Genomic DNA, 72,089 nt, shown 5'->3' on the forward strand with positions numbered 1-72,089 from the left:
GAAGCCTTAGAGGAAGAAGTAGCCTGGCTCAAGAAATGCGGCTTTATCCGTGAAGCCAAGTTTCCGATTTGGGTCGCCAACCCCGTGCTGGTCCCAAAACCTTACGGGAAATGGCAGACCAACATCGACTTCTCTGACCTGAATAAAGCCTGCCCCAAGGATTGTTTTCCATTGCCAAGGATAGACCAGCTGGTGGATGCCATGGCGGGGCACGAGCTCATGTCCTTTATGGACGCGTACTCAGGCTACAATCAGATCGCCATGAATCCGGCGGACCAGGAGCACACCAGCTTCATGACCCCGACTAACGTTTATTGTTACAAGGTCATGCCCTTCGGGCTGAAGAACGCCGGTGCTATGTATCAAAGGTTAGTAAACAGAATGTTCGCAGACCAGATCGGAAAAACACATGGAAGTGTACGTTGATGACATGCTAGTCAAGTCAAAGACTGCCGATAACCATGTTTCCGACCTGAAAGAATGCTTCAGGATACTACGAGAGTATGGCATGAGGCTTAATCCACAGAAGTGCACTTTTGGAGTCGCGTCGGGAAAATTCCTGGGTTTCATCGTCAATACCCGAGGAATCGAGGCAAACCCCGACAAGATCAGATCATTGCTCGAGCTTCCCTCACCCAGGTCGTGCAAAGATGTCCAGGGCCTGACAGGAAGGGTGGCAGCCCTCAATTGATTTATTTCGAAGTCCACCGATAAATGCTTGCCATTCTACAACCTGCTCCGAGGAAATAAGAAGTTCGAATGGACAGAAGAGTGCGAAAGCGCTTTCCTCGATCTGAAGGCACATTTGGCCGAGCCACCCGTACTATCCAAACCAAAAGTAGGAGAGCCTCTTTTTCTTTATCTAGCTGTCACAGAGGATGCAGCTAGTGCCGTATTAGTCCGGGAAGAAGACTGGATTCAGAAGCCAGTATATTACATCAGCAAGAGACTTCTCGGAGCTGAATCTCGGTACCCGTTGATGGAGAAATTGGCGTTCTGCCTTATCACGGCCTCGTGAAAGCTCAGGCCATACTTCCAGTCCCACTCAATACACGTCATGACCGATCAGCCTTTAAGGCAGGTTTTGCAAAAACCTGAAGCATCGGGACGCTTATTAAAGTGGGCAATTGCACTCAGTCAGTTCGAAAATTTTGTACACTCCGCGAACTGCTATAAAAATTCAAGCCCTGGCCAATTTTGTAGCAGAGTGCACAGGATTCCAGGAGGATCCTTCAGAAGACTCACCCCAGGTCACCTCGTCCCAGGCGTCGTGGAGGATCTTCGTGGATGGTTCATCCTACGAGAATGGCTCCGGAGTGGGAATCATTTTGATATCCCTTGAGGGACATAGATTCCACTCGGCGCTGAGATTCAGATTCAAGGCCTCCAACAACGAGGCCGAGTATGAAGCTTTGTTGGCCGGACTGAGGATAGCTCAGGAGTTGAAGGCGAACTCCTTCCAGTGCTTCAGTGATTCCCAGCTCGTGGTAAACCAGGTTCTGGGTGAATATCAAGCACGGGGGCCCAAGATGGCTGCCTATCTAGCAAAGGTAAAGGTTGAGCTGTCCGTGTTCAGGCGAGGCTCGATCGAGCAGATACCTCGAGAGCATAACTCCAACGCAGACGCTCTTGCCAAGCTCGCCACCTCCGGGGAAACGGAGACCTTGGGGTTAGTGCCAATAGAATTCTTGGAAAAACCAAGTATAGATGAAGTCAGGACGGAGGTCGAGATGATCGACGTCAGGCCGACCTGGATGACCCCCATCCTTGAGTATCTCACCGAGGGAAAGCTACCTGAAGGACGTAATGATGCACGGCGAGTGCTATATCAAGCTTCCAGGTATATGATAGTAGACGGGGTGCTATACCGACGTGGGCACTCCCTACCTCTCCTACGATGTGTTCTTCCAGGAAAAGCACAGGCCATCCTGCAGGAGGTGCATGAGGGTTTTTACGGAGATCACACTGGGGGGCAAAGCTTGGCCTTAAAGGTCCTCAGGCAAGGTTATTACTGGCCAACTCTGTCCAAAGACTCAATCACATACGTGAAGAAGTGCGACAAGTGCCAGCGATTCGCCACAGTTGCCCGAGCTCCCCTAGCCGAGCTGAAGATGATCTCTTCCCCATGGCCGTTTACAGTTTGGGGGATCGACTTGGTTGGCGCCCTCCCTACTGGAAAAGGCGGGGTCCATTACGCCGTGGTGGCCATCGACTACTTTACGAAGTGGGCTGAGGCAGAACCTTTGGCAACGATAACTTCCAAAAAAGTCCTTGACTTCGTGGTTAAGAACATTATATGCTGATTCGGGCTGCCCAAGAAGATTGTTTCCGACAATGGGACTCAGTTCGACAGCGACCTGTTCACCGAGTTTTGTGAGAGGTACGAAATTGTGAAAAGTTTCTCCTCCGTGGCCTATCCTCAGGCGAACGGCCAGGTCGAGGCTGTCAACAAGACTCTCAAGGCGAGCCTCAAGAAGAGACTAGACGAGGCGAAGGGAGTTTGGCCAGAACAGCTCCCTCAGGTTCTCTGGGCATACTGGACCTCGCATCGGACTCCTACGGGTCATACTCCTTTTTGCTTGACCTTTGGGAGTGAGGCAGTCCTCCCCGTGGAAATTAAGGTACTTTCGCATAGGGTCCAGTCATACGACCAGGATCGCAACCATGAGCTTCTTTGCACCTCTTTAGACTTGATTGATGAAAGACGAGAAGATTCGCAGCTCCAGCTCGCACATTATCAGCAGAAGATCACTCGCTATTTCCACTCAAAATTCAAAAATCGTGCCTTTAACGTTGGCGACCTTGTCCTCAGGAGAGTTTTCTTGGCCAGTAAGGATCCCAAAGATGGAGTCTTGGAACCGAACTGGGAAGGGCCATATCAAGTCATCGAGGTCATTAGAGAAGGAACTTATAAATTAGCTCGGCTAGATGGAGGGGCAGTCCCACGAACTTGGAACGCCATCCATTTGAAGAGATATTATCAATGATTCACTTGTAAGGCCTGAAAGGCCATTTTTTATGTATTAAGCAATGAGAATTAACTTTTTGTCTATGTTTGTACATGTTTTCAAGTGTAATCTAAAGTAACCACGAAAGACCCTTTCCCAGTTACTTGGGGGGCATATGGTACCTGGATATAACCAGGTCGCCTTAATGACTTAGAAGTTGATTCATATCAATTGATCGTTGTTTTTCTTAAAAAAAACGCGAGATATTGATAAGGATTAACGCGAACTAAGTCCTATCCTGGATATAACCAGGTCAAAAAACTTAGAAGTTGATTTAAATCTATTGATCGTTGTTCTTCCTAAAGAGCACGAGATATTGATAAAAATTAACACGAGCTAAGTTTTCAAATTAAGTTCCTGGATATAACCAGGTCAAAAAACTTAGAAGTTAATTTAAATCTATTGATCGTTGTTCTTCCTAAAGAGCACGAGATATTGATAAAAATTAACACGAACTAAGTTTTCAAATTAAGTTCCTGGATATAACCAGGTCAAAAAACTTAGAAGTTGATTTAAATCTATTGATCGTTGTTCTTCCTAAAAGAGCACGAGATATTGATAAAAGTTAACACGAACTAAGTTTTCAAATTAAGTTCCTGGATATAACCAGGTCAAAAAACTTAGAAGTTGATTTAAATCTATTGATCGTTGTTCTTCCTAAAGAGCACGAGATATTGATAAAAGTTAACACGAACTAAGTTTTCAAATTAAGTTCCTGGATATGACCAGGTCAAAAAACTTAGAAGTTGATTTAAATCTGTTGATCGTTGTTCTTCCTAAAGAGCACGGGATATTGATAAAAATTAACACGAACTAAGTTTTCAAATTAAGTTCCTGGATATAACCAGGTCAAAAAACTTAGAAGTTGAGGCAAAAGGGAGTTAATCAATTCAAAGGTAAAAATTAATTGTCTCGAGGTGGGAACACCTCATGCGAAAGTTACAACAAAAAAAAAATAATAAGAATGAAAGAGTGAGGGCAGAATGGAAAGGCCCTAGGTTCCACCAGTTGGCCCCTTGGAGGTCACAGTCTCGCCCTGCTCAGCTGCGCCGGAGACTTCCCCGGCCTCGGAAGGTGCTTCTTTCTCGAGGCAAGCTTTGAACTTCTCCAGCAAGGGCTCCCAGACGTCCACTGCCAAGAAGGAGAAGTCGGCGTCCTGATTATAGGCCCAGCAATGGTAGAACATGCCCTCCATGGCGGTGCCTAAAGTTGCCTGCTCGGCCTCCAGGGCGGCCTTGGCTGCGACCTTCGCAGTGACTAGGTCGGCCCGCGAGGCGGCGAGGGCGACTTTGGTGGTCTCGAGCTCTTGAAGCTTGGGATGGGCCTCTTTCAGCTCGGCCTGCGTGGCCGCCAGGGCGTCCTTAGCCGCCTGCAAGGAGGTCTGGTGGTTGGCTACAACCTCCTGGTGCTCGCTCCTCATCTCCTCGAGCTGAGCCTTGGTCCTGGCTATGCTCCGGTGAAGGGCAACGACGCTCTGCGAAAACGGAGAGGCACATGCCTTAGAAAAAAAAAAAGAAGAGAGAAAGGAAAAACAGGGCAAGGTGTAATAATCAAAAACCATAAAAAGGTTGAGGTTAGCTTACCGTTAGGGCCATGCCCAGTGAAGACTCCAGCACGCCCACCGGGCTCCTGGTTTCGATGGCCCTGAGCTTCTTCTCGTTGAACTTGTAGATGTGGCTGACGGCGTAGTTCGCCGACTCATACACCGTCCCCCGAAAGGCCTCTGGAATCTTCTCCAGGTCCTGGGGGTCAACCGGGATGCGCACCTCGGAGGTTGAAATTGTCGAAGTCCCGAGCTCCGCCTCTGTGTCTAGGACGAGGGCCGGAGCTCGCAGAGGGGGTGGGGGCATGCTGCTCCCCCTGCAGCAGGAGGAACAGTTCCCACGACCTGAGCGGCGGGGGGCTGCTCTTTCTCCTTTGCAGGAGACTTTGTCGGGGTCCCGGTGGTTTTCTTGAAAGTCCGGGGCTTCTTCATTTTGGGCCCAGAGGCCACGGCTGAGGGATTCCCCACGGCGAACGCAGCTCGTAGACTCCCTCCGGGCTGAGGCATCTCTTCTGTCAAAACAAAGATATGGTTAGTACACAAGTTAGCAGCCATTCAAAAACAAAAACAAAGGGGGAAAAGGAGAAATTCAAGTATATATATATACTAAAAGGGATCCTACCCCCCGAGCTAGAAGAAGAACCTATGGTTACGACCATCGGCCCCGGAGCTCCTGCGGGAGAATCTAAGTCGATTATTTCCCGACCTGGCGCAAGTTCTGGATCCGACTCTGGTTCCGGGCTAGATTCTTCTACATATTGCCTAAGTCCTGGAGCTACGGAACCCCTCCGGAGTGATGGCCATGACCGAAGGTTGGTCCCATACTCCTCGAATAAGATCGACCTAAAGGCTAGGGTGTTATCTACGACTACGGTACCCCTAGGGTGGCTATCTTGGTAATCCAGCACGAGCTGGTCGACACAGTGAAGCAGGGTTGTATCCAGGTCCGGATCACTTCGGTGACGTTGGACGATCTGTCTGGGATTGAACCTAGCTAGCCGGGGGTCGGCAATGGCCCTATCTAAATTCCTAAACATATAAAGGTTACCTTGGCCAGAAGGACCCGCGGCTGCTCCGGACCGGATCCTATCCTCGTCCGTTCTCTGGGCGACCTCCAACGCCCGCTTCCTGTTCCTCACGAGAGGAACCTCGTCCTCCTCATCTTCGTCCCCCGCGACCCCCTCCACGATGGTGGGCCTAGAATCGCGAGCTGGGGGAAGCGCCCGGGTCCTCCTTAGGTTCAGAGTCTGATTTGGGAAGATCAGCTTACAGGCCACCATTGTCTCGTCTGTCACGAGCACACGGTAATCCTTTTCACTGGGGTGCAAGCCCGCCAGTGTCTCGTATTGGGCCCTGAGGGTCACAGATTTCTCTGTCCTCGCAAAGATAGCTGCAGAATTAATCTAAATTAGAAAGGGATACAGGAGGAGATATATGATACTTAACTTACGAGCTAAGGTTGAAAAGCACTTACAAGGATGATTGAAGTAGTGGAGCTTGTAGTTTCGGAACCCCGTCGACATAAAGAATTGATCTTTGAAGTCATTGGGGTGGCTGGGCAGCTCGATGATCGCAGCCATGTTGGGGAACCAGGTTAAGTAATAAAACCTGTCGCCCCGCCCCCGCTGCTCCGGGCTGGCCTTGAGGCAGAAAAAGTACAAAATATCTGCAGGAGTGGGGACCTCCCACTCCTATTTCAAGAATAAACATCTTAACCCCGCCAACAGCCGATAATAGTTGGGGGGGGGGGGGGGGAGCTGGAATGGGGCCAACCTCACGTAATTGAGGAAGTCAGCGAAATACTGATCCAACGGGAGGAAGGCCCCCGCCTTAAAATGCTCGTCGCTCCAGGCCGAGAATGCCTCGTCACGCGGCGCGCAGCTCCGCTCACCCTCTGCGGGAGGTCGGGCAATCACGGATGCTCTCCCCAGCCCAATGTTATGGGAGAGGAATATTTTGTTGACCTTCGCCTGGTCGGTAATCTTTGAGACGATCCTCTCCGCCTCAAAGAACGTGTCAGGGGCCACCTCGAGCTCTTGTTCCACCGCTGGCCCGAAGTTGGGGATCGGGGATTCGGCCATCACCTCCTTCCCTTTGTCTTGATGGGAGGACGAGCTTCCTACAGGCTTCTTGGGAGCATTCTTCTTGGGTCACATCTGGTCGCCTAGCGAACAAAAAGAAGAAATTTTAGAAGAAGGCGACTTAAAAATGGAGAACAATCTGTTTCCTTGACACGAGCTGAGGTAAGCCCAGCTCGTGGAGAGTGAGACCACACGGTTCTATGAACACGCGCATGTGCTCCCAACAGATCCCCGATTACTCAGAATTCGTGTGTCAGGAGGGTCAGGTTAGAATTTTGCCTTGGAGGGAAAGTTCCAATAGGCAAGAAAGGCAAAATCGCCTGTGAAGCGTGTCCCCTAAGCTACCCGGTTTTGCACCCAAAATACTGGATATTTTGAACTAATATCCCAAAAATCCTACCCAGAAATTTTCCCCAGAAAATGCATTCTGTAAACCATGCTCCTAAACGGCTTCCTACTATAAACAATACCCTAACCTAAAAGGCTTTCACCCTTCATGCCCACAAAAAACCAGCAAACCCTTGCATGCGGCTACAGTAAATATTTACCTAAGCTACAGTGAAAAATAATTTCAAAACATGCACAGTCAAGGGACTTACAGAGTGTTTGGCTGAGAAGTGGATGAAGGAATCGCTTGGGTTGGGACTTCGTCGGAGTATTTGGTTCCAAGGCTTCGAAGGAGTCCTTGCACCTGAGTTTCTGGAACGCCGAAGGTGGTAACTGGAAAGAGGAAAAGGGGGGATTTTTGAGAGCAAGAAGAAGAGAAAATTTTGGAAAACTTCAAATGAACGGGTGGCCCATGCGTAAGGTGGCCACCCCTTTTTATATGCGTGAAGGGTCACGTGAAGAGGGCCGTTGGATTGCCCTGATGTGCGATCCAAGGCCCTCCACTTGAAAGGCGAAACGACGGCTGGGCATAGGCTAGGCCATTAAATGTGGTTCTCGGAAGACGTACCGTCACCAACCATGATGTTCCACGTATTCGGCACCTGCGCAGATTGTGGGATACGAAGAGTTCATGGAGAAGCCTAAAAGCCCCTACTGTGGCCCTACACGACGTCGTGTACCACGAGCAGGGGCTTGGGGGGCAGATGTACGCCCTGATTTTCCCACGGGCTGATTAACGAACTGAGATACGACCTAATAATGACTACCACGTGGACATCCCCAAGACCGGAGCTGCCATCATAAGGTCCTGCCTCCTTAGCTTGAGGTAACCTAGGGGTTCGCCAAGGTTACTTAAGGACTGAGTCTGGACTCTGAAGGCCGCAGGTCGAGGGAAGCATCCAGCTCGTGGTGCGAGCTTGAGTTGGAGGCTGTGACCTTTTATGAAGTCAACCACGCAAGGTAAACGTGCATATATCAGACATCACGTGTCTGATATATCCCTGACTTCTCGGGCACGCAGCAGGAACGTGCGTATTCAGACACCCACGACTGGGTTGGGCCGTGCGGCCCATTATCCCCTTACCTATTGATTTAACCACACTAATGTGTCAGGTTTAGGAATTAATCATGAATATCACAGAGTTGACATGATAGGTAAGAAGGTCATGGGATGACCTTCTTACCAACTCCCAGGTGCCTTCTCCTATAAATATGGAGACCTTGGGAGTTAATAGAGGTTGGATTCTATATTGTAAGAAAGACCCTGTAATCAAATACCCAGTATATAGCAATAATACTGACTAGTGGAGTAGAAGGATTTTAACCTTTGAACCACTTAAAAAACGTATTTTGAGTCACCATTTCATTTCTAAGGTCATTTATCTATTTCGGTTCAACCTAAGCACTAATCCTTTTCTCTTCTTTTCTTAATTACCTATTGGCGAAGAACCGCGTCAACAAGACTAATGCAACCTTAAGAGAAGGTGAACATGTCAATGAAATTGATGATGAGATCATTACAAAAGAAAGTGAAGATACTAAGGTCAATGCATTTGATGTTGAGATCATTGCAAACCTAAGTAAGGATACCAAGGCCAATGCATTTGATGTTGAGACCATTGCAACCTTTAGTGAAGTTAAGGCAACCCAATGAAAGGTGCAAGGATGGTGGTATGATACTTGTGCCACCATTCATGCAACCTATGATAAAACTCTTTTCAAAACCTTTGAAAGTCCAAAGGAGGGACTTGAAGTCCAAATGGGAAATGAAAAGAGATCCAAGGTACTTGGAAGGGGCTACATTAATGTGTTCTTCACTAATGGAAATAAAGTGACCCTAACTAATATTTTCTAGCCTAGTGCTACAGACTCTAGCATCACTTTCGCCATGCTAACGCCTGCCTGAAGAGGCTCGAGAAGTGGAAACTTTGAGGAAGTTGGCGCAACAAAAGGTAATGCGTGTGCTGGCGCCTCAGGACATGGAGCACTCCTAGGGAGAAGGTTTGATGTAGCGAGGCCAGTGGCAGCTGGAGGTCAAATCCTGACCCTCTTAGCTTTCCCGCATAATCGACTCTGGGGCGGAGGCTGTTTCTTTTGCCTTCCAGAACCATCTAGAATAGTCAAGGGCTAAGAAAAGTACTTTGATGGGTCCATGGGTCCTGCAATTAAGAAATTAGACAGTCAGTCAAGGCAGAAACAAAATCCTGACATCACATGAATAAGCTCAAATAAATAGCTTTGGCAGTAGGTGGGAACTAAATACCCAACAAATATGTAAGAGGAGGCCCACTAGAAGGCACTCTTCCACTCAGATGAGGATCAAGAAAACTCAAACTGGCCTAGTTCTCCAAAATAGACCCCATTAACGCCTCATCCTCTATATTAAGCTCATGGCCACTCGGGTTAGTGGAGAAGAAAGGCATCGATGCAAGCTCTGCTGCAGTGGGAGCCAGAAAGTTATCCCATTGAGAGGGGGAAAAATAGTGTAGCGAGGATAGTGAAGACCCTCCTTGCACCTGAGAAGGCCCCGAAGCACTGACCTTTAGAGGCGGCAAAGTGTCGTGGAAATATCAGGATGACGAATGGACTGGGCGAGGAGCTCAAAGACCTCCCATCTCGAGGGTCTTCGGTCGCTGATCGCGACGGGCCCACATTCGTTGGTCGCCTCCATGCCTACATCGCAAAGTATCGGGACCCACGACCCACGACTACAATGTCTGTAATGCCCTAAATTTCCTAATAAGGTTTAGGACCTTGATTAAGAGGCCGGGAGGGCCATAATTGATTTATTATGCTATTAAATGATAATATGCATGTTTAGGTGTATTAAATATGCATGTGAACCCACTTTAGAGTAATTGGGTGATTTTCATATTTTGGCCATTTCTGGCATATTTGGCATTTATGTGATATGTGTGTGTGGTGCTTTATTATTGTTTGGTTATGCTAGGGTTACTCAGCACGAGACGATCCTAGGAGGTAAGCTGGTGGATTAGTCACCATGAGATTTATTCTTGACTCGGAGTGAGTCAAGGGGTGTTTAGAGCATTACCAGGTTATTGGGTAATGAGAATCAATAATTGGTGATAAATTGGGAGTTAGTAAGATCAGGGGAAAATTCTAGAGGTTTTGACTATTTTGCCCTCGGGAGTGTTTTCGGGACCCCAAGTGTTAGGATTTGGTTGAAGCTACTTAAACTTGAAGTAACCTTTTAAGGAATAAAAATAACGTTCTGTACGTTCTCTCTCCCTCAAAGTTCCATTTTCGTCTCCTGATCGCATTTTCGAAGGTAACTTGAGTTCTAGGACTTGGATTCAAGCGAGGATCGATGCATAGCGATCCTAGGGAAGATTAGAAGCTAATTATCCGGAGGATTTAGTTAGAAACAACTCAATTGGAGGTAATTCAAGTTTAAAGTTTAAAGTTTTTAAAGTTTTTAAGCTTGAATTGGACTTTGTGTTTTGATGAGTTTTTGCTAGATTTGAGACTTGGGTTTTGTTGGTTTTGGATCATGGGGATGTTTTGGAACTTTGATTTTTGAGTTTGGAGATGTTTGGATATGTTTTTGGGAGGTTTTAAAAGGTTAAAGTTGGGGGAAAATGGCTGGTCTGAGGTTGGGCCGCGGCCCTGTTCTTGGGCGCCGCGACCCAGGCTCGAAGAAGTAGGTGGAAGGCTGTGTGTGTGCTAGGGGTCGCGGCGCTTGGATAGGGGGCTGCGTCGCTTGGTGTTTTTTTTGGCCAAATTAATGTTTTGAGTGTGGGAACTCAAACCTTAGGCCTTGGGATCGTTCCTACTACCCGGTTTAGTGGAATTTGATGTCTCGGAGGCTAGGTCTTGGTTTCGGGATTGGTTTTAGAACTTGAACTCATTGGATCACCATTTATGGTTGTGACTAGGTTATCACTAGAGGCTTGGAGTAAGGATCGTGCATGTGGCTCATGTATTGGTAACCCGTGCTTGGACCAAAGGTAAGAAAACTGCACCCCATATGTGACATGCATGGTTATTCTTGATGCATGTTGGATGTTTAAATGTGAACAGTGATAGCATATCAAATGCTTAGCGATCTTGCTCACTTGTGTATGGTTATTATTGAGGCATGTCGGGTGTTTAAATGTGATGCATGTAATGCACGAGAAACATGTGTTTAGGGCATGCCATGAATGTTGAATATGAGATTGATCAGAGCTTGAGTCTATGTGTTTGTGCATGATCATAATTGTGTTAGTAGCTGATAAGTAAGCATGTTGAATGCCCTATGTTTGGATATTTGACATATGATATATGCTTGGTAGCATTGCTTACTTGTGCATGGCACTGACTCATTAGTCAGAATTGGCAATGGTGTTAGTATCAGCTGTGACTCATTAGTCAAGTTTGGCAGTTGTACTGAGCACTGGTCACGTGGTATTGACTCATAAATCAAGAACGGTCTTAGCGTGTTTAACGCAAGCCGATAAAAGATTAGATCAAATCGACATCTGCATTGAATGACTCGAATGAGCATTAATGCCGGACCGACCTCAAGTTCGATGAAAATTAAAAGCGCTTGTCTAGTCTAAGGGCTAGTTAATTAGAGCCAAAGACAGAAAGGCTAAGGTGACCTACATGTCACATGGCTAGGAGGGTATGGGACCTCTAGAGTGTGACTCATTAGTCACCTATACAAGGTATGACTCATTAGTCATCCACACAGAGATAGACTCATTAGTTATCTATACAGAGTGTGACTCATTAGTCACCTAGACAGAGATGACTCATTAGTCATCTACACAGGGTATGACTCATTAGTCATCTATACAGAGTGTGACTCATTAGTCACCTATGCGGGGTGTGACTCATTAGTCACCCACTCCAAGATTGACTTACTAGTCATCTACTCAAGAAGCAGGTCCTCAGAGATTAACTCATTAGTCATCTATTCTGATGCAAGACCCCATAATCATTTGTTTGCACATGCTTGCATGCATGATGAAGGCTATTATTGCTAGGCATGCATGTTATGATTTGATGACATGTTAATACTGTTCATGAGCATATTGAGTTTTCTTGCTGGGCTTTGGCTCATGGGTGCTATGTGGTGCAGGTAAAGGCAAAAGAAAGTTGGACCATCCTTGAGTTGGAGAGCTTAGGTAACGACGTGTACATATGCGGCTGCTCGACTGCCACGGCCGAGGGTTGAAAGAAGATCTAGGATTAAACCCTGTTTTGCCGCTTAGATCAGCTGATTGTAAATATTTTCGTGTAATAGACCTCTAAATTATATTTTTGGGATCCCAATGTATACAGTAAACGTTCTAGTGAAACGTTATATCTTAACAAAAAAATTTAATACCTAAACCGTTAATCATACTTAGTTACACGTTTATGGCCAAATGACTTGATTAACGAGTTTAGCACTGTTTATAATGTGCACCGTAATGGTCCCTGGAGTTTAGGGCGTTACAATGTCACTAAGTGTGATGAATAGAAAGCCACACTCATCAACGCTCTCAATAGGCAGGGCGAGCATCACTGCATTTAGAAACTGATGGGCACCCAAGAAGCCGCAAAGTCATAGGGTATGGTCAGAAAGAAGGAAGTGCGCAGTCTTACACTTTGCCGTCACTCTTGTCTACAGAAAATATAACGCACGCGTTGTCGTCGGACGTGTAAGGACACCTGCCAAAACAACACACGTGTTAGAAAAATGCAAGTCAAGTATAGTCAGGTGACCCCTAAGACTCTAACAAGGGAGCTCATCGATCACCAATGGCGAGGACTCCCACATAGGATGGCAGGAATAGTACCCCAATGCTCCTAAAAGATATCTCGAAAGGAAGAGAAGTGAATTACTTACCAACTCTTTTAAAGACTCTATGAGTAGTGTTGATGCCCCTCGTGAGCATATATCTGTACGGGTACTCCCCAACGTTGGACTTCCCGCTGACCACCAAGTCTGACACCGCGCTCTAGATGTGAAGGTGATAGAATCCATAAGTCATTCCCTCTGGATTTAGCTGAAGGTGATAGCGATAATGAATCTTCCGGGGCGTAGGAGGCTCCCAACCTAAGATAGGTACAATAAATGGAGCCCGAGAATGATGTGATAAGAGTTGGGCTACAACTGAAATGGTGCCACCTGAAAGTAGTTGGCAACACTAGCCAAATCATCGTGAAGCAGAAGAATGGCCCCAGGGTCACATTGGACTCCATGCCTGCCAGCCCTCCGGAGGGCAATCCAGACGCTCGCCAGGCCCGGGAAGCCTACACTCGATAACGTCTGATAGAACAGTCGGGATCTCATCTACGCAAGTTGAGTAACAGATGGACTATAAGAAAAGTTGCCCTCGACTGACTAAGGTAGCGTGTCGCAAACTCGCTGGGCGATCACAGAAGAATCCTCGTTGGAAGATGACTCTAACTCAACAATGGCGGGTTGAACGACACCACGCTGTGGGCGAGCCCAATTCCGAGGAGGCTGTCGAGGAGCCATGAGGATAATCAAAAGGGTAACTGAAATAGACAAAATGCAAAGAGTTAGTATGATCAAGTCATAAAAATAATCCACATGACAAGCCCGCTCTCCACAAGTGAAAAGCATGACAACCTGCTAAGACAAATTCACAAGAATATTCATAGTATCTCGCCTGTCACTCCCCAGAAACTGGCAAGGAGGCCTGGGGCCTCAGAGGATTAATAGAGGAACGACACCTTGAGATGGCAGAACAACATTTTTCAACAAAGTGTCGACTTCGCCCATACCCATTACCGTGCATAGAATAGGCAAGTCAAGCAAACTAAGTCTTTGGAGCCTGAGCACAACCCACACGAGCTGAGTGTGCACCTCACCACCGCCAATCGCATTGCGCACGCGGGCAAACACAACGGTCACCCCTCGTCAGTGCCCATGCGTGCGCACCCTTGCCAAGCGCCCACGTGCGGGCACCCTCGCCAGTTCCCATATACGCGCAACCTTGCCGAGCGCCCTTGTCGAGTGTCCCTCACCGAGTGCCCACCGATGCCCTTGTCGAGCGCCCCTCGCCGAGCGGCCGTCGGGGTCCTTTCCAAGTCCCCTTCACTGTCGCCGCGACTCACCCCAATCAGCACCCATGGCCGAATCCCAGCCACAAATCGCCCCAATGATGAAATTGGACAACCCATAATGCAATTTCAACAATAATTTTCCTAATTTTATCTACCCTACTTAATTTCTACCATCAATTTCATGGGTCAAGCAATAAATAGAGAAATCACTCAAGAACACATGCATTCAACAAGAACAAAGTGGACTTCTAACAATGTGCAAAATTAATGGGCAAGGAAGCTTACCACGATGGAGAGAACGCTTGTAGAAGATGACCCAAATGTGAGAAATGCAACCTAATTGTGGGGGGGGGGGGGGGGGGGGGCAGCAAGCTTGTGAGGGAAAATGGAAAGAACCTTGGAGCAAACTCTTAATAAAGTGGGCAAGTGACAACCTTTATAGGCTCCTTTGGCTAAGCACTTCACCACTACACCTCGGTAATTGAGTGGTTCCCCGTGAAGAAGGAAGATGTAGAGAAGGTGGATGAGCTTTTCTTGAAGCGGGAAATGAAGCAAGCGAGGATACATGGCCCCTTCCCCATCACTACCTTATAAAAGGGAGCGCCTAGGTGGCTCCTTGCTACTGCCTACGAATGAACTCTTAAGGTTGGACCCACTTGCTTTCGACAGAAAGTGCTAGTTTCTCAAAATGACTCCTAAACATTTGGAAAAACTGTGAATGACACAAATCAAGAGTCAACGCCTGGGACCCTGTCGACATTCTGCACCTCACGAACGACAACCGCGATCATCAATAGTGAAAAACAATGCGAATTGACTCTGCTGATCACGGTCAGACCACAAGGCTACGTGCTGAGCATCCATTCCATCAATAATCCAGGCGTCAAGACACTCATCTTTCACTTAGTTCTTACACAGTAAAGACGGTATGAATCTATAGTGAATGGGGATTCGTGGCCTATTAATACGAGCTATATGTGCACCATCAGAAGGAACTCACCCCCAAGGATCCACCATACACTCTCAATGACCAGCACTACACAACTCACACAGTCCCTCTCAAAGGTGGCGAAGTTAGAGTGAGCCCAGAGATGACGAAGTGATGGACTACAGTAGGCAGACCGCCCCTCGGCTATGAAAGTCATCCCCACACCAACGTGGAGCCTGACTTAGGGGGAAAATGTTATACCCAAAATTCGACACTTCCACGCGGCGGCCCGCGAAGCAATGATGTGTCAAGACAAAGTGTCGGGACACAACAGTCACCACCAGCCGTCGTAAAGAGTGGCCCTCGCCATTTCCCCAATACTCAAGAAGAGGTTGGACTCGCCAGTGCCGACCTACTTCCCCCATCACGTGAAGCCAAATGATCCCCAGATAGCCATGCCAACATAAATCGTAAGAAGAAAATGGCCCTAGCCAATCACCTTAGCCAGATGCACAAGTCGGAAAAACACACATCACAAGGATCTGCTAGAGTCGCCATCGGCCATACTTGGTCCCTGAGGCACCTCACTAGTTGCCAATAGCCAGCCGCTGGTCACTGGTCATTGATGCCTGTGACAGTCAGAATCCGGTGATCACTAGTCATTGATCACTAGTCACTGGTCATTGATCACTAGTTCTCAAGTGTGATGGTTCTAAGACTGTGTAGGTATGGGACCACATAATTGGAGAGGGCTTAAATGGATTGATGAGTATTACCTATGCCAACAAGATGCATCTTCTTTTCGGTAGCCCATCACTTGAGAACTCCAAAGTTAAGCATGCTTGACCTGGAGTAATCTCAAGATGGTTGACCTCCTGGGAAGTTTTCCCAGGAAGTGTGCGAGTGAGGACAAAGCACGCTGGAAAGACTCATGTTGGTTTGTAGGGCCAGTCGTCATTCCAGGAAGCAGCCATAGTGACGTGGGGTGTTACAAATGGTATCAGAGCCTTGACCCAGCCGGAAGTGTGGTCGACGGGGATGTCGGGCCTGTAAGGGGGGGGGTGATTGTGACAGTCAGAATCCCATGATCCGTAAAGGGAAAGACCGGGTAAAAGCTATGCAATCCCACACCGCCTGGGGAAGGTCAAGTGTGATGGTTCTAAGACTGTGTAGGTATGGGACTACACAGTTGGAGATGGCTTAAATGGATTGATGGGTACTACCTATGCCAACAAGATGCATCTTCTTTTCGGTAGCCCATCACTTGAGAACTCCAAAGTTAAGCGTGCTTGACCTGGAGTAATCTCAAGATGGGTGACCTCCTGGAAAGTTTTCCCAGGAAGCGTGCGAGTGAGGACAAAGCACGCTGGAAAGACTCGTGTTGGTTTGTAGGGCCAGTCGTCATTCCAGGAAGCAGCCATAGTGACGTGGGGCGTTACAATGCCCCTCGCTACTCTCCAGTGGCCCTCGCCATTCAAGCCTCGTTCCGCACCCAAGTGCACTTTCAACCATTAAATGTACAAGACACGTCGGACTACCATTTTTGGTGAAACAAAACCTGTCTCCAGCAAAGTATAGCAAGATTTAGCCTAATTGAGAAACAAGGTGCCACTGTCAGCCTTTCCCATCTCCGCGGCTATAAATAGTGCAACCCGCACTATAGCAAAAGGGGGGAACTCAAGGGATCAAAAAGAGAAAAAAAAAAAAAAAAGTCAGTAATTGTTCATTTTCTGAGAGAGCTTCTACTCTCTATCTTTGTACAACCCCAAGAGCAAGATCAGACTCTGCTTACTCTTGAGGGTTCAAAGTTCATAAATAATACCAAGTAAAGTGGAAGTAGGGCATCTTTTTCGGGTCGAACCACTATAAATTTTTGCCTCATTCATTTATTTATGCATTTATTCATATTTTCTTTAGCTCACTGTTCATCATTAAGATTCCCTCTGCGGTATTACACACAAAATAACTTTTCATTTATCACTTCGTGTAAGTTGATGAAAAAACGAGTCAACAAATACATAATCTTAATTTAATTTAAAAATTTTATCATTTAATATTGAAAAGAAAATATTTTTTTTTATTACTTAATCTAACTTATATAAATATATATTCATATTAAATAACAATAAATATTATAAATACATTATATATATATGTGTCATGTGTATACAAAAATAATACTACTATGTAATTACATAGGAAATTAAGATAACATTTCTAATCTATCAATAATAAACAAATTTATTCTCCAATAATTAAGATATGATTCGAATAATATTATAAATATTTTATATCTTAAATATGATATTATAGTTTGTCATTTAAAAAATTATTATATTGTTTTTTTAAAAAAACATAAATAATATTTTAGTTGAATTTTTTTTAATATAATTATGTCATTTTTTTTATAATAATACTATTTATTTAAAATTTATATAAAAAACATAAAAAGTTAATATAAATAATTAATAAATTTTCCAAATACATTATTAGAAACCAGTCATTCCTGTGGTGATACCACGTGTCTACCTGACGGCAATAAAAAAAAATCAATCACAATCATCCTTTCCAGGGCTTACCTTCCTCTCTTCCGGATGAAACTTCGATTTTCCTATTTTCTTCCTTTCAATTCCCTCTCATTTCTTTTCCCATACGACATATAATGACCAAGAAACGGCAGCGCGTGGTAAACACTGCCGCGGAAGCGGCGACGACGACATCGACCGCGTCTTCACGCCGTCTTTCCTCCACCGCCGCCATGATCAACTCCTCCCTCTCCGACAAAACCCTAACTCAGGCCTCTCAAAAGCCCTGCCCCCATTCTTCCACCGGAGCCGCCGCTTTCAACGATTCTACGTCGGCTGACGTCGTCCTCCGCCTCTTCGTTGAGCCATCTCCACTCGATTTGGACGAGCTAGAATCGCCATCCGAAACCGAGTCCGAGGTTTTTCTCTACCTCCATTCCCATGTCCTTCGTCGCTCCAAGTACTTTGCCGCTCTCTTGTCCGACCGTTGGCAGAAAGATCGCGGAGCCGACGGCCATGATATCGTCGGTGAGTCCGACGAAGAGCTGATTCGGATCAATCTCGGTGTGCCTCCCACAATCGAGTCCGGGATCACGGTACTGGAACTTCTCTACTCTGGAGATTTTTTTAACACTATTAACAGTGCCTCCATGGCTCTGGATCTTCTCCCCGTGGCGCTTGAATTGCTCTTCGAGGAATGCGTTCGGTCCTGTGTTCGCTTTCTCGAGGCCGTACCGTGGACCGAGGAAGAGGAGAAAAGGGTTATGTCTATGATTCCATTACTGGGTGGGGAAGAGTCCAAGGAGCTTCTTGCTAGGGTTTCGCCTGGGGGTAACGATTCTAGCGAAGAAATGCTTTACAGTTTAATTGTGGCTGCGATTCACAGCCCTCCAAACATGGCTTTGGTCAAGGCTTTTGTAGCTAAGCTGTTGAGGGACTTCTCTTCTAAGGAGTCGGCCAAGAGGGTACTGGAGAGGGCCTTCGATGCGAGCTTGAAGGTGGTCAAGGAATCAATGGAAGAGTATTCGAGTCCGACTTTTCGAGGGGATAATAACGAGACGGAGGCCATGCAGAGGCTAAATCTACACACTGCCATGACCAATGGTCGGCAATTGCTTTGGCTGGTCGAGAGAATGATTGAGCTCAAAGTGGCTGATACGGCCGTCAAGGAATGGAGCGAACAAGCCTCTCTTACTTCGGATCTTCAGAGGGCATTTCGTGATGATGCGTGGAGGAATCTCGTGCCGGGTCTCCCTGTTGTTGTGCTTCGCTCCACTTGTAAGCTTGCCAATGCGGTCGCCACTGGTAGTATTCTTGCTGCAACACAGGTACTCCATTTGTTATCTTATTATTTTCAGTATCTTATTGGCATTTTGTTTCTGGCATTATGTCCAAAATTGGATCATTTCGTTTATAGAATATGATAGCACATGGATATAAATCGTCGATGTCTGATTGAAACAGTTCGGATATTATCGATATGTGGCATTGGAGTGAATTAGGATTAATCTTGTGTGCTTGGATTTGCAATAGCATTCTACTTCGCAAAAGAGTTACAAAAAACTATAATTGGTTGAATAATGCATGTATGTTATCTCATTTAGCTTGCTTGCTCGCTTCAACGATTATAACCCACAATTTTCGATGAATCATTGGATAAGTTGTAAGTTTTACCTATAACAATATGATTCGCATATTTTACAATCCAAATAATTTCTTTTTCATAGTTTATTGGTGTTCTAGTGTTTAGTTACCTTTTCTTCGGTAATGTATGCAGGTAAACGTGTCCTGTTTACTTTGTTGAAAGGTGGACTCTAAAAATTGGAATTACTCAATTTCTTTCATTTAATGAGAGAAGATATTTCTGAACAAAGACAATGCTGACCGTATCCTATGAGGCAGATGGATTAAGTGCAATAAAAAGTAGTTTCTTATTATTTTCTTTGAAAATTGCAGGTTAGAAAGAAGCTTGTAAAAGATTGGCTTCCTGTTCTGATTGTTTGCAAGGACAATGTTTCGCCTCTGTCTCACAATAACAAAACTCTCTACTTGGAGTTGGAGGAGATATTCCTGAGAATCATCTCCACACTTCCCATGTCAGATGCCCAGGAGTTGTTGCAGCAGTGTCTCAGCTTTTCAAACCGAAATGTGGAAGATTGCTCTCACTTGGTCACTGCTTTCAACACCTGGTTTCGCCGAGCAGCTCATCCCCGCCAAGAAAACTAGATTTAAAAGTCAGTACACTTCCTTTCATGTTGTTCTGATAGAGAAGTTCCAGACTCTTTGTTGTGATGCCATTGTCTTTGGATCTGTAGAGTTCCTCCTAAAATTGTGCATAATAGCTAGTTATGTGGAGAGCCAAAAGCTTGGTAAATGCTGTGTACATAACTTCGATGTCTACTCACACCTTGTAAAAAAAATTAAATAAATAAAGTCTGAACCAATGGTTCTAATGTATTGTACTCGTAGATTTCTGACATGCTAAAGATAAAGATTAAAATGATAATACTACGAAAGAAAAAAGGGATAATAGGCCGGCTTTGATTATTCAGAGTATTGGTTAAAAAAGTTCCGTCTCTAAATGTGTGAGTCAGCAGAATTCAGCTCCCGGGATTTAATTTAAACAAGAGCTTCTCTTACTTGATAAACATCACGAAGACAACGCGTTGCTTCTAGTACAAGTTAGGCGGGACATCCCAGTATAGATATTCATGTACAAAGCAATACACAATTGCAATGAAGCTACGACAAGAAACGAACCTGCAAAATCCTTCCTTGCGCAGATCCGACTTTTGAAATAACTTACTAGCAAATAACAATAATACTATTCAACTCGGCATTGTGGCAAATGTAAATACAAAATTGTGGGGGAATTTTTATGTAGAAATTCACTTTAAGTCCTATCGATCGATCGATGGGGCTTTCAGTGTTCTTGATTCGTGAACAGTTTTCGGCGCAATTTTTTTGTATTACCGTATATATTGTAGCTATTTAGAGCATTCTGTAAATTTTCATAAAATTCCAAATAGTATTACAGTACCGAAAACTAGGTTCAAATATGTACACGTGTCTAAATTTTTTTATGTGCGTGGAAATCAAACATGTTTAAACTTAGTTTTGAGTACTGTAAACTATTAAGAATACTGAAAGTTCCACCAATAGAGCTTAAAATGAAGCCCCTATGAAATAATTGTCCCAAAAATGTATACAAGTTCTTTGATGCAAAATTGTTGACAAGAGTTGTTAGCGTCTTTTATTCTGTTAGAAGTAGGAAAGAAAGACGTGCCAGAAATTGGTCCTCTGAGATAACAATGGTACGGAATTATCAATAAACATAAAATGGAAATGGAAATGTGGTCATCCGATAATCTCTCCATTATCAAAATTTCATTACTATAAACATCTCTGACAAGAAGATAACAAACCACAAGTGTGGAACGCTAACAAACGAATTTCACTAGGCACTAGGAGTAGATACGTGAAACCTGTAACTCGTAACTTTAAAAGACTCATTCCCTTGAAAATCAAGTTCAGCAGATGTTTCTGCTTTCATCACTATACACTTTAAACAGAGACCATTTATTATATAACCAAACCCCATAAAAAGGTCAAAAAAACAAAAAAACAAAAAACCAAAAAAAGAATACAAGTAGGAAGCATCAACTGCTTGCACCTATCCTCAAATGCGAGCCCTGAATAAGAAATGCTATGTGATAGAAACCACTTTTGATGTCGAAATTTGGATCTTTCGGGACTTTTGCTGCTACAATGACAAAGGGGAAAATTTGTGGATTACTAAAGACGTCTTCTAAAGTTTCTGGTGGTGCCTTGGTACGTACGAACCAGTAAGCCAACTCCAATTCCGATTCCTAGACATACACTGAGGCCAATGCCAACACCTACTCTCACACCAGCATTGAACCATGAAAGCTCTCCATCTTCACCTTCTAAGTATGCTGCCCCCGAGTACATGCTATAGTCTTCACTCTCTGGTTTTTGGTGCTGGTATTCCGCCACCTGCGTATTTTGACACTTGAAGCTAAGAATATCAATTACGCAAGTAAAATTTTAACACTCAATGAAGTGACTGGAATCATTGTAGTAGAAACTACATCACATCCATTAATTAAATGTCTAGACCAGTCTTTCTCTCATTCAAAAATTAAATTACTAAGACCACTTTGAATTTATATCACTTAATCCCACTTAAGAATTCAAAATAAAGTCCTTAATGAGAGTACCATTCTAAGTGCTGCTTAGCTCTTTTGAGCCTAAAGATGTCTCCGGGTTACCACAAAAACAATTATTTTCCATTTTCCTGAAAAAAAACAATTATTTTTAAAAAAAAAACTTTAGAAGATAGTTCTTTAGGGACTTGAACCCTGGACCACTCTCACCCATGGCTACAAGCCTACTACAATCAATTCACAATATTACAAAGCTGAATAACGAAAGCTTTCTGTAGGGAAGATCAGTACAATTTTATTATCTCAAGAACTTCATCAGGATCAAAAGTTTTTGGAATAAAGATTGAACTTGGGCCATGACAATGGTAAGAGGGTTCAGGAAAAGATGAATACAGACATAAAGCAGTGGCAACAGTGGATATCCCTATCCTTTCTGGTCTGTTCATTTACAGTAAAGCTCGTGAAGAACAGAACCAACATTTGAATCCAAAGTAGGTAGCTTCCTAAACTTCTAACTTTCTCATTTCCTCGCTAATTTTCTATTCTGTATGGATCAATCACTTAATCTTCAACACAAGTGCTGGTTTGGTCATTTTGGTTGACTACTAATTAAAGAGTAGCTAGGTGTTTTGGCAAAACTATGCTAAAAACACCTATTGGACAATTATATATTCTCCACAAATAAAATAGATGACAACAAATTTTATCTTCCTGCCGGGGTCAAATTCTTTACAAATCTTTGCCAAAAGGAACAGATGAGTTATGCCTTCAACTTGCATGAGTACACTAATAATACACAGATCAAGGTTCTCTCAGATATTGATAGGACAGTTATTATAAGGAGGTAGTATTTTATTGATCTTTAGTTCCAACGTGAGAGTTGCATTTTATTTTCATGTCATCAACCCCTTCTGGAACAGTAGTCATCTAATATTATTTGCAAGATTTGAGTTTTAAATTTGGGTGGATTAATAAAATATGATTTCCAAAGCAAATTAATGTACAGTATATATGTGAAAAACAATGTTCATATGAGAATGAAACCTGCAATGCTAGCCTGGAAGGAGCTTCTTTCTGGTCTTGTGTTGTCTCGTACTCGGGTATTGAATCTAACAGTGCCATCCTTGTATGCTTCTTTTTAGAACAAAGTTGTAAAGTCTTTGTTAAGATAAGTGGAGTTCCAAAGAATGACCCGGCAATATATACCTCAATTGTTGGTGAAGCAGTGTCTGCAGCCATCAATTGCTTCCCTTTGAGGAAGCCAGTCCCAACAATTATATTTGATTCACAATCCATGATCCATCTTTGGCCGTGATTTGATTCCCTAGGGAAACCATTACTATTACACAAATCTAAGACCCCAGATAGCAAAAGGACATCCTTATCAATGACCTCGAATTTCACACTTCCAGTAATCCTTATATTGTCAGTGCTTACAAATGTTACTTCTTCAGATTTCTTATCTAATCGATCCCTTCGAAGAAGGGTCGTTTCCCCATCTGAATAAATACTGGTCCTAACACCATTAACTTCAAGAAGGGTGTCAGGATCCAGAGGAACATGATTTAAAGTGAGGTACTCGGGAGTGGAATCATCAAGTACGCATCTGCTGATTCTAACATAAAAAACTTTTAAATCGAGCCAAGGTAATGAAACCTTGGGCTTGTGAGGATGATGACTCCCAGGCATGAGTCCATTATCAGATGGTCTGTGTCCGTTTGAACTTTCATATGAATTTTCCATAATGTCAAGAGTTCAACTCTCAACAACTTCCTTCCACCTCAATCAAGTTGATGACATATAGCATTATATTCCCTACCATTACAATAGAGCTCAAATCCTACATCAAAGTCAATGAAATCAAATTGCATCCAGATACAGCGCAATTTAGACACTAAATAACAAGGAGGCAGGAACCGCCAAAGTCCCAACTAACTATCAGGCAAGGGAGTAAGAGGGAGTAAGAGGTATGGGGTTTCAATCTTCTAAATAAACACTTGCAACTCCAACAAATCAAAACAGTTAACAAATGAATACAATAAATAAAATTACTTTCCGATTCTCATGCTCTGAACATGAAATAATGGTAAGAACAACCCACTTGAGATCATTAAAAAGGGATGAATTCCATAGCACTCTTGAAAGGGTAAAATTAAGATGGTCAAAGAGTAAAAATAAAATCAATGAAACGGATATTCATGTATACAAAGGACGTGAACAGAAATAGATGTGAACAAAATAGTTATTCGTATAAGGATAGACATCAAAGGAACAAGCGGCATTTGATCAGGAGGAAGAGCACCACGCATAAATACAACCAGAAGCAAAAAAAACTAAAGCTAAACGAAGAGACGAGGAGATGGGAAGATATCCAAGAAAAATCCAAACTAAGAAGTTTCATAACCTCCAAACATTGATTACAAAAACGAAGCTAGCATGAAGCTTACCCACTCTCTTTCAAGATAAATCCATTCCCAACACACATCAAACTCAACTCTATTAACGCTTACCAACTCAGAAATTGGAAAACCCAACAATATACATACATACATACATACATATATATATATAATGGTAGACTATTGAGAGATATTTGATATCAATTGTTTCTCTTTTCAGAAAGATAAACCAATTGATCTTAACCCCGACTAATAGTCCTGCAAACAACCATATACGACAAAAAAAAGCTATAAATAAATTCTCACATATCCCAACAAAATAGCCGGCGATAAACGACATAACTCACGCCATTCTAAGACTAACATTAACTTACCCAGAAACAGAATAACAATATTATTATTAATCTTGGAATTCCCAGAAGTACTCACCAGAATAAATTGAAACCCTCCAATCCCTTGTCGCAATAAAAATAAACGAAAATTGGAACTCTGGTAAGTGATTTGATTCTCTCCAGTAGAAGAAAGTCGCAGCTTTTCTTATTCTATTCCCAGAAGAATAACAACTACGAAAATTCGGTATAAGAACTGGGATTTCTTTGATTTGGCTGAATACGAAGAAAACCAAATCCAACAAAGGAGAGAGACCAAGTAACAGAATTATCCAAAGAATAGTGGGTTATTCTTAATTTGATAAAAAAAGAGTTTGGATTAGGGAGAGAGGGTTGAGTATTAGGAGATAGAAAACTTATATTGTAATTTAATTTAATTTGATATGGTGTGGGGTCAGTGTATATCTAATATTCTTTAGATCTTATCCTATATACAAGAAGAGATCACCAAGTTTCGTAATGTATTGAAAACGACGTCAAAAGCTTTTGCTTATGTGAATCCACCAACATAATAAATTTAAATTAATTAAAAGGTGGTTAAAGCAGTCGGTGCATAAAAAAAGATGTTGGTTCTCAAATGAGAGATATTAACGGGTCTTCATTTTCCGTTACATCTTTCAATCATGCTGACTACTACACTCAAAATTCTACTTTTTTTTTTGTTTATGTAAAATTAAAAACAAAATTGAAAAGTTGGGAAAATATGCTTGCAATGACACCAAATTTATATATTTATGAAGTATAATTCTGTTTGAAAATAATTCCTTTATTTTATCATTTACAATAAAATTTTCATCTTTATTTAATGGATAATTCGATAGATATCGATCAAATTTTGAGCATTAATTTCAAAATACTATTAGACATATTTTTTTTCAAAATAAAAATCTTCAAAAACTATGAAATTATTAAAAAAAAATTATAGCCATCGAATATGTAATTGAAATAGTATCTATAAAATATAAACCATCAAACTCATAGATTTTTTTTTTTATTGAAATGAAATGTAACTAAACCAATCTTTACATCAAAACTACTCTTTCGAGCTTTATTGAAAATAGGATGTGTTATATCTCTACTATTGAAAGGATAGTTTTTACAGCTTTTGGAGAGTCAATTCAGGGAATTTATATGTCTATTTAGTTGTGTTTGTGCATAATGATGATTGTGTTTGCTAGTGTTTCATGATTTTACAAAATGGAAAAGTGGATCAAATTATGGTGATATTGTGAGATTCTGATCGTAAAATGCCTGAATTAAAGAAATTGAAGTTAGGAGATATCTACCGGATTGAATTTGACATTTGACGAGACTCTCGGGATTGAAAAGGGCGAATTTGGAGCAAAATTGATTTTGAGTTGCGGCACTGTGTGTTAAGGGTCACAACGTTGTGGTAGTCAGAGAAGGCAGAATCTGGTTTTGTAGAGGGCCACGACGTTGGAATTTTGAGACGTGGCGCTTGTCGAGGCAGAGGCGAGACCAATTTTTGTTTTCGTATGCGGGTCGCGAAGCTTCAATGGTGAGCCGCGACACTTTAGTTGGTTAATGTGTAAATTAGGGCATTTTAGTAAGGGGAAAAGTGGTATTTCAGGGCTAACACATATGCCAACTATATAAGTATCATTATGACGATTTTCGAAGGAAGAACCCAAGAGACTTGATAGAAAAAATATGATGTGCAAGTATACATAATCGATTATAGTAATATAAATAGTAAATAAGAATCGTTCTCACATAGACTATAACTCAATTACCAATAATTACTTCTTAGTTTCTATTTGGTAATTAAAATTAAGATGAATAATTCTAACTATAAACACAATTTAAATAACTGTAAACAGAACAATGAATCGACAGATTAAAAATCAATAATAAAAAGGCTAAAGAATTAATTTCATAAGCTTTTCATTCTATTAATTTTACTAATAAGTTCTAAATCTCTTCTTCCTATTCTAATAGCAGGTTAACAAAAATTGATTCCTATTCTTTTTCAAGATATAAGATCTCAACCTATATGCAAGTTTTCTATATCTCTATGATAAACTTAAACACATAGCAGACATTAAGATTCGTAACTTAATTGCTACACAAGTCATTCAGGTACTTTCGTCCAATATGTAACCTATGTCTATATAACGATGACATATTTAATTCGCATCTTTTGAATTTTGAATCAAAATCATAAATCAAGTAAATATTGATCAAATATTCACTAGCATTAGACAAACATTATATAGATTAGAATAAATAAGAAGTATCAATCGAACATCATAATAAAATTAAATAGAAATCCAAGTGACTACATTAACCCCTAGATAGAGGTTTTAGTTCATATTAGACATGACTAAAACAATAAACAATTATCTATACTCATACAATCCAAAAGCTTGTAGAAGAAATAAAAATATGAAATTGTACAAAATAATGTCTCAGAATAAGAATTGCTCTCAACATTCGTAATAAAAGAATCTGACCTCGTTCTAATTAAAACCTAAAGTCTGAATTTATATATAAAAAAATCTGAATTCTTCTTTGTTGGCAAGGCATGCCACGACTTAGCCTTTCTTAGGTCTTAGCCTGTGTCTTTTTTAAGGCATTTCAGAATCTGATGGGGTCTTCAGGCGTCCCGACCCTCTTCACCCAGGTCGCAGCCCGCGTCTTGATGCGCCTCTTGGATTTGCCTCTGTTTCTTCTAGTGCCGCGACTCTCTTGACCAAGTCGCGACTCTTAAGCCCATGCTGCGACTCTAATTCTATTTTTTTTCTTCTTCAAATTTTTACCATTCGAAATCCTTCCTTCATAAAAAACTTCTCGTAACTCATCCTTAACGCCAATTTGAGTCAAACAACCACCAAAAGCTCCATTTTTTCACAATTTCTTCTTCTTTTCGCGTTTAGCTCATGATTCATAGCACCTACCTACAACAAAGACAAACACAAGCGTAATCTGGCACAAAATAAACACAAAGACTCAAGATTACCACAAAAACACATCCTAAAGCGACACTAAAATGGAGTTATCAAACTCCCCCAAACTTACTCTTTGCTTGCCCTCGAACAAAGGACTCAACTCACAAAACACAACACCACACTAAACAAAACACAACACAAATTTTAACGTGAACCTGCATGAACCACAATTTTTAATGCCTCCATATCATGAATGTAAATCGCATAATTCTTAGAAAACTACTAAACATTAATCTTAACCTAGATTTTTAGTCAACTGCTACTCTAAAACACTTCAACTTGTCAACATCTAAGATAACCTAATCATTCTCAACAAATAACACAGTGAATTCATCAATACATATCGAAATTTCAACCAAGCATATTGTAATAACCAAGGTTATTATTTCTTATAATCTCCTTAAATATGATCATAGGTTAGATTTAGTTATGACTTGAGTTGTGGAATAAAGATTGCTTTAAGCTTAAATTATTTAAGTTATGATTTTATGACTTTGAAATAATTATAGTTTGGGTAACTATAATTATTTTAGAATATGATTAAATTAGTGTATATTTTTATTAAGTATTAAATGCACATGCTATTTGATGTATTAAGAAGTGAACATGTGGCAGTAAACTAAGTCAAAGTATTAGAATTAAAATGAAAACCAAAATAGCTTAGTCTTAGGTTTGGCTCAAAAATAGGAAATATTTGACTCTTTTTAAATTTTAAAGACAAGCAAGATTTGAATTAAGTGACTATGTGTGAAGAAGAGTTAGATAAATGGAGATTCAAATGATTTAATTTAAGTACTTAAATAACTACGTAGAGATAGTAGTATGATGGTTGAACTAAGAGTTAGATAAGTAAATGCAGTTTTTGTAACCTTAGGGTAATGTAACTTTGGACCTAGTTTTGACCTATTTATATTACGATTTTGGAAAAATAGTATTTCTAAACAATTGTAGATAATTTAATTATCTATCCAACGGTATACAATTGGACTAAATTGGACTTGTATATCTTTAGTTACATTAATTTTACTGCAGAAGGGTAGAGTTACGAGATATAGGATATTTGGACTTTGACTAAAGTTTGAACCAAATGGAGACTATGTGGCATACTTGGAGATGATGTAGCAACAATAAGGGGGTAAGACTAGGCTAGCTAAAACCATATAGTGGAGGGAAGGTTTGATTTTTAAAATTTAAGTTGAATAGTGTGGAGAAAATCAAGGAAGGGAGTTGGGGTTTGAACCCTATAAATAGAGACTTACCATTCACCATTTTTCTCACACTAAAAAGCTCTCAAAAACCTCTCATATCAAAATCCATAATCCCAAAAGCTCTCTCCATTTTGCCATAAACACTCTACATAGCCATAGTTGAAACACTAGTCCTTATAGTGCTTGGGATCTTTTTCTTCTATTTTCTTTATTTTGCCTTAAACACTATTGTCTTTCTAAACCCTATTATAGTCGAAATATTGAACCCCATCAAGCCAATATATAATCAAAATCTACCAAAGTATCCAAACTCTTGGTGTTTTTGTTGGAGATAGACATTAGAGAGAAGAATGAGATTTCATCATTTTTGTTCTAGGTTGAAGGTATGACTTTATGAGGTTTAGAAAATTCTTGAAAGTATAGTTTTATTATAAGGCTCTAATATAAATATCTTATGTTATATTTAAGGTTGATTGGACGTTTTCTATAGCAAGCAATTTCTCTCCACACTCAAGGTAAGGAAAATAAGTTAGACTTTATGTGTTATGATTATGTTTATATGCTATGTGTATGTATGTATGTATATGTTTTATGTTTGTAGTTGCTTGGGAAGTATGGTTGCTTGGATAGCAAATAAGCAAATCCTGAGATTTTTATCATTATCGTAGACTATAGTTATGTCTAAACCTACCTCTAAATAGTAGCAAGATGACCTAGATGGTTTCTATCATATACTATATTTGTGTTTAAACCTACCTCTACATAGTAGCGAGATGACCTAGATGGTTTCTATCACATACTATGGTAATGAGTTAATGACCATTAATTTGTAGTCTTATGATTTATGATTTATGTTTTACGTTTTATAATTTATGATATGTTTTAGTAGTTTTTCCTTACTGGGCATTAGACTCATTCCTTTTTATTTAGATGTTGCAGGTAAATGAACATGGAAGGAGAGACATATTCTAGGTGACTTTGGCATGTGTATCGGGTGAGAACTAAATGAATGGACTGATGGGAACGATCGAGGATGACGTTTATGTTTTGAGTCTTTTTAATTATGTATTTATAATTTTCTCATTTAGTATTTGAACATGTAATTAAATGTTTTGTTTTCTTTATGATTTTATGTAATAACAATGGGATCCCGTATTTTAGATTTTCTAATAAAGTTCTATTATTTTATGTATGTATTCGAAAATAATAGCTATGTCTTAGTAGTTTTAATGGTTCGAGGTCTTTAAGTTAGTCGGGTAATTACACATACCGCTAACCAAATATGTATTCCATATGCTTACTTATTTTCCATTCTCCACTAATATACACCAAAACATGCCTAGAAATCAAAAGGACTTTATAAGCTTGTAATTAAATGGCTTAGGTAAAGGTAGGTAAGAAAGACTTTTTAAGCTCAAAGTTACCACAAGCACATGACCTTTCTCTTCCGCCCAATTAATAAACCCCTCAATAATTTTTTCCTTGACCTAGAGAGAGATATATGTTTTTATTCTTTTTTTTTTCAGATACTAACTACACTCCCCCAAACTTATTTCTTATTATACGTTGGGAGTGTAATTCATATATAAACAAGAAAATTTCTTTTTCAATTTTTTTACATATACTCTCTCTATTTTTTTCTTTTTCTAATCCCACTAGCTTTCCTCAAATGACCCCAATACAAATCCACACCATATTGTCATCATGTGCATCATAATATCTTTTGGGAATGATTTACATTTCTTAGGCTTTATTAGTGGCTCAGAACAAAATTGTACAAAATTAGGCTCAACAATGGTGATCAATGGAAAATGAATTTCAGGGTTGGCAAGAAAAGCTCAAACGATCCAAAAATGACCTAAATCATTTTTCCAACACAAGCATGATGTATTATTTCACCTCAAATAACAAATAAGCAAGTTCTGGAATTTACAACTCCCACTATACATTCCACAAATTCATTCAACATGCATCAAACAACTCATAGATCATGAAAAGGTTTTCTAAGTATGTTGACACACTAAAATGAAATACAAAAGCAATTAACCAATCACACAAGTTTTCATGAATTCATTTTCTTTGAATTATACTATCTATCATTCACTTTATCTTCATTGGCAATCATGGTTCACAATAAATTCACGTCAGACTCAAACGTAAATCTTAAAACTCAAAATGACATAAAACAAAACAATGACTCTCACAACCTATTCACAAACACACACACACACACAAAATATGCACAGACAAATATTTTAAAAATAGACACAATTTTTTAAGTCCCTCCCCCAAACTTAAACTAAACATTGTCCCTAATGTTTTATAAAAGTTAAGGAAAGAAAACTTACCTGCTACGAATCATCTCAAAATGGTGGTGGGTCTTGGAAAGGATGCGATGGTGGTGGATAAGAAAAATAGTGCTTGTCCTCCTCTTGGTTAGACCACCGGTAAACCAACTCGTTTTACCGGTCTGCTTGGGCTCAATGATAATCGTGAAGTTCCCCCAAATAGTTATGGGTATGTTGGTTTTGCTGGATAATGTAATCAAACTTCACATAACTTGGCATTTGTTCAAGTGCCTCAGCAAACAAGATATTGATGTGTAGCTTTCGAAAGATATCCAAAAATTTAGAAAACTGCTTGTCAAGCTTATTCTTTTGAAGCCTATGAGGATATGGGATCTTTATATGATGATCTTTGCTTATTTCTGGCTGCTTCTCTAAATTCTCAGTAACATTTGACCCTCTCACTTCCTTCTCCTTATAAACCACTTTTGGATCTTTTAACACCTTACCACTCCTCAAGGATATTCCGTTACATTGTTCTTTTGGGTTTACTTCAGTAGTGCTTGGTAAGTTCCCTTGAGTACGATTTGTCATCAAAGTAGCCAACTGCCCTAATTGAGTCTCCAAACTCTTGATAGATGCCCTGGTTTCTGTCATGAACTGGTTTAGTACATCGGGTTGTGTGTCATGTTGTTTAATATGTGTTGGTTGATGTTGTTGTAGCTATGGAGGTAGGTATTGTTGCTTACTTTGAGGGAAAGGTTGTTGTGCAGCTTGATTATTTTTCCATGAGAAGTTAGGATGATTCCTCCACCCTTGGTTATATGACATCGAAAAGAGGTTTTTGGTTGGTCTTTGAAAATTTCTTATAGGTTGAACTTGTTCCATAGGTATATTATCCATGGCAGGACACTGAATTAATGGATGAGCACTCCCACATGCCCCACATAAACTCTGAACTTTCATGGTTTGGGCTGACAGGTTGCTTTGTTGTAACTGCTTCGTTAAAGCTGCCACTTGAGCTGTAAGCATGGAAATAACATCCAATTCAATCATACCAGCCACCTTCTTTGTTTGTCCCCTTTTAGTTGGCCACTGGTAGTTATTCATTGCCATCTCCTCTAGCAATTCATACGCCTCATTAGCACTCTTGCTCATGAACGCACCCCCTGCTACAACATCTATTATGGTACGAGTAGTACCATTCAACCCATTATAAAAATTATGGACTAGCATCCACTTCTCTATACCATGATGTGGGCACTTCCTTAATAACTCTTTAAATATTTTCCATGCATTATACAACGATTCCCCTTCTGTCTGGTAGAAGTTATTAGTTTCCCCTCTCAACTTTGCAGCTTTTGTTGGAGGGAAAAACTTTGCTAAGAACTTTTGAGCTAACTCCTCCCATGTTGTGATAGAATTAGTTTGCAAGGAAATTAGCCAACTCTTCGTTCGGTCTCGTAGAGAGAATGGGAATAATCTAAATCTAATCGCATCGTCACTTGCCCCATTTAACTTAAATGTTGCACATAGCTCCAGGAAATTGGCTATGTGCAAATTAGGATCTTTCGTGGTTAACCCCCTAAACTGAATAGTAGACTACACCATTTTTAATATTGCTGGCTTAATCTTGAAATTATTTGCAGCAATAGTGGGGTGTCTGATGCATGAATGCACTCCTGTGACAGTAGGAAGCACATAGTCTCTAAGCGTCCTTGGTCCTCGTTCCACTGGAACCTCTGGAATATTTGGGATATTATTAACATTAGCAACATTGTTTGCTGCATTTCCTTGATTCTCAGCCATGGCAAAATCCAGCCTTTTCTTTATCTTTCGGTTTTGTTTACACGTTCTTTCAAGTTCAAGATCTATCGGTATGAGCTCATTTTTTCTACTTCTTCGCATATACCAATAATTCCTGAAACACAATACAACCTCGATCCGAATGAGTACTAAAAGAAAAAAAAAACCAAAGTAGAACAAAAAATAATTAATTTTGATTTGGATATTAGTCCCTGGCAAGGGTGCCAAAAACTTGATAGCAAAAATATGATGTGCAAGTATACACAATCAATTCAAGTAATATAGATAGTAAATAAGAATCGTTCTCACAAAGACTATAACCCAATTACCAATCATTTCTTTTCACTTTCTATTTGGTAATTAAAATTAAGATGAATAATTCTAACTACAAACAAAATTTAAATAACTGTAAACAGAACAATGAATCAACAGATGAAAAATCAATAATAAAAAGACTAGGGAATTAATTTCATCAACTTTTCATTATATTAAGTTTACTAATCAGTTCTAAATCTCTTCTTCCTATTAACAAATATCGATTCCTATTATTGTTCAAGATATAAGATCTCAACCTATATGCAAGTTTTCTACATCTCTATGATAAACTTAAACACATAGCATGCATTAAGATTGGTAACTTAATTGCTACATAAGTCATACAGGTACTTTTGTCCAATATGTAACCTATATCTATATAACGATATCATATTCAATTCACATATTTCAAATTTTGAATCAAAATCATAAATCAAGCAAATATTGATCAAGTATTCACTAGCATTAGACAAACATTATATAGATTAGAATAAATAAGAAGTATCAATAGAACATCATAATAAAATTAAATAGAAATCCAAGTGACTACATTAACCCCTAGATAGAGGTTTTAGTTCATATTAGACATGACTAAAACAATAAACAATTATCTATACTCATACAATCCAAAAGCTTGTAGAAGAAATAAAAATATGAAATTGTACAAAATAATGTCTCAGAATAAGAATTGCTCTCAAAATCCGTAATAAAAAAATCTGACCTCATTCTAATTAAAACCTAAAGTCTGAATTTATATATATATAAAAAACCAAATTCTTCTTTGTTGGCAAGGCGGGCCACGACTTGGCCTTTCTTAGGTTGCGACCCGTATCTGTTTTAAGGCATTTCAGAATCTGATTGGGTCTTTAGGCATCGTGGCCCTCTTCACCCAGGTCGCTGCCTGTGTCTTGATGTGCCTCTCGGATTTGCCTTAGTTGCTTCTAGCGCCGCGACTCTCTTGACCAAGTCGCGACCCTAATCCTTCTCAGCAGGTTATGCATCCTCTGACTTTGCTAGAGTCGCGGCCCTTAAGCCCATGTTGAGACTCTATTTCTATTTTTCTTCTTCAGATTTTTACCATTCGAAATCCTTCCTTCATCAAAAACTTCTTGTAACTCATCCTTAACGCCAATTTGAGTCGAACAACCACCAAAAGCTCCATTTTCCCACCATTTATTCTTCTTTTCATGTTTAGCTCATGATTCATAGCATCTACCTACACCAAAGACAAACACAAGCGTAATCTGCACAAAACAAACACAAAGACTCAAGATTACCACAAAAATGCATCCTAAAACAACACTAAAATGGAGTTATCAAGACTCAAGAAAACACTCAGTGGTGGCAAAGGATTGAAGGCCTAATATATTTCTCATTGTTTTTCTTTTCTTCTTCTTTTAATTTCTGCTGTAGTGATGCCTATACCTAGTTTTATGTTATTATGTTTAGCATGAACTGATTTTCTTTTTAGGGTGTTAATGGATTCTTCTTGAAACCTTATGATTATCTAATGCAGTTTTCATGAATTACCAGACAATATCGTGAGTTATTTTATTTGTGTTTAATGCTTGTGATTGATTGGCCACCAATTGCATAATTTATATGATTTTAACCTAACATGTGAAAAGTGAAGAATAAATATGCTTTAGTCAAATAATCATTGATTTGTATTGGACGAGAGTACCCATATGATTTGTGTAGCTTAGGGATTACGTGTTTAATGCCTACAATTTGTTTAATTTACCATAAAGATGTAGGAAGTTTGTTTATTGTAGAGAGTTATATGTCCTAATAAGAAAATAATTTGCAATTGTGATCTGCTATCACGGTAGAGATAGAAATTATGGAATTTGTATTACAGAAGCATAGGTGGATAGTTGATGAAGTTAATAATCCTATATTTTATCCATTGAATTAGAATATTTGTTGTTGAGTTCTTTATTGTTCTTGTTAGTTGTTTTATTTCATTTATTTAGTTATTTTTGCAATTTGATCTTCGCTAATCAATTAGAAACAAAAAATTGATTCTTGGTAATTAGTAAATAATCCTTGTGGGTTCAATACTCTACTTAATAATATTACTTGTTCGATTGCGTGCACTTGCATATTTAAAAAAAATTCACAACAAGTTTTCGACGTTGTTGCTGGGGAAATTTACAACACTCTAACTTGGTTTTTTTTGTTATCATTCTAATTCATTTGGTATCTTAATCTTGTGCTTTCAAGAAACATTGGTTTATGTGACGTGTTAAATAATGGGAAATAGTACCGGTGAATCCTGAAATAGAGAGAACTTGCAGACTAAACCAAAAGAAGAAGAGGTTGGAGAATACCATGGCTGAGAATCAAGAGAATTTAGTTAATAATGTTGCTAATAATGTTCAAAGGGCAATAGTTGTTGCTGAGATCCCAGATGCTACAGAGGTCCCTGTGGAACAAGGACTAAGGACACTAAGAGACTATGTACTTCCCATTGTTACAGGAGTGCACTCTTGCATCCGACACCCCACGGTTGTCGCTGACAACTTCGAAATCAAGCCAACAATTCTACAAATGGTGCAATCCACTGTTCAATTTGGTGGATTTCCTACTGAGGACCCAAACTATCACATCCAAGTCTTTGTAGTATGTCTCCAGAAAAGATCTAGGTAAGAAGTCAATAAAGTTGAATAGCTTATCAAAAAAAACCAACACAGAAAAAGTCACATAAACCAACTATGCCAACCTATGCCCCTTGTTCGCCTTTTCCAAGCAGATTGAAAAAGTTTAAGAAAGAGGAAGTTGATAAGGAAATTCTTGAGAATTTTCGCAAAGTTGAGGTAAACATTCCATTACTTGATGATATTAAACAAGTGCCTCATTATGCTAAATATTTGAAGGATTTGTGCATGAATAAGAAGAAATTAAAGGGTGATGAGAAGATAAGTGTTATCCCCATTTCCTGCAGGGGCTTTGGGCCTTCGCCCTGGCCCGCGGTCAGAGGGCCAGCTCGGCCCATGGGCCCAGCCCAAGGTCCCTTGGTTTGAATATTGCCCAAGGGGACTGGTGCGGACCAGGGACCCTAGACTGGGCCCATTTGAAGGGTCCGGGGCGTCCCTCCGGGTTCGTCCTCAGCAAGAACGGTCCGGGCGATGTCCAGAGCGCCCCGGACCGTCGCGGCCTACGCATTCCTGTCCCGGACCCTGGTATGGTCCGGGCCTATGGTAAATGGAGCGGGCCAATGGTAAACGGACATGGATCACCTCCTCCCTGTTTGGAGGGCCAAGCGTCCAGGATCCTGAAGCCGCCTCGTTTCGCGTGGGCATTGTCCCCCACTTTTCGCCTGCAGAAAGGGTCGCCTCGGGATTGCTCACTGATGTGTCAGGACTGCGCAGCCAAGTACCCTGACCGTTCTTGTCTCCTGAATCAGCCTCGTGACTCGAAGTGGTCAGAGCCAAAGCGTCGTTTTGTCGGGCGAGGCTTGTGTCTCAGGTCAACCAATTGGGCCTTAGCTGGTTTGAATTTCGTGTATTGTATACCTTTTTGTATTGGGCCTCCACTAGAAAGGCCCCTTGTACCCATTTCTCTGATGGGCCCGGGTCGGATCCGGCCCAGACCCGGTATTCCCCTCAGCTTATAAATATAAGCTGTAGAACAATGTAAGGGGGGATTCGGAGAAAAAAGAAGGTAGAAACTCTGTTCAGATATAGCTAGAAAACTCCATTGTAAAAGCTTCTTCTAGCTCTAATATATAGACTCGTGGACTAAGGCTAGTTAACGCTCCAACCACGTAAAAACCCCGTGTCGATCTTCTACTTTCATTATTATTACCAGCAAATATTGTTCATTAATATAGTTGCCGAAAATCTCGGTTAACAATAAGTGTGGGGGAGAACGTCTCTACTTTTCTCCAAAAGAAGCTGCCACCAAAATGCAAGGATCCTAGAACCTTTACAATTCCTTGTATGATTGGGAATAAAAGAATTGAGTGATGTATGATAGATTTGGGAGCATCGATTAATGTCATGTCATATTTAATATATGCTTCCTTAAATCTTGGGCCACTAAAGGATACAAGAGTTATTATTCAACTGGCCAATCACACTCATGCTTATCCTTTAGGGGTAGTTGAAGATGTGTTGGTGGAGGTTGATGAACTTGTCTTTCCAGCAGATTTTTATATACTTGAAATGGGCGATGCATCAATACCCAATCCGATACAGATTTTATTTGGGAGGTCATTCTTGATGACAACAAATACAAAGCTGGATGTTAGAGCAGGAATGCTGACAATGGAATGTGATGGTGAAGTTATCAAATTCAATGTGTTTGATTTTCCTAGTGAGATCAAAGGGAAGGAGAATTCATTGAAATACCCAACATAAAAATCTTGGGAGCAGCATTCTGTCAAGCTAACGACGTTAAACAAAGCAAACTTACGAGAGTTTGTCTTACTCTTATCTTTTTATTTTGCATTGATTTTTTATTTAGTATATGCCTTGAGGACAATGCTTAAATTAAGTGTGGGGAAGGGAAAACTGTCTGTTTTATTTTTATTTGTCATTTCTTTAGTTGTTATTTGTGTTTGTGTTATGTTTAGTTGTTTCTAGTGTCGTTTTTTTTTTTTTAGTTTGCTTTTAGGTTGTCATAAGCATGGTTGTGTTGAAATTCGTTTGTCGATGATAAAACTTCTGATTGAGATGAGACTACTTCTAGGAACTTGATGAAGTTTACTTGAATTGTGTGCTTAGCTCATGTGTTGGTTGTCACTTAAACATAATATGTGTACAATTCGATTTAACTTTTCACTATTGTTTGGAGATATTTATGCATCCTATTATCAATTTATATATAGTCTCGACCACTCTAGAAATCATTGATTAATTTTTTGAGGTGAAATTCTAAGTACACATGATTAGGAAGATGATTAAGGCATGTTCTTTGGATCGTTTGAGTCTTTTAAGCTTACCTATGATTTCTAATACCATACTTTCCCATTTTTGAGCAATTAATGACTAATCTTTTTCTTTTATAAGCTAATTTCTAAACCTTTGCAGCTTTAAAATTTTATCTCTTCTCGTGACCCATTACACCATGGTTTTATATGAATATTTAATTTTTTGGGTTGGGTTTTGTATTGTAAGAAAGAGAAGTTGTATTGGTATGTTGGATTGTAATGTGAAGGTATATGATCTACTATTTCTCCCAATGAGTTGAATTGAAAAAAAAAATATACGCATTGAGAAATATTGAAAAAAAGAGAAATTTTGCAAAAGTATAAGTGTAGGGGAAATAGTAAGATCAATGTGGAAAGAAGAAAATGGAAATGTTATGTATTTTTGAAATGTATGGGAAATTTGTGGGAAGATCTAGAGAATAGAATAAATGTAGGCTATGGTGTGATTTAAGCGAAATTATTCATTTTCTCATCTACCTTTAACCTTCGCCTTACATTATAAGCTTTTAAAGACTTTTTGATTCTTGATTGTGTTTATATTAGTGGAGAATAATTGATTAATGTCTATGGAGTAGATTCTTTTCATGATAATTATCTTCTATATAAGAGACTTTAAAACATATTTTGGCATGTATAAATTGATTTAGGTGCATGAGAGTTTGTAAGTTTGATTGTGCATAAATTTAAAAAGATCGAGTTTAAGTGGTGATTGTACATTGAGTTGAAATTATGATGAATGTGGAATTCAAATTTTTTCTATGACTTATTTGTTTGATTAATTTTTGAGACAACTAGTGCTTTCGACAAAACCATTGCTTATGTGTTTAGTTTTTATTTTGTTTGCTCAAGGACAAGAAAATGTCAAGTGTGGGGGAATTTGATAAGTATCAAATTTATCTATTTTTAATTCATTATTCTTCTATGATTATGCACTTGATTATTTATTTACTTATGTTTAATTAGTTTATTTTGTATTTTTAGGACTTCCAAGACATTTGGGTGAAAAATAATGAATTTGAGATGTTTTACAAGTAATGGTTAAGCTCAGAATTACAATTCTGAAACTTCACACTTGATTTTGATAATTTTTCAATACTCTTTTGGAAATATTTCTAGAGATATAAGTTTTAGATCTTTTTCTTAGCTCTCCATATATTTTTGATTCGTCCAATTACGACCTATATCAAGGAAGTTATGGTTAAAATACTGCTAGTGGCTGCAGCTGAAGAAAACCAAAAAAGTAGAAAAATTGCTACGGCCGCGGCCTGGGAAACAAAACGCAGTGGCCACAGCCAGAAATGTCACAGGCCGCGGCCAGAGCCCGGTTTTCTGGAAAATTCATGTTCTAGTGGCCACAACTGCCAAGAAACACTGGTCGCTGCTGAAGATTGATTTTTTCCTTAATTTTTGAATTTTAAATGTATTTTTGAAAGGGCTATAAACAAAATTATGACTAACTTTTAATACAACTTTGGATTGCGAATTTTAGAGGCTAGAGCAACAAATGAGGAGAAAAATACATCATCATCTATATTCTTCAATCTATTTTTTCTTTCTTTTCAAAACCTCCTTATTGTCATTGAATATTTATGTTTGTGAATATGAATGTGATTATGGAGTCGTTTTCTTTGTAGTTGAGGATTATTTCAAAACCCTAGACATGAGATCTTGAATGAATTGATAAATCTTATTCTTTATATTCCCTTATATTAAATTACTTCTATTTTCTCTATTTGAATGTCATGGATCTTGTAAAATCTTGTTTAGATGGCCACTAATTAGGGTTTTGCATTATTCTACTATCATTTTAGGATTGTTATTCACCTAATAGTCTAGGATTCTAAGTAGATTGATAAATTGCAATTAGGGTATTGTGACAGGTATCTTGATTGTGGTGAAAAATAGAACCTAGGCTAAATGAATTGCATGTTGTAACATCCTGGTTAACCAAGAGTGTTACACTGTGTGTTTAAGATAGTGCTTAACTCGCTAAGCGAGTCATTTGAACTTAAATGTGTAATTAAAGACTAAGTCAAGGCCATGTATTAAAAAGTTTGGTCAACAAAGTGATTAGTTTTCATTAAAAATATTAAGTTTATACATGGGATCCCAAAATTTGGTTACAAACTGGTAAACGACAAATGAAATACAAATTAGCCGTCATAAGCGGAAAAACAGGGTTCAACCCTAGTTCCTCCTAGGCTACCCTGACCGTGGCGGTCAAGTAGGCTGCATATGTACACACCGACCTCGAAGCTCTCCAATTCATGGCTGGTCTGACTTTCCCTTTCCCTTACCAGTACCTCATAACACTCGTGAGCCAAGGCTCAGCAGGAAAACTTAAATCAGCATGCACAACTGGGCAACAATATAAAAGAAAAAAAACTTAAATCAATAAATTCAATCAACATTAGGATATCAGCAACAAGATCAATAGTAGTATTCAACTCAATCAAACATATAAACTAAGCTCATCAAACAATACAATTAGTTAAGTGCAAACAAAACTTCTGTTTATTGTATAATGTTCAGGCCCGACGCCCTTATACTGAGTCCTCTGGTCTTATAGTCGACCCCGACACGCTTAGGCCGAGCTACGTTTCGCATGCTTGCTATCGGCCCCCAGCGCCCTTAGGCCAGCCTTTAAAATAGATATAATCACAGATATACATTGCACAACAAGCAATCAGAGGCAGCATATTCAAGCATGCCTATCCAGATATTCTCATATAAAGATATATTCACAATCATAATATATTCGTTAACAGGGATCTAAGCCCCATTCACATCCCAGGATCAATTTTCTTACCTCGAGTCTCGAGCTGAAGGTGTAGAGCGGTCCCGAGTACGATCCTTAATCCCGAGCCTTAACGGCAGCCCTAGTCACAAAGCGGTAACGAATAACCATTAAAATCTAAATCAATTAAAAGTTTCGGAATAATACACTAGTCTCCGGGACCTCAAATTCTACTAAACCGGGTAGTAGAATTCTTCCCGAGCCCTTAGGTTTAAGTTCCTGAGCCCAAAATCCTAATTTGGCTAAGGTTGCCTAGGCGGGCTGCGGCTTGGCCCTGAGGGTCGCGGCGCGCCTCCAAGACAGAGGCACCAGCCCATAAATTCCTAGGGACACGCGCTACGACTTGGCCCTTAGGGTCGTGGCGCGCCTACGAAAACAGAGACTCCCTAGGCTTCCGGGATCACGCGGGCCAAGGCGCTTGAAGAACAGGGGTCCAACTCGAGCCCAAAACCCAGACATTCTAGGGTTTTTCCTACATTTTTCCCTGAACCCAATTCACCAAAAATCCATCCTAACAATAGCTATACCAAGAATTGAGCCCCAAAACATCTTTACTACACTTAGAGCAGTACATAAACCCAAAAATTTAACACATAAACCTCATCCCAATTCAACTTTACTTCCTTGAGCTCAACACCCAAAACAATCAAGAAAACCAGAACTAGAACTTGATTAAATCATGGTTTAGAGCTTACTCCAGCTATGAATCATGACCTTGAGTTATTCTCTGCTCCAATTTCAGATTGTATCACACATTCCCAAGCTCTTTCCTTCCCGAAAGATCAAACCCACCAAGGCACCAAGAAGAGGAGAGAAAACGAGGGAGAGAGAGAGAGAGAGCTGGGAAACTTCAGGGAAGAAACTAAGTTGCTTCTAGTGTTTTCCTAAGGTTTATCCATCAACACAAAAGACAAAAATTCCCTTAAGCTTATCCTTAGCCTTTCTAACACCACCAAGGGAAAAACCATCTTTTGCCACCATTTTCCCGCTAAACCTCGAGTATCCCTATAGATCCCGACACACCCAATTAATCACCAATAATTACCAGTAACCCGAAAAATCCCAAATATACGTTAAGTTTACCCAAAATACCCCTAGGCTCACCCTGAGCCAGGTATTAGACCCCGTTGTGACTATTCCGCTAATACGCTCACCAAGATTGCCTCGAGCTGAATACTACAAATATATCCACATAATAATGTGGTCTCAATCATTTAACGCATATAATCACATTTATGCCATCAACGGGCCAAAATTACAAATATGCCCTTATAAAAAAGAACGGACCCACATGCATGTTTAATACACATAAACATGCACATATATTCATATTACCATATAAATCATGTATACCATGTAGCCACTGTTGTGCTAATATTCAATTAAATATGTGCAAGTGTACACAGTCACAAAGCAAGTAATAAAGTGATAAGCATACAAGATTGTTTCTACAGGGATTGCAAATTAAAAATAAATGCGTCAATTAATTACCAAACAATTACACAAGAGTAACCAAATTAAATTGTTTTGATTTTAGTAAGCTAACGCTACTTGGAATCAATTAAAAATGCTAAAAAATAAACTGCAATGCTAATATGAAAGTGAGATAAAATCGATTGGTTAAAATAGACTTGAATTATTAAATCCCTATATGTCAATTGACCTGTACATTTTGCTGCAGCAAAATATCAGCAAATTACCCAAAGTTAACAAGAATTCAAAACATGTTCATGAAACTTTTCCAAGACCCATGATATTGATTCTTCCATCTAATTTAACATATTCCTATGCCAATCAAGTTAAAGAACCCAGAATTAAGCACCAATTCATCATTGTTAACCAAGGCACATAACACATTCATATGCTATTCAAAAACATAATCTAACAAGATTATCCACTTGTGTCATTCAAATCTATCCATTATATTCAAACTTCTCAGCACAAATATAACTAAATATCTTGTAATTGGTGATCAAGCAATAACAAGAATTCATCATTAAGCACATTTGAATGAACAATGAGTAAATTACTAAAATAAAGTTCTAGAAATTTAGAATTAAGAAATAGAGTTCATTAATAATCAAAGCCTCAAAGGATCTAGTTCATAGCTAAAATAATAAACACAAATACAAAATTAAATCTATCCATGAGAGTTTAAACACCAAATACAAAGAGGAAATAGGAAAGAAATGACAAGGGAGAAGAAATAGCCCAAAAGATGATGATGGAAGCAAGCTTCTCTACTTTCCTCTTCTTCCTTCTCCTCTCTCCTTCTTTATACTGCAGAAAACTCTTGTACTTGGTGGTTCTCTCTCTAGAATAATGGCTAAATTGGGTAATGGAGGCTGTCCTCTTTCTCCTCTTTTGCTAGGGTCCAAAGCCCTCTTTTCTCTCTTGCCAAAAATGCCCTCCAAGCACTCCACGTGAGCCTCCTCCTTTTTCTCTAGAATCTTCCTTCTAAAATGCAGCTGATAATTTGATTTATTGCCACCTCACCACCCTTTGACAAGTCAATTAATGAAATGCCACTTGTCTTTCCCTTATATGCAGACTATTCTACTCTGATTCCTGTTGAAAATGTTCCGGCAAACCTAATATTTCATCACACAATAAACAAATAAGAGCCTTTTCACTTTTCATTAGTTTATTTGGACAATTTCATACCTAAATTCATAATTTCTACCTTCAGCTTTTAAACACCAAAAATGACACAAGAATACAAAAAGGAAAAGAATTAACTAAAAATAACAAAATACATAAACATCACTCAACCTAATTCTAAAATTATAAGCTCAAAAGTATGAAAAATAACTATTTATTCAAGAGTTATCACACCCCCAAACTTAAGACATTACTTTCCATTGAGTGATGAATCCAAAAAAAGATAATGAAAGACACACAAGACACAAATTAAACAACAAAAGGAAAACAACAAGGACAAGACACAACACAAGAGGATAAACTTTGCTTTGCCAATGCTAAAAGGGGAAAGCTCTCTGAAATTTTATTTTGAATAAGAGAAGCTTAATTTCAAACTTACACAAGCTTTAAACCAAACTCTTCAATCATTGATGTTGTTATCAAAATATGAGTCAAGTGTTTCACCCTTTAGTGCATGCATAACTTTTCCTAAGATAAGAGAGATTAATTTTGGCTCAAATCACCTTAAGCACCTCAATCTTTCTAGGACCTAAATAAATGCACACATTAATTTTCCCAAAGAAAACCCCACAACAAAATATAACTCTTGCTACTAGCCTTTAATACTAACATACAAAGACAAAAACTAAAACAAACTTTTCTTTTATTTGAAGAGTTACACCCCCAAACTTATTTACAAACAAAATTACTTTTTATTTTTTTTTAAACTTTGCTTTGATGCAAGGGAGTGCACTCTATAATCTTTTCTTTTTAATTTTTTTTTGGATTTTCTATTTTTTTAAGAATGAAGATAAACAACTAGATGGCAAGAGAACAAGAAAAATGAAAATACACTCTCCCCCCAAACTTAAAATCAACATTGTCCCCAATGGTGAAAACAAGCAAAATAAGAAAATGAAAACGCTCATCCATTGCCTCTCGCACTTTCTAATCCTTTCAACCCCCCCCAAATAAAACAAAAATTAAATCCTATAAAGATCAAGGTACTAAAGGGTATGGTGAAAAGAGGTTATTATATATAGCTAGGCTAATAAGTGACTAAGCAAGAAAATGACACTTAAGCTCAACGGGGTGACTAGGGATAAAAATGCATAAATGGTAGGCTTCAAAGGCTCAAACGGTCCAAGGATGGCCTAAATCATGTCATCGGTGTGGTGTTGCCTAAGATTTCGCCTAAAGGAGAATCACTAAGTAATTCTAGAAATTTAAGCTCTCACAAGAAACTAGCTCTTTCTAGGGTCTAAAAAATGTTTAATCAAGCTATGCACACACTGAAAATAAAAACACTCTCATCAATCAATTGCTAGCAACATTCACACCCAAAGAATTGAGCTTCAAAACTCAAGTAAGAAAGACATTCAGCTTCAACTTAGATTCATTATATTTTTGTAGTTTTTCAAGATCATCATTGAGCCCCCTAGTTAAACACTAACAAACAAAGAATATCCTCAAGAGAAAGACAAAACAACAATGAAAAGACAACGAAAAACAAGACCAAAACATGAACAAGACACTAAAACAACAATATTACAACCACAAATCAAAAGAAATAACAAAAACAACAAATTAAAAAAAAAGGAAAATGAGTTGAGATAAGACAACTCCCCTTACCTATCCTTTGGGATTGTCATTCGAAAAGATAGGGACGATTTAGAATCGATGGCCTTCTTTTTGGCTGGTTATGGAGTTGAGGAGTTGGGTGCCTTTTGCTTGGGAACTTTAGTTCTAGCGACTGCCATTTGGACAAAAGTGGTTGCGCGGGCTCACAAAGCATAACTCACCATTAACATAATAGACTCAGGCAACCACGAAATATGTCCACCATTCTCACGATGCATCGCAGATCTCTCTGACTTGTGCTTGTCCCACGTCCAAAATTTTTCTCCCCATTTTGCTTCAGCAAAATTTCCGCAAAAGCTTCGGACCTCAAAATTACTTCCAAAACACTATCTGCTTGCTTCTTAACACCTGAAACACACAAAAAAACACATAATACCACTCCAAAAACAACATTACAATAAAATATAATTTACATAACAAAAAATTAAAATAAAAATAACTAAAAACACTAATATATATATTTTCATTTGTTTTTTTTCTATTATTTTTTTCAATGCATTTTTATTCTTTATTTCTTTGAGTTGCTTTACAAATGAATCCTCCAAAAACCATAGCAATCCAAACTTAATTTTTTTTTCCTAAGGATCTTTCAAGGAAACCGAGGTTTGGTATTGCTCAACCTCGCTTTCCCCAAGCTTTGCTCCTTTCCTTGTCACCTTAAATGCTCTTCCCATATGCTCATCATATAATTCCACCACACCATTGGGAAACACCTTGCTTACTAAGAACCCACCATCATTGTAATGCCCCGAAATCCCTAATGCGGTTTAATGGCGGGATTAGTAGGCCAGGAGGGCCATACTTGTTTAATTATGCCATTAATCGATAATATGCATGTATATGTGAATTATATTATAATATGATGTTAAATGCATGCATGTGGGTCCACATTTTAATTACAGGAGTGTTTTGGTAATTTGGCCTGTTGAGGGCATAATTGTATATTTGTATGCATGTCGGTGACATATTGTTGAGACCACATTATAATGTGGGTTTGTTCGAGCTATTCGACATGAGACGATCATGGAATATTAGTTAGCGGTCTAGTCATAACGCGTTTAAGTCCGGGGCTCGGGATGAGTCTCGGCGTAATTTTAATGATTAGAGCATTGCCGGGAATTAAAGGGTAACGAGATATGAATTATTGGTGTTTGAGATTATCGAGAATAGCGGGAATTGGAGAACGTTAATTTTGATTAACGAGATAAGTGAGAAATGTCAATCTTGCCCTTGGGAGCCTTTAGAAATCCTTATTAGACCTAGGGGTATTTTGGTATTTTCACCCCTAGGATAGATATAAGCCATTTTAGGCTGTAAAAGAAGTAGAAAAACAGAGCATCTTCAAGAGCCTTCCCGTACCTTTCCTCCTTCAGTGTTCTTTGTGATTTTTGAACCATTCTTGAGGATTCAAGCTTGGCAAGTAAGCCTTGGGAGTTTGGGAGTGTGTTCCACCCTTGAAGAGCATCATAATCTGAGTTTGAGGTAAGTTTCTAGTCATTGAATTCTCTGGTTTGCCCTGTTTTGGTTCTAGTTTTCTGTTGTGATTTCTAGGTTGAATACTTGGTTTTGTTGGGAGATTTGGCTAGGGTTCTTATGGTTGTTATGTTTGGGGTGTGTTAGGATGGTTTTTGGGTTCATTTGGCATCAAAAATGGGATTTGGAAGCATTGGAAACAGGTTGGAATTGGAGGAGTCGAAGAAGAAGGTTTTAGGGGAGTGCTGGTCTGGGGGTAGTGCTACAACGCCCACCCTAGGGTGCTATAGCGCTACACAGGATTCTTTTGGGCGTTTTGGGGGTTCTAAGAATAGTGCTAGGGTGCTAGAGAGAAGCACTGTAGCACTACTATGTTCCTCCAAAGTCCCATTTTGAGTGTTTTTAAGGGTTTTTGGCTCGGGGTTTCAATCCTTAAGGTCCGGGATCGAATCTACTCACCGTGTGGGCATGTTTCGAGGACCCGAGAGTAGGGTTTAGGTTAAGACCCTTTCATTGTTGATTTTCATTAATTGGAGGTTATAATTTGTTGTGATTAGGTAACCGCTAAGGAACCAAAAGGTTGATCGTTCTCAGGAGTAGTTCTTATTATATTTCTCACTCGAACCTGAGGTAAGAAAGCTGCACCCTGTGTATATGACATGCATGACTGTTGTAGAGACATGTTGGTTGATAAATGTGGACATTGATTTCATATTAAATGCTAGAGAATGTTTTTTACTTGTGTATGGCACTGATTAGTCAGGGACGGCACTGGTCGCGTATCACTGGCCTAAGAGTCAGAAACGGCATAAGTGTCTTGAACGCAGAGTCAAATGAAGATATGGATCTAATCGATATCAGCATTGAATGACTCTAAGGCATTAATGCTGGACTGACCCTAAGGTTGATGAAACTTATAAGCGCTTGACTAGTCTAAGCTAGTTACTCAGAACCAGGGCCTAAGGCCTAGGTGACCGTTTGTCACATGGCTAGGGAACGATGTTCCAGGGTTATGACTCTATGGTCATGAGGAAGGTTATGTTGGTGATTAGTCACCATGCACCTATCCTGTTTAAGCTAGTGAAAGGTTGACTTATCTGTTAAGCCCCGGTGGCCCTATCGTCACATGGCTAAAGGGAGTTGTACCCACCTTAGCGACTTTTGCAACTGTCACTTACCTGTTTTGGACTGAAAGTCCTGAATGATTATTATGATCATTGTTGATATTATATCATGCTATATTGTGTTTTCTTACTGGGCCTTGGCTCATGGGTGCTATGTGGTGCAGGTAAAGGAAAAGAAAAGCTCATCCAGCCATGAGTGGAGAGCTTAGGTGGTGATGTGTACATATGCGGCCGCTTGACCACCACGGCCAAGGAGTTCTTAGAGGAACTAGGGGTTTACCCTATTTTTGCCGCTTAGGTCGGCGGGTTTGTAAATTTGAAACAGTAATGACCATTTTGAGTTGTAAATAACTTGAAAATGTTTTGATGGGCCCATGAAATTTTTTATGTATTTAATAAAATATATCCTTTCCTTTTGATTGGTTTTCCACCTTAACCTGTTAATAACACTTAGAAGCACGTTTTTAACCAAAGGACTTGGGTAGCGGGTTAAATTTTCCGGTTCACCGTTCACTGTAACTGTTCTTGGGTAACCAGGGCGTTACAATCACACCCTGATTTCACTAGAGAGTTTGAGAAAAACACCCTTTTCCCAACTTCCAACATTTGTGATTGAGGTTTTCCTTTGTGCTTCTTTTTATTCTTCTTTTTCTTCGGTAGCTTTGGAGGATGAGATGGTTCTTCTTCCTTACTTATCCATGGCTCACCACCTTTCTCAATTTCTTCAAAAGGGTCCTTTTTCTTCACTCCCTTGCTATGCTTTTCATGCATCTTTTCAATCAAATTGAAGTTAGAAGCACTCATGGCCAAACAAGCTTCAACTTCATTAGGAGAAGATATAAGATTAAAAACATTGAATGTGACTTGTTCGTCTTGAGCTTGAATGGTGAGCTCTCCTTTTTCAACATCTATCAACATCCTCCCAGTGGCAAGAAATGGTATCCCCAAAATGATTGGTACATCCCTATCTTCCTCATGGTCAAGAATAATAAAATCCACCAGAAAAATGAACTTGTCAACTTGTACTAGGGCGTCTTCAATCTTTCCCTCTGAATTCACCATAGAACGGTCAACTAATTGCAAGGTGAGTGTAGTTGGCCTTGCCCCTCCAATTCCCAACTTCTTAAAAATGGACATGGGCATCAAATTAATGCTAGCCCCAAAAATCACACAGAGCTTTATCAACTTATTTTCCCAAAACTGCCTGGATCCTTCAACTTGGGAGGGATTTTATTCTTCAAAATAGCACTACAACCCTCAGTCAAAGCAACCGTTTAAAATTCGCCAAGCCTTCTCTTCTTTGTCAAAATATCCTTCAAGAACTTCACATAGTTAGGCATTTGTTCCAAAGCTTCCACCAGGGGTATGTTGATGTGGAATTGCTTCAAAACATCCAAAAATCTTCGAAATGGGCTATCTTGCTGCTGCTTTTGAAATCGCTGAGGAAATGGTGGAGGTGGCTTGCTCATTGGCTTCTCTGATGCATTTTGCGGATGCATTGCTGCAACATTTGCTTCAGGATCAGTATTTGACATATTCGAACTCCCAACTCTTTCTTCCTTTTCCACACTACTTTGGATTGAAGTGGGCTCATTTTTTCTCTTAGGATTGTCCTCATTCAACTCCAGATTTTCACCACTCCTCAAAGTGATCACCTTGCATTGCTCTTTACCATCTCTCCTTGGATTTTTGGTATCACTAGGCAAGGTGCCTAGTAGTCTATTCCTCAACTCAGTAGCTAGTTGTCCCATTTGAATCTCTAAATTCCTCAGAGATGCTGCTTGACTTTGAACTACTGCATAATTCAGTTGGCCATATACTCTTTCATCAAATTCTCCAAAGAGCTTGTTTGAGAAACTTGTGGAGGATGGGGTTGAGCTCTTAGTTGTTGTTGAGAAAAACCCAGAGGATAAGTAGGTTTGTTTGGCTTGGTTACTCCACTTGAACTAGCCCCTTGACCTCCCCAAGAAAAGTTTGGATGATTCCTCCAACCTAGATTGTAAGAATTGGAATATGGATTGTTGCGATTGTCATTTTGATTTCCCAAGTAACAAATTGAAGCAGGATTAGAAGGACAACTATCAAATGTGTGCCCTCCTCCACAATAAACACAATAAACATTTGACACTTGCCCAATAGGAGCTGGTTGCAAGTTACCCCCCAATACTCATGGTCTTCAATAGGTTGGCCATAGACGAAACTTGAGCAGTCAAAGCTATAAAAGCATCTACTTCATGAATACCCACTACTTTCCTTCCCGTTGGGGCTCTAGCATTAGAGCATTGGTAATTGTTGTTGGAAATCCGTTCCAAAATCTCATATGCTTCATTGTAGGACTTAGAAAGAATATCCCCATTCGTCGAAGCATCTAACACCATGCGTGTGGAAGCATTGAGACCATTATTAAATGTCTCCATTTGAATGCAATGAGGGATGCTATGCTGTGGACACTTCCTCAATAACTCTTTGAACCTTTCCCAAGCATCACATACCGACTCATCCTCCAACTGTTGAAAAGAAATAATCTCATTCTGAAACCTAGCATTTTTCATTGGAGGGAAGTACTTCATCAAAAATTTCTCAGCTAGCTCATGCCACGTAGTCACTGAGTCATAAGGAAGTGTATTGAGCCAAGCTCTAGCTCGACCCCTTAGAGAAAAAGGAACTAACTTCAACCTCAAGGCCTCTTCAGTAGTGCCTTGCAACTTGAATGAATCCCTCACCTCCAAAAATGAACGAAGATGGAGATGAGGATCTTCTGTAGGCAGCCCACAAAATTGACCCACTGTTTGCAACATTTGGAACATCATAGGCTTCAACTCAAACTGAGTAGCTTTAATTTCGGGCCTAACAATACCAAGATTCAACTCCCTTATCGCCCTTTCTCTATCATCGGCCATAACAATTGCATTAGTGGCATTAAAAGCATTGGATACTTCATTAATGACTCCCACAGCCACATTAAGCATGGGTTGAGCTCTAATTTCCTAAATCCTTTCACCTTCTTGAGCCATAGCAAGGTGAATTTGAGCTCATTGTTCCATTAGACTTCTTTGAAATGTACGTTCAATCTTAGGGTCAATAGGGGCTAGCTCAAACTCTTGATGCTTGTTCATGCAACATAATCAATCTAGCAAAGCACAAGATCAAGCAAACAAGATTAGAGCAAAATAAGAAAAACAAATTCCAAAGTAATTAATAATACACAAAATTCTAATTTCAATCCCCAGCAACGGTGCCAAGTCACTGTTGTGATAATATTCAATCATATATGTGCAAGTGTACCAAATCACAAAACAAGTAATAAAGTGATAAGCATACAAGATTGTCTCCACAAGGATTGCAAATTAAAACTAAATGCTTTAATTAATTACCAAACAATTACACCAGACTAACCAAATTAAATTGTTTTGATTTTTGTAAGCTAACACTACCTGGAATCAATTAAAAATGCTCAAAATAATCTGCAATGCTAATATGAAAGTGAGATAAAATCGATTGGTTAAAATAGACTTGAATTATTAAATCCCTCTACGTCAATTGACCTGTACGTTTTGCTGCAGCAAAATCTCAACAAATTACCCAGAGTTAACAAGAATTCAAAACACGTTCATGAAACTTTTCCAAGACCCATGATATTAATTCTTCCACCTAATTTAACATATTCTTATGCCAATCAAGTTAAAGAACCCAGAATTAAGCACCAATTCATCATTGTTACACAAGGAAAATAACACATTCCTATGTTATTCACAAACATAATCTAACAAGATTTTCCACTTGTGTCATTCAAATCTATCCATTATATTCAAACTTCCCAGCACAAATATAACTAAATATCTTGTAATTGGTGATCAAGCAATAACAAGAATTCATCATTAAGCACATTTGAATGAACAATGAGTAAATTACTAAAATAAAGTTCTAGAAATTTAGAATTAAGACATAGAGTTCATTAATAATCAAAGCCTCAAAGGATCTAGTTCATAGCTAAAACAATAAACACAATTACAAAATTAAATCTATCCATGAGAGTTTAAACACCAAATACAAAGAGGAAATAGGAAAGAAATGACAAGGGAGAAGAAATATCCCAAAAGATGATGATGGAAGCAAGCTTTTCTTCTTTCCTCTTCTTCCTTCTTCTCTCTCCTTCTTTGTATTGCAGAAAACTCTTGTACTTGGTGGTTCTCTCTCTAGAATAATGGATGAATTGGGTAATGGAGGCTGTCCTCTTTCTCCTCTTTTGCTAGGGTACAAAACCCTATTTTTTGTGTTGCCAAAAATGCCCTCCAAGCACTCCACGTGAGCCTCCTCCTTTATCTTCCTTCTAAAATGCAGCTGATATTTTGATTTATTGCCACCTCACCACCCTTTGACAAGTCAATTAATGAAATGCCATTTGTCTTTCCCTTTTTTTCTTTCCTCTCTGACTCCTGCTGAAAATTCTCCAACAAACCTAATATTTCAGCACACAATAAACAAATAAGAGCCTTTTCACTTTTCATTATTTTTTTTGGACAATTTCATACCTAAATTCCTTAATTTCTACATTCAGCTCTAAAACACCAACAATGACACAAGAAGACAAAAAGGAAAAGAATTAACTAAAAATAATAAAATACACAAACACCACCCAACCTAATTATAAAATTATGAGCTCAAAAGTATGAAAAATAACTCTTTATTCAAGAGTTATCAGTCACACATTTATTCGATTAATTCCACATATAAATCCAATTATGCCCTCCCGACAGAGTAATCAAGGCACTCAGCCTTAATATTAAATTCAGGACGTTACAAATATCCCATCCTTATTGAAATTTCGTCCTCGAAATTTATTCAAATTCCTCAGGATACTAATCCCGCGAATCTGACTATAACTTCAAAGGGTAGTCCTTTACCCTACTATCTCTTAGTAGCATCCTCACAAGAGTGAAAGTCTTATTCCGTAAGACTTTATCTCATCTATCCATAATTTCACTGGCTTTTCCTTGCACAATAAATCCCACTGAAATTCCAGGGTCTCTTCACCCAATCAGGGGTAGTACCCAACACCCCTTTACTTGACATTGGCACCAGTAACACCTTATGAGCCTCTACCCATGCTTGGGTGAAGCTAATATTTAGGCCCCTGGCCTAACCCTTATTAGGATCTTACAAGTCTATCAAATTTAGAGTCAAAACTCCTCTTTCTTTCCCAAACTATCTTATCCTTTTTAGTCCACCATACTCGAAGAAGCACAAAGTCTCCAATCCTGGAACTCCACGTTCCCATGTTTAAATTTGCGAACTCTTATATCCTTTAAATAAAGCAAACTCTCCTGCCCTAACAATCCTTAATCACTTCATTGGTCCTCCCGACCAATTTTGAGGCCCCCCTCCCAAAAAAAACTTTGTGTCCCTGATCTCATTTCCCAGAATGAGTACTTCTCGTTCCCTACCTCACTATATCTTATTTAGAGTCACTTGAGTCATTGACCGGCATTCATCACCATGACAATACAATCAAGGGATCATAATTACCTCAATCCCTCGAAAACTTACACATTCGAGGTAAAATTCTTAAAGTCTGAGTCGTTCCTTCATGTCATCAGTCTGTCTGAAGGTAACCAATAATTCCAAATCCTAATCTTATACTCATCACCCTCGATGTCCCTTTTCAGAGCTTGGGAAATAAAGGGTCTCAATCTGACACTATCGACTTCGGTGTCCCACAAAGACATACGGTCTCCTTATGCATATACTCATTATTGTGATAACTCGTTCACATGAACCATAGTGTGCTAACCCAATCTATTGAGTCACAACTTCTTGTATCCACTCATCTTACTTGCTGTAACGCCCTACTTCCTAAGAGACATTACTAAGTGAGTTAAAAATGTGCCATTAGCCCACTAATCAAGGTTTTAGGTTAAAAGTGTGACTAAACTATAACAAAACTCGTTTAAAGACATTAGGTATAAAACATTTGGTTATTCATTGAGTTATTAGAAAGTTTTATAGTTGGGATCCCAAAATACTATTTAGAAAATAAATTAGAGATCAAAATATACACATGGTTGACTTAGGCGACAAAACAACTATTACAGTAAATTTTCCCAAAAATAACCCTAGCCATGGCAGCCAGGCAGGCCGAACATGTACCCGTCACTCCACGTTCTCCGTACTCATGGTTGGTCGACCTTTCCCTTACCTTTACTTGCACCATAGAGCACCCGTGAGCCAAAGCTCAGCAAGAAAACTCAACACAAAACATATAACATATGCATATCTATCAACAACATACAACAAAACAACCAACGAGCTAAACACATAGCGGCCAACGCCGTCCCAGGCGCTTTACCAGGCCTTGGGTTCGCGGTCTTCACCGAGAGGGTGGCTCCAGCACCCTAGGAGGGTCTTGCCCTAACAGCCTGCACTCAGCATGCTTAACACCGATCCCAACCCCTTACCGTATTCGGCTTCCTGCCTTTCTCGGCCTTCGTCATTCCTGGCCTTCGTTGTTCACTCACAAATATGCATCACATAGCACGATATCAACATATATTTAAAAACATATTGACAATAAACATTAGGGCCATGCCCTGCAATACAATCATTAGGGCCATGCCCTGCTCTATGGGTACAACATTTTCCTTACCTGTGTCCTGAGCTATCTGAGCACCGCAATCCCGAGCACAGTCCTCTAACCTGTGCCTAGTTGAAAACCTAGTCACAACATATTCATAATAACCATCCATCAAGTTCTAAACCATTAAATAACTTCAGAATATAAATCTAGCCTTCGGCACCTTGGATTCTACCAATCCGGGTAGTAAAATCCTTCCCAAGCCTTAACATTTGAGTTTGCGAGCTAAAAACCTTCAAACAACCATCATTTTGCATTTGAGCCATGACCCAGCCTCTTAAGGGTCGTAGCGCGCTCAAGTCAAAGGAAAAATGCCTCTCTGCTGAGGCACACAGGCCGCAGTGCACTATACCTTGCGACGTGACGCGCCTAGGCAAACAGGGGCTTTCCAGCCTCTTTGACACACACGGGTTGTGACACCTGAAGAACAGGGCTACTGTCCGAGCCTCCAAACCCAGAAAATCAAACTATTTCATGCGTTTTCCTTGAGCCTAAGCCCCAAATTCACACCCTAGTCATAAACCCAACTTAGATTTAAGCCTAGAATTCCTTTTCATATAACCTAAACTTCACAACAGAACCACAAACAACTCCTCACACTCATCAAACATCCAAAATAAAACTTAAAATTGAAGTCTCATGCAAACCTCCAATCCTAGCAGAGTTCAACATGATGATCAAGTTTAAAAGCTTACCTCTGTATCAGATTCGACCTTGAGCTAACTTCCCAAATCTTCAAGCTTCTAGCCTCCCAAATTCCAGCGTTGAATTCTTAGTCTCTGGATAATTTTCTTCAAAAAGCCTCAAAGCTTCATTGAGAAGAGTGAGCCAAGAGAGAGAAAAATCCTGAGAGTTACTGTTGTCCTTCTTCTTAGTTCTAGTGGTTTCTCAAGCCATCTAAGTGTATATCAAACCTTAGCCAAAAGTCTAAAATGCACTTAAGCTTATCTAAACCATCAAGTGCCACCAAGGAAAATTTCTTCAATTACCGGGTCCCGTTGATTCCTCTAGTGTCCCTACAAATCCCTGTTAAATCCCAACATTTCCAAATCATTGCTAAATTACTACCCATTACCCAATAAATTCCAAGTACATATTATGTTCCCAAAATACCCTAGGCTCCTCCCAAGCCAGGTATTCGACTCCGTTGTGACTATCTAGCTAAACTGCTCCCTAGGGCCATCTCAGATCATGCATCATAAATATATCACCACTTACTCGTGGTATCAATCACAATTTACACAAATATTACATTTAGGCCCTCAACGAGCTAAAATTACAAATATGCCCCTAATAGCCAAACGGGGACCACATGCATATTTAATTCACCTAAACATGCATTTCTAATCACATAATCATCAATTCATATATTAACGTAATTAAATCAATTATTCCCTCCCAGCACGCTAATCAAGGCCCTAAGCCTTATTAGCAAATTTGGGATGCTACCCTTGCAATCCAAGGTAATCCACCCTTATGTTAGGAAAATTACGTAATTGCCTTAATGGAAAAGGTAAGATAATACAACTCTATGCAATATTTTACAAATAAATAATGATTGAAAAAAGAGTGTTACAACTCTATAACTGGAAATACAAACAAACAAAGAAAGGAAGAGGAAGAAGGAGAAGAAGAGAATGGTGAAAGATACAACTCTAAAAAAAAGATTACAAGTAAATGAAAGGTGTTTGAAACAAAAGAAAAGAAGATTACAACTCTAAACAAAAGTTACAAGTAAATAGAAAATGAAAATAAGAAGAAAAGCAATAGAGAAAAAATGCAAGAACAAAACAATAGTAAACTCTCACTTACACAACCTAAGTGAAGAGGGTTGGGGATCACCAACTTGAACAAGGTTTAAAACCTTTGTCCAAAAGCTTATTTCTCCCTAACTCAAGCACTAAGGGATCTCTCATAGATTTTGGAAATGCTTTCTGGAATAATCAAGCCTCAAGTGTATCTTCCAACCAAGTGCCTTGTGGATGGAAAATGGTGTGTCTTATAAGTGAGCATTAGGCTCCTATTTATAGAGTTTGAGATACTCCTTTGAATTTCAAATTCCACCAACCCCCATGGCTGTTACCAATGTTTAATTGGATGTTTATGGAATTAAAATGGAGATTTGGGAGTTATTTGGGATGTTAGAACCGTTCAATTTGGAAAAAACTGAAAAACCAAATAGGCTGTCAGCCTCATTGGCTACGACCAGGATCATCACTGGCCTCTGTCCCACAGGCCGCGGCCACAGCTTAGTTTCAGCACAAAAATTGTCATTTTCCAAATCGTTCCAAAACATCCCAAATCCTTTCCCACATGATTTTGTAACCTCCAAACACTTATTGGGAGTTAAAAACATGTCTCCAACAACCATATTTCATTATGGCTTTATGAAATACAATCTCAAATGTGTAACATATAATATACACATTATTGGGTAATATTTGGGAGTTACAAATTTGTAACTGATTTTGTAACTCCAAAATATTTCACATTTGGGCACACACATGTGTCCAATTTTGTGACTCTTAATAATATGTTACAAGGTGTGACAAATCACATTTGTGTGACAAATCACATTTGTGTGACAAATCACATTTTGTAACATTATTTAATCTAATATTATATTATATGAAATAGTATAACACCTTACGGTCCATAGCTATATCCCTCCACACTAACTCCAGGATACCCTAGAGTCATAATAGCCTATATGACTTCTGATCATCATCCCTTACTTACTAGAAGAATTAGGCAGTGCACTTCTCGGTATACAAATTTTTGTCTTAATACCCATTCAGACTTTCTGGATACAACAATTGTGTGGAGGTAGTACAAGACTCATCCAGAATCTCTACCTCAACGTCAACATCCATCGGATCACGTCCAATCCTCATCTGACTTTACTGTAGTCTGTGGCAAATCATACAACTAGCATAGACTTCGCCCACTCAAGGTGTTTGCCTCCACATTAGTTTTCTTCAAGTAATAAGGATTCTGTAATGACCCAACTATTTCTAATACCTTGGACCATTAAAATCTACTAGACATAGCTTTTATTTTTGGAAACATACATAAGAAATAACATAACTTTATTTAAAACCCCAAAATAAATATTGTGCAAAATACAAAGTAAAATATGAAATATAAAATACGGTATGGGTACCCATTGTTTAATACATAAAAACAATCTTAAATTAATTAAATACTAATTTCATAAATACATCAAAAAAAAATAATAATTCAAAAGACTTAAAAATAACGTCATCCTCGATCGTTCACGCAATCCATTCATCCTCAACACACAAGCCAAGCTGCCATGAATCTTTCTGCCTTCCATATTCATTTTCTTGCATCAAGCTAAAAATAAAGGAGTGAGCCTAATGCCCAGCAAGGAAAATCTACAAACACATAAATAAAAAACATAAGACTTAATCATAAACATATACTATAAAACATATGCTATAAAAATGTATATCATATAGGACTACAATATTAATGGCCATTAACTCATTAACATGGTATGTGATAAACCATCTAGGTCCTCTGTCTACTAATCGAGGTAGGTTAGATCACATGGTAGTATATGATAACCCATCTAGGTCCTCTGTCTACTAATCGAGGTAGGGTAAATCATAACTCTAAACCATGAAAATGATAAAAATTCTTGGGGTTTGCTATCTAAGCAACTATAAGCCCCAAGCGACATAAAAAATATTGGGGTTTGCTATCTAAGCAACTATAAGCCCCAAATGACTACAAGACATATATATATATATCATAGCATAAAACATATCATAACATAAACATATAAACACATAAAATCTATCCTATTTTCCTTACCAAAAATCAAGATATTTAAGAACAAGAACGGGATTGGAACACTCCTAAAAACCAACAGCAAAACCATGAGTATTTCTAAAGAATGAAGATGAAAAGAGAACTAAACCATCCAACTAGAAACTTACCGAAAAGAACCTTAAGTTTCAAGAAACTTAAATACCTAACCAAGAATCATAAACAAGAGTTAGGATTTGAAAAGAAAATAAAAGAAAACTAAAGAATCATAAAGAATTGAACTTAGGGATAATAATACCTTGAATGATCTCTCCCTATATCTCACATCCCAAGTGTTTAGAAAATCTTAGAATGATAAAGCTTTTAACCCAAAAATCCAAGTGTTTCTCTCTATGACAACCTTAGCAACTTAGAGGCTCTAAAAAATGGTTGAAGAATGAAGAAAATGGTTGAGTACTAGGTCCTATTTATAGAGTTCAAGGAGTGAAACTAACCCATTTTAATTTGAATAAATAAATGAATATAGTTCAACAGATGCCCAGAACTCAGTCAAAATTGTTCAAAAGGCAGGTCCAAGAGGTTAAGGGATGTTTTAAGCTAGGATTCCACGATGTTAAAAAATGCAAGGGTGGGGCCGATATATCGCCCCCTATAGGCGATATATCTCCTCCACTATGTTCTCGAGCCTCCGTTTGATCGTTCATGCGAAGTCTACGTATTTTCCGTATCTTTTGTAGGCGATATATTGACTCCTATAGCTGCGATGTATCAGCATACATTGATATATCAAAAACATATTTGCACTTATTCAGCATATTTGAAATTGATTAAACAACTTGACTGATTCTAAACGTGATTCTAGCAGGTGCTGGAAGGTTCTAGAGCTTCTAGATTCTTCTTTTACTAAATTATTTACTTAAAATGCTTAAATCCTCCAATAAACATGATTGCGACAAGTGTCATGCTCTTAAATTCTATCTAAACCTTAGGTTATAATGAATAATATTTCTAAAACCAACACTATTAGTCTAACCTTATGTTATAATTAATATTTCTAAACTATAGGTTAAACTTATAAAATCCATAAGTGTTGCTATGAGTTTCCAACCAAGTCCTGGCTTGAACCAAAATCTACGAAATCTAACATACTACAACTAATACTAATTACTACAAATACTACTACTATCTAGCTAGTTAAGTACACTACAGATTCCAATGTGGGCCCTTCACTAGTTTCCACTAGTGCCTTTGTCTCATGGTCAACCCCCTATGGGTGACAAGATGCTTTAACTTTCATGCTAGTGTACTCACTTCTTTTCTACAAGTGTTATCGCCTCACCCTAACCGTGGCTATCTAGCATTACTGCTGACTCAACGCCCTGTGTGGAGCATCTATGTTCTTATCCCTTCATCCGCTGTGGAGCACGAACAATTACCTTTTTAGTCTACCCACGGGCGCACCCTAGTCCTTGACATACCACACTGTAATTTCATGTTTTAAGCAAGGACAATGTCCATCATGCCATCCTTTTTTATTAGTCCATCACATACATATTCTAATACCATGGCATGCTAATCAACCTTTATTCTAACTTCTAAAAAAAAATCTGATATCGTCCTACCCATTCAGAAAAACTTTGGGTTCTTATGTTACTTCAGTCAAGGTGTGGCTATCCTCGAAGATGCTTTAAGTAGTAGTCGATGTGTCTTACCAGTCTCACCATGCTTCTCACCCCTAAACATTCCTTCATCCAATTTCTTATTGTTTCTATCTTAATTAAATCACACACAACCCCATCACTTCCTATAATGTGATCTTGAGTATCCTTTGGAGAAATCGAGACCTACCCCTTCTGGAACCTTACCTGTAAACGCCGCTTCCTTAGCCTCAGTAGTATCAGCAAGAATGTTACTCGTGCTCTGTTTCTAACTGGAAGAAGTCCAAAAAACCCTTAATCAATTTGAATATGACTTGTCCATACTATTCTTGTACTCTTTGCTTGTCGAACTTACCTGGGCCGCTGAAGCATTGGTCAGTTTAAGAGCCTTCACTAATAATCCATCACATCCTACTTGGTGCAAGAAGTAATTCTTGAAATGTTTCTTTCCTTGATCCTTAGCTGGTAATAACTAGATCAAGGGTCAATTCTTGAGAGCATTTTGCAACCGACAATGAATCCTTCATTCTTGGCAATGGATACCTATTCTTAACAGTCACTTTATTTGGCTATCCATATGCAGTAGACCTTATCGCAGACCCGACCTTTTTCCTGACCAACGGTGTTAACGTGTCCCATGATGAAATGCTCCGTCTGATCAACACTCAAGCCAAACACTTCTTCAATTGAACCCTTAATTCTTTCTATTGAGCTAATGTCCTTCTTCATGATGTCCCTGATACCGATTCTATCCTTGCCTTAATCACATAACACACTCAATTACCTAGACGTGACAACAATCCCAATGAATCCTTATGAACCCATCTGAAACCTTACTGACCGATCTAATCTTCATTTGGTCTAGCTGATATAACCTTAGTGGTACCCTCCTCACTAGCTAGGCATCCCGTAACTGCAACCGGGTCCTTTCCTTTTAAACCCAGACGTCACCATCTTTTCTTATAGTCCATGGTTGTCCCTTATTTGGAAAACTAATCCACACCTAGGATCGTATCAAAATCCTCATATAACCCGCTCAATCAATTATCACTGCTAACTTTCCACCAATAATACTTTGACCTGTCTCTTGAAAATTACCAATTTTCCCAGGCAGACACTAAAATCTCTAACCCATGGTGTGACAACCATATAGCATGTGACACATATCTATGTCTCTATTGAGAAATATGTTGCACCAACCTCAATCAGTTCAATATAAAAGATTGGGAACTAGAAGGCTGAACTGCCATATCTGAGGAACCAACCTCAGGCTCTAACTGCATTGAGACAGACACTCGAACTGGGGTCGAGTTATCTGTACTCCTTGGTTCTTCTATCTTTGATTTTGGGAAATTCTTCTATTCCACATAAAGATAACATGTCGTCGCTCGACATTCTAATAGATGCCATCTTCTGCACCTGTCGTATACTGGATAACTTCTCTAAACCTCATTGTCGCCCTGGAGGCTGCTCTGAATACTATGACCCCTCATGTCAAGACCAGGAGTAGTAGAACCACCAGGGGTCTTTCTTTTCTGGTTACTGGGCCTCTGCCCCTACCTGATCCCACAAATGGGGATACCATTGCCTGAGCTTCTTGTGCTATGACACTCTCACTCCATGTCTCATCTCCCATGTCCTCTATAGCAAGGGCCCTCCCTACTGCCCGAGCGTAGGTAGAAATCTCATGTACTGAAGCGATCCTAACCCTCTGGGCCATCCCAGAGTTCAATCCTCAAATGAATCATTCCTTCCAGGCTACATCCGTTGGTACCAAATCAAAAATGGATTTGGAAAACCCATCAAATTCATTGACATACTCTGCACTGTCTTACTATCTTGAACCAAGTTCATAAACTCATGGTCTTTGCAACTCGAATTGCATCACAACAGTAACTTTTGTTGAAAAATTGTCTAAATTCCTCTCAACCCATCAAGACAGAATTCCGAGTCTGGGGTACCACTTCCCACCACGTTCGGGCATCCTCCCGCAACACGTACGTGGCAGAAGCCACTCTATCATTGCCTACCGCTCCCATATAGTCAAGGATGGAACTAATCATGTCCATCCACTATTCAGCTCTGAACGGATCCAGGCCTTCTTCGAAGACTGGAGGATAATGCTTTTGGAATCTTTCATACAATAATTCCCATTTGGTTCCCCCTCAGGTTAAACCGAAATTGGTGCCATTGTTGTTAAACATACGGAGCAGTGTTCCCTGACAGAACATGCTGTCTCAATCACCTAATCTCATCCTCCTGATTTTGCAGTCTTCCTTGCATACCAGGAAACATCTACTGCAAATTCCAGGGATAGATGAAGGGTTCTGACCCCAACTATCATCCGCAACACCCATACTAACCAGGCCAAGTCCAGCTGACTGCCTTGAATACGTAATTTTTGAATCTGTTCCTAGTCAACGACTTAACCTATCAGTCCTGATATTCGTATCCAGAACTATTTCACGAGCAGGGCCAAACAACACAATAGCCATACACACCATATGCATACCAAAACACAAATCTATAGTGTTCATACATCAATTATCAAGTCTTATTCCCACAAAATACATTTATATATATGTTATGCTCTTTATTCTAGCATGCAGATAAGGCACATAGGTTCAATTTAAACAATTAAACACATAGTCATGTTATTACATACCAAATCGTGAGTCGAGCTTATCTTTAGCAGCGAGTGTGCACGCCCAAACAGTCTTCAGGAACCCTTAACCTAGACCGCTCTGAAACCAAGTTGTAACACGCTGGTTAACCAAGAGCGGAATACTACAAATATATCCACATAATAATGTGCTCTCAATCATTTAACACATATAATCTCATATATGCCCCCAATGAGCCAAAATTACAAATATGCCTTTACAAATATGTCAAAAATATGATGCCATGTGTCCAAACTAAGTGCCACATCATATGTACAAATTTTTGGGATAACATTTGCCCCCCAAGTTTGCAGTGGTGCTGAGCAGCTTGGAAACTTTTTCTTCTGGATACCATATCGTCCAGCCTAGTTAGGGGCGTGTTATCTTTGACAAGTGGGGTCTTCATTTGATTTAGCTAAATACCTTTGCACTTTTCTCAATTAACCAAAAATGGCTTTTCACTATTTCTTGCCTCTTTCTGAAACCATAAAGTTCCATAATGGTCTCCCAATAACTGTACCGTTGGTTTGTGCAGTGACCGAAGAGTGGTTGACGTATTTGGCGGCTGAGGTGAGGTGACTGGAGAGACATGCTTGCAGTATTTGAAGAGATAGTACATCAATGCTTGTGGGAGGAGAGAGGGTGCTACTCTTGGCCTATAAATAGCTTTCTCCTTCCCTGTTACCACTTTACACCCTTTCTTTCTCAAACACTTCAAATACTCAGAGCTCCCTCAAACTTCAAGCTTTCATATCGACCAGTGCCCAGCCGTGCTCTATCGAAGTTCTTCGCTTCGTGTTTGTTCCACATGCTCGATACCAGTAAGTTCTCCATTTTTCCTTTTATTATTTCTGTAACCTGTGCAAAAATGCATATCTTTTCTCTACATGTTTTCATTGTGGCTATGGGTAATATTTTTGATAAATCCCTAGGTTTCTTGAATGAATGTTTCTTGAATCTATAAATATATGACTATTTTGAGTAGCCCTCAGAATGGGTAACCTATTTTAACATTTGATTTTGTAAAAAACTGAGTTTTGATGTCCCATTTTTGTTGATTTATGTTTGGCATTCTTGAAGAACACCAAGAACAGTTCTTGAGAAGTTTTTTTGACAAATCCTTCACTTTCTTAGGTTTTCTTTCCTTTGATCTGATCTGCCTACTGTTCGGTACACCGTACCGTATTTACTCTGGGCTGGTCGATATAGTCTATGACATCCATATCGACCATTACTGTTTAGTGCTCTCACCTCATCTTTCCCCCTTTTCTTGTGTGCACAGACTATTCGGGAGAGGTGATCATCAGACGCCACCAGTTAGATTTTCTTCAAAAAATGGACCGCACCAACCAAACGACTCGGGGTGCTAATTAAGAAGATCCCCATTTAGCACGATGTGCTACTGCTAGGGATACCTAGGAGGCCTTGCCTTCCGAAGAGGAGCACGCAATCGAGTATGCTACAGAGATCTATACCAAGGTGTTCTTAACCCTTCAGTTGAGAAGGAGGAGGGCCTTTTATATATGGCCACAGTGAGCACCATTCCAGATAAGAAAATCCAAAATGTGAAGGAGCATTTTAAGCTCAAGGATGTATCAATCATCAAGCCCTCTGCCTCGCAGACTGCTGATAACCACGGGGCCCAATTCTGTGCTTGGAGCAGGTTCCATATGACTGTTAGGGCCACTCTTACTCTCAAGCCATACTTTCGGAGTGTGGTAGATTATTGTGGGATTTGCCCTGCTCAGATCAGTCTCAAGGGCATTAGGTTTCTTTCTGCCCTTTACGTGTTGTATAAATCCTTAAGCTGGCTAGTACCATTGGCCCATGAAATAAACTACCTTTTTGACCTCAAATCCAATCCATAGCAAGGCCGCTCGGGGTACTTCTACTTTAGCCATAGAGATTCTAATATATACCTGGCCAATACTAAAGGCATCTCCAAAGTTAGGGAGTACGCCAGCCAGTATTTCCTTACGGAAAACATTACCACCACCTATCTATCCTTCCAGTGCAATGGCCCATTCAGCTGTCCGACCGCTACCCGGGAGATGGCCACGTGGGCCCGTTATTTGGCTGCTATGAACCCTGACCTCAAAGACATGGTGGCTTTGACCACTGCAGAGAAATTGACCAATGTTGGACTTTATGCCAGTCCCAAGGCGTAAGACAAGGGTGCGACCCCCACCAAGCAGTCGCCTAGGAAGCACCCGCCCAGCACTAGGCACCCAGCTCACCTCCACCCAGTAAAAAGCAAACCAGACCATTTATCACCTTCTCCAGACCCTGCGTAGCACATCGAAAAAGGAGTTTGGCTGGAGTCATTATCAGGGATTCTGTCGAGCACATCGCTCCTAAAACTGTCGCTGCCCCTTGTTTGGAAAGGTGAAGCTAGCCAAAGTAGAGCACATAGATTCAGACTCATTAGATAGTGATGGGGATCTGCCGCTCGGGACAATTGGCTGCTCGGAGGGAGCTGAAGAGGGTGATTTAACTCTCTTTTCATAACTTGTTTTTACTTTTGCTTAATTATGATTTTTTGCTTGTTCTGACCCCGCTCGACACCTTTACTAATCATTTGCTTTTATTTTGCAGATATGTCATCCATATTTCTTAAGAAATTCACCTAGAAGCACACCAGCAGTCCAAGCAGTGAGGCTCCCTCGGCCAAGCACCAAAAAATAGATTCACCTGTCGAAGCTACGAAGCCGGTTGAGAAGACTCCTCAGAAAAAGGAGCAGACTCCGTTGCACAAATTTGACACAAGCAAAGGACCCCAGGTCGAGGATGTTAACCATACGACCCCTGTACAAGAGCCCGCTGTCCCGAGTAGAGCCAAAGAAGGCGTTGTTGAGGACCTTATCGAGGAGTCCACGAACCCATGAAGAAGGCCATGGTCATCCATCAGGGACATGTCAAAAGTGTGTCCTTCTCTCAAGCTGAATTTATGGCTGCCATAGGTACCAAATCCTTGGAGTACATGACTAGTACCAGCCTCCAGAATGTTGCCAGGGTAAGTAATTAACCTGCTTGGTGTTCAACTAATTTTTCTTCTCTATTACTTATTCAAAATTCCTTCATTTCGTGTTGTAGGGCATGCTGGCTCTCAGCTATTCTCACCACCGTGCGAAGGGGGTGAGTAAGCAGGTGGTTGGCTTGGTAAAAGAGTCTGAGGACAAAACCTCCCAAGTTGCCCAGCTAACAGAGCAAGTCCATAATCTTCAACAGGTCTCCAAGCTGATTACCAAGGAATACGAGGGGCTCAAGACTGTTGCCGAGTAAAGGAACCTTAACGTTAACCGGTTGGAGAGGAGGATTGAGGAGCTAAAGGAAAATAATGCTGCTGATGGGAGGGTTTCCCAGGAGGAGAAGGATAAGCTGGCCAAGGCCCTTGAGAAAGAAAAAGTTGATAGGGCCGCTGATGCTAAAGCTTTGGAGGACTTCAGTATGAGCACCTTCTATAATTTCTGGGTTCGCAACAAGGAAGTAGACTTTAGCTATTTGGGAGAGGCCTATGATGAGCTCATGCACTACTGGGCTTAGTGGGAGAAGAAAGAGGCCTCGACTGTCCTTACCGAGCAACCCTCAACATCCGAGCCATAGTCTACTGTGCCACCCACCAAGCTGATTATCATGGCCCCTGAAGAGGATGCCTTGCCCTCTGGTATGAGTGCTTCAACTGAGGCTCTAGTCCTTACCAACCAATCCAGTAGCCTCCCAGCCTAAACCCCTATCATTGAGCCCGACCAACAAATCCAGGGCTCTTACCAAACACTATCTGTTTTTTGCTTTTAATGTTTCATATTCTTGAACTTCTTTCTTTTATGTCTAAACAAAGTGGCTAAGCGGAGCAGTCTTTATTCTCGTGAAACTATTTTCTTTTGGTTGAAACAACATAGCTGAGTTGAGAAGCTTTTAATCTCGAGCCTTTGACATATATCTATAAGATGCCTCTTATTCGAGTATATCTCTGCTCATACTTTATTCATTATTACTGCTCGACGTATACTGCTTTTTGGACATGTGCGGCTCTGTTAATCGGAGCTATTCAATTTTTTTTCCGAATGAGTTGTAAACAAAAACTATTCAACCCTATCTACAGAAATTGTTTTATGGCTCTGTTTGTTGCTTGGTATATATCGAGCAACGCACAAGCACTTTAACATTAATAAAAATTAATGTGTCTAAGTCCTTTTAATTACGCGCTTTTTCCTTTGCTTGTACATGTATGACTATGCTAATTTTAAATAATGTGTGGGTAATATGTATGGCATGTCAAAAATGCATGATAAAGTATTAAACAATTTAATTGCATTCAAATATTTAAATAAATAAGTACTAAATAAATAAATAAATGCGGGTCGGGTTTCTTGGGTATTTCCATAAAAATTACAACACTTGCAAGAATATACACAAAAATGTAAGAGACTAAATAAAACCTAAAGAGCTTTCTATCTTCAACTTTGGGCCTTCACAAGTAGTCTTGATCCATTAAGCCATTAATCCATTTAATTTTGAATTAAAATAACTTTTAATTATCTTAAACAAATCTTAAGAATAATTAACTTGGGCTTTAATGCCCAATAAGTTATTAGGCCCATTTTTGAATTCGGGCTCAAATAATTAATTCAAAACAAAACAATTTTTAATTATGCGCTAAAATTAATTAAGCCCACAATTTAAATGAATAACAATGTGCAAACCCTAGGGCCAGCGGCACACTAAGGCTCGACATGGGGCACGACAGCTGCCAGGTGGGGCGGTGCATGGGCGCGAGGTAGCAGGCGCAAGGCGCGCGAGGGACTGGCAGCAGCGTAGGGTTGTGCACGATGGGCTGGCAGCAGCGCAGAGTCACGCGCGGGGCTGGCAGCGGTGCAGAGGCATGCACGGGGCTGGCAGTGGTGCAGGGGCTCGCAACTTGAGTAGAGGCGCACGACTGGACTAGGTGCGCAGGGGCTCGCAGCTGGGTTTAGGCTCGGGCTTCGGGGCACAGAACCCGAGGGCTCGGGCCTTACCGAATTTTTCCAATAATTTAATGCAGAAAATTAAATTACAAAAAATTCCTATGTCACATAATGGCTTACATTTTTCATCTAGAAATTTAAGAACAATTCCTGAACCCAAAACACCATATAATTAACGACCCTTAAGAATAAACTTTAAACATACATACAACCATCCATTCACATATATTACAATAACATAAGAATGCATATTATGCTCACACAATAATTAATGTATGCATAGATTAATGACCACTCTGATACCAATTGTTAGGAACGAGTTTCCTAATGTGCAGTGGAATGGTGGTGGGTTGGCTCAGTGTACAACACAAATTTTTGTAACATATTTAAACTACCTTTAAATATGCGAATTCGTTAATATACATACATTAATCATAAGAAAGAATATAAAACATACCTCTTGATACCTATCAAGTGTCATTGCTATCTTTTCGTAATTTGAACGAACTTCCTATCAAAGCTACTCCCAGGTATTCACACCAAGATCTTCCACAACGTTCTCTACACCTCAAGAAGTGTGTAGGCACTTAGAGAATAAAGGATGGTAAATTTCTGATTCAACTTGATGTACTCAACACATGAGATCAAGAGAATAGGCTTGAGATTTGTTCTTTATCTTTTTCAGGAAGAGATAGAAAAGTATCGTTCTCTTTTCTTCAGAGCGAATAAAATTCTATATTGAGTATATCCTTTTCTATTTTCTGATAAGTCTAACTTCAATAGAAAATATTCAAATTAAAAAAAAAATCTATAACTAATTTACAATTTATCTTTTAATTAATTAATTATCTTATTAATGAAAATATCCAAAAACTAACTTTTAAATTTCCATTAATTAATTAATTAAATAAATAAAATTGAAAAATCTATCCCTGAAAAACTGTGTAGTACACGTGACTGTGTGTGTCGTGTACCACCCTATATTTTAGGGATATTTGATTTTTCCATAATTATTTAATTATTTATTCAAACTACCTTATCAGATAAAATTCCAACAACCTGATAATTAATTCAAATTGAATTAATTATCTTTTTAACTAATTATCAGATATAATTAATTATTTGAATAAATATCAATCTTTTAAATTCAAATCTAATTTGAACTTATCAGATTATTGTCTCCCACTCAAATAAAGATATTTAATTAATTCTATCAATTAATTAAAACCAATTTAAATTAAATAATAATTTCAAAATTAAATATTTAATTTATTGTAATTTCAAAAATTATAATTAATTAATTATTTAATATAATTTCAAAAATAAATTTAATTATTTAATATAATTTTGAAAAATACATAATAGTTAAATATTAATTAATTTTGTTAATTACAACTAATTTGTAAGTAATTAATTAATCACTATTATCACATAATTGCATATTTGGCCCGAAGAATAAATTTTTTCTTAAATATGTCTTTCAACCATTTTTCCCTTAAAATCAACTCTTACCTTGAATAGTGTTGATAGAGCCGCTGTGGAGACCTATGGACTTATAATTCCAAGCTCCAATAAATTTGAGATTATTAATTAAACTCTTTAATTAAATAATCTTAATTAATTAATCTCATGATTACTCCACTATAAATATGAGACTGCACTCTTGTAATTATAGACATTTCATTTATTGAGTACTTTATAAAAGAAAGTGTCCATTGATATAATTATTACAAACAAATTAACCCTCTAATAATGGTTCATAATTAACAGGGAATAAAATTACCGTTTTACCCTTTTAATTATATCTTGTTTCATTAAGTGCCATTGACTTTACAAGTAAAGGTTAATTCATAACTAAATTATGAATTTGAGCTCAATAATATTTCAGTCCCAAAAGTCAACCCTTAAGAGAACCATTATTCAATCTCTTACGAGAAGGTATAGATTCCATATCTGTATACTATGTCCCCAGCCATTTACATTAATGAGTTCCCAACACAAAAGTTTCTAGCTTGATCATTCTGATAGACCTTAACGAGTGAATCAAAGAACTCATATAACATAAACAGGAGTTCATAGTAACTTCAGGATTAAGGTCTATTTGTGTATGATCATTAGATGATATATTTAATTAATACTTCGAAACGGTATTTAACTAAGTATTAATAAACATATCTGGTCCAGTTCTATATATTCTCTAATATATAAAGTACCTCCACTAAAGTGTCCTACTACACTAGTGATCCAGATCTAGATCACATGTATTCATAATACTAGTGGACCGTACTTGCAGTAATTAATCAAAAGATTCCAAAACTTTATTTTACTGTGAACTATTCAAGTTCATTTATCTCAAACACTATCCTCCCGTACCAATGCGTGGTTGAGATCACATATATGAACTTAGGAATTTTTCTGATATTTACTTAATATTATCACAAAATAATATAGTCCATAAAATATATGCATAACTAATTTAATTAATTTTTTTATTTCTGTAAAGAATGTCAACTACATATGCTTTCAGGGCACAATTCCCAACACACCACAACACTGATGGCTAGTCTGGCCAGTGCATCTGCTGTGGCATTCTATTCTCTTGGTATCTATTGGATGGTGTATTTCTTGAGTTGAGTGAGCAGGTCTTTGATCTTACCAAGATAGGCCATCTCTTTTTCTCCCCGAGCAGTGTACTCTACGAGGATATGATTGACAACCAACTGTGAATCACTGTATATCTCCAAGAATTCAACTTTCACCTCTTTAGCTAATCTTAGGCCTGCGATTAATGCTTTGTACTCTGCTTCGTTATTAGATGCCTCAAATCCAAAATGAAGTGCACAATGGATGCGTTGCCCTTCAGGTATGATTAGTGAGAGACCGGCCCCATACAGCTGGTCAGTAGATGAGCCATCGACGTGTAGCTTCCAGACTTGGGGTTCCTCTTCAGAATGAATAGTGTTGGATTCTGGGTGCTTGGTATTCTGCTCAGCACTTGTAATGGGCAGTGGTCCAGACTCCGATGACTTCTCAGCCATGTCTTCGCTCGGTTTTGGTATACCAGTACATTTAGCTACAAAATCTGCGAGAGCCTAGCCTTTAATTGTTGTATGGGGCTGGTAGGTGATTTCATACTGCTCGAGCTCTATAGACCATTTGAGTAACCGACCAGAGGTGTCCGAATTTTGCAGGACTTGGCGCAATGGTTGGTCGGTAAGAATATTTATGGGATGAGCTTGGAAGTATGGGCGAAGTTTTATGGAAGACAAGAGCAGGCAGTAAGTTAATTTTTCAATTAGAGGATACCTGCTTTCGACCTCAATCAACCTTTTACTGACATAGTAGACTGGATGCTGAATCTTGTTTTCTTCTCTGACCAAGATTATACTGACATCGTGTTGTGTTAATGCTAGGTATATGCACAAGTCTTTGCCCTCCAGAGGTTTTGAAAGGATCGAGGGTTGTGCCAGCTACTATTTTAGATCTTGGAGGGATTGTTTGCACTCCTTGGTCCATTCAAATTTCTTTGTACCTTTGAGGATATTGTAAAACAGAATACATTTATCAGTAGATTTGGACACGAATCTGCTTAGTGCTTCTATGCGTCCTGTTAGGCTCTGCACGTCCTTGATCCTGGCTGGTAAGGGCATGTCCACCAACGCCTTTATCTTCTCATGGTTTGCTTCAATTCCCTTGGAGTTCACTATAAACCCCAAGAATTTTCCCGACCCCACACCAAAGGAGCATTTTAGGGGGTTCAATTTCATTCTATACTGCCTCAAGATGTTAAAGCATTCCTCCAAGTCCTCAATGTGCCCCACATCCTTTTTAGATTTCACCAACATATCATCCACGTAAGCCTCCATGTTATTTCCTATCTGGTCTTTGAACATACGGTTTACTAGCCGTTGATACGTGGCTCCAACATTTTTCAGGCCAAACGATATGACTCTATAGCAGTACAGCTCGACATCCATGCATAAGCTGGTGTGCTCCTAGTCGGGTGGATGCATGCTTATCTGGTTGTACCCCGAGTAGGCATCCATAAAGGTTAAGATTTCTTGGCCGGTTGTAGCATCTACCAGCTGGTCAATTCTCGGAAGTGGGAAGCAGTCCTTTGGACATGCTTTATTTAAATATGTGAAATCTATGCACACCCTCCACTTGTTATTAGGCTTTGGTACAAATACAGGATTGGACACCCATACTTGGTAGAAGGCTTCCCTAATGAAATTGTTATTTCGAAGCTTCTCCACCTCCTCCTTCATTGCCTTTTCCCTCGTTGGATCTAGTAACCTCATTTTCTGCTGTACGAGCTTGAAGTGTTCGGTATCAATGTTGAGGGCAAGGCTTATAATGATTGGGATGATCCCCACAATATCATCATGAGACCAGGCAAATACATCTTGGTTTTCCCATATGAACTGGATCAAGGCAGATCTTATGTTCTCGGACAACTCTTTCCCTACCTTGACAACCCTAGTCGAAAGCTTTGGGTCAAGCAAGACTTCTTATAATTCTTCGACTGGACCCACCCCTGTATCAATATCCCCAAAACAAGGGTCTACATCCTCCCACCCCCTCCCCCTATTTTGGGTTGCATCCTATTTCTGGTGATTGGGCTCTTCAGGCTGTGCAGTACAGATTGCCTTCCCTGCCTTTTTTACTGATGAATTATAACATTCTTTGGCCACTAGTTGGTTCCCCTTGA

General features: G+C 39.4%; 3 protein-coding genes and 1 non-coding gene across 9 annotated transcripts; 2 read left to right on the plus strand and 2 right to left on the minus strand.

Annotated features, from left to right (window-relative positions):
* Positions 1–3,894: 3,894 nt before the first annotated feature.
* On the minus strand, positions 3,895–4,993 carry LOC133819968 (uncharacterized). Its single transcript, XM_062253359.1, has 2 exons — positions 4,592–4,993; positions 3,895–4,482 (listed from the first exon to the last, which is right to left on the minus strand). Exons 1-2 carry the CDS (start codon positions 4,856–4,858, stop codon positions 4,003–4,005), a joined length of 747 nt encoding a protein of 248 aa, XP_062109343.1. The 5' UTR covers positions 4,859–4,993; the 3' UTR covers positions 3,895–4,002.
* A 12,546-nt stretch (positions 4,994–17,539) lies between these two features.
* On the plus strand, positions 17,540–19,960 carry LOC133798838 (BTB/POZ domain-containing protein At3g05675-like). Of its 3 annotated transcripts, XM_062237259.1 has the most exons (3): positions 17,540–18,826; positions 19,103–19,161; positions 19,276–19,413. In XM_062237259.1, exons 1-2 carry the CDS (start codon positions 17,636–17,638, stop codon positions 19,127–19,129), a joined length of 1,218 nt encoding a protein of 405 aa, XP_062093243.1. In that variant the 5' UTR covers positions 17,540–17,635; the 3' UTR covers positions 19,130–19,161; positions 19,276–19,413. The 3 variants fall into 3 exon arrangements, with proteins under 3 accessions (XP_062093243.1, XP_062093244.1, XP_062093242.1); XM_062237260.1 differs by lacking the exon at positions 19,103–19,161 and having other exon boundaries at positions 19,276–19,602; XM_062237258.1 differs by lacking the exons at positions 19,103–19,161; positions 19,276–19,413 and adding an exon at positions 19,455–19,960 and having other exon boundaries at positions 17,541–18,826.
* An 890-nt stretch (positions 19,961–20,850) lies between these two features.
* On the minus strand, positions 20,851–24,845 carry LOC133798874 (uncharacterized protein At1g01500-like). Of its 4 annotated transcripts, XR_009876126.1 has the most exons (4): positions 24,514–24,844; positions 22,730–23,525; positions 21,740–21,816; positions 21,379–21,515 (listed from the first exon to the last, which is right to left on the minus strand). XR_009876126.1 is itself a non-coding variant. In XM_062237261.1 (3 exons), exons 2-3 carry the CDS (start codon positions 23,426–23,428, stop codon positions 21,294–21,296), a joined length of 936 nt encoding a protein of 311 aa, XP_062093245.1. In that variant the 5' UTR covers positions 23,429–23,525; positions 24,514–24,842; the 3' UTR covers positions 20,851–21,293. The 4 variants fall into 4 exon arrangements, 3 of the variants coding, with proteins under 3 accessions (XP_062093245.1, XP_062093246.1, XP_062093247.1); XM_062237261.1 differs by lacking the exon at positions 21,740–21,816 and having other exon boundaries at positions 20,851–21,530; positions 24,514–24,842; XM_062237262.1 differs by lacking the exon at positions 21,740–21,816 and having other exon boundaries at positions 20,851–21,515; positions 24,514–24,836.
* Positions 24,846–50,100: 25,255 nt separating this feature from the next.
* LOC133813745 (small nucleolar RNA R71) lies at positions 50,101–50,207 on the plus strand. The gene has a single exon (XR_009884746.1). It is a non-coding gene; the product is annotated as a small nucleolar RNA R71 (small nucleolar RNA).
* Positions 50,208–72,089: the final 21,882 nt, after the last annotated feature.

The sequence above is a fragment of the Humulus lupulus genome, chromosome 1 (genome assembly GCF_963169125.1).
Source record: "Humulus lupulus chromosome 1, drHumLupu1.1, whole genome shotgun sequence".
NCBI classification, from domain to species: Eukaryota; Viridiplantae; Streptophyta; class Magnoliopsida; order Rosales; family Cannabaceae; genus Humulus; species Humulus lupulus.

Bases quoted from the DNA above. Each gene is read 5' to 3' on its own strand.
- LOC133798874 (XM_062237261.1), bottom strand. From the start codon at position 23,428: ATGGAAAATTCATATGAAAGTTCAAACGGACACAGACCATCTGATAAT. The intron at 21,531-22,729 runs GTTTCATTCTCA...CTTAGCTTCAAG, and splicing joins CTTCCAGGCTAGCATTGCAG to TGTCAAAATACGCAGGTGGC.
- LOC133798838 (XM_062237258.1), top strand. From the start codon at position 17,636: ATGACCAAGAAACGGCAGCGCGTGGTAAACACTGCCGCGGAAGCGGCG. The intron at 18,827-19,454 runs GTACTCCATTTG...TGAAAATTGCAG, and splicing joins GTATTCTTGCTGCAACACAG to GTTAGAAAGAAGCTTGTAAA.
- LOC133819968 (XM_062253359.1), bottom strand. From the start codon at position 4,858: ATGCCCCCACCCCCTCTGCGAGCTCCGGCCCTCGTCCTAGACACAGAG. The intron at 4,483-4,591 runs GTAAGCTAACCT...CCGTTTTCGCAG, and splicing joins CACTGGGCATGGCCCTAACG to AGCGTCGTTGCCCTTCACCG.